General features: G+C 35.8%; 2 protein-coding genes and 4 pseudogenes across 3 annotated transcripts; 3 read left to right on the top strand and 3 right to left on the bottom strand.

The window, feature by feature from the left end:
* Positions 1 to 14,820: 14,820 nt before the first annotated feature.
* Positions 14,821 to 19,219, top strand: LOC102801398 (uncharacterized; annotated as a pseudogene).
* Positions 19,220 to 23,518: 4,299 nt separating this feature from the next.
* Positions 23,519 to 26,189, bottom strand: LOC144345115 (uncharacterized; annotated as a pseudogene). Its single transcript, XR_014928239.1, has 3 exons — positions 25,633 to 26,189; positions 24,843 to 24,984; positions 23,519 to 24,287 (listed from the first exon to the last, which is right to left on the bottom strand). The product of XR_014928239.1 is annotated as an uncharacterized LOC144345115 (transcript).
* Positions 26,190 to 43,419: 17,230 nt separating this feature from the next.
* On the bottom strand, positions 43,420 to 63,867 carry LOC102807096 (uncharacterized). Its single transcript, XM_085495906.1, has 5 exons — positions 63,597 to 63,867; positions 45,067 to 45,198; positions 44,395 to 44,921; positions 44,134 to 44,308; positions 43,420 to 43,840 (listed from the first exon to the last, which is right to left on the bottom strand). The coding sequence occupies exons 3-5, from the start codon at positions 44,569 to 44,571 to the stop codon at positions 43,662 to 43,664; spliced, it is 531 nt and encodes a 176-aa protein (XP_085352032.1). The 5' UTR covers positions 44,572 to 44,921; positions 45,067 to 45,198; positions 63,597 to 63,867; the 3' UTR covers positions 43,420 to 43,661.
* On the top strand, positions 51,830 to 54,397 carry LOC144356631 (uncharacterized; annotated as a pseudogene).
* LOC144343761 (uncharacterized) lies at positions 54,925 to 56,946 on the bottom strand. Its single transcript, XM_085495798.1, has 4 exons — positions 56,531 to 56,946; positions 56,364 to 56,438; positions 55,345 to 55,486; positions 54,925 to 55,316 (listed from the first exon to the last, which is right to left on the bottom strand). Exons 1-4 carry the CDS (start codon positions 56,944 to 56,946, stop codon positions 55,134 to 55,136), a joined length of 816 nt encoding a protein of 271 aa, XP_085351924.1. The 3' UTR covers positions 54,925 to 55,133.
* Positions 63,868 to 66,242: 2,375 nt separating the features above from the next.
* LOC146729074 (uncharacterized) lies at positions 66,243 to 68,212 on the top strand (annotated as a pseudogene).
* The last annotated feature ends 3,877 nt before the right edge of the window (positions 68,213 to 72,089 follow it).

Below are 72,089 nucleotides of genomic sequence, written 5' to 3'. Positions count from 1 at the left end.
AAAAAGCTTCTATCACTACCATTGTCAAATAGAACGGTAGCAACACATTTAGTACCTCGAAAATGCGTACTAACTCGTGCGGTTTGAAGCAGTGCGCGTCGCGGACTGTCAGAGTTAATTTTCGAGTCACTCCCGGTAAAACACGATTGTTCACCAGTATTTGCTGAATGTGAAAAATGCGAGTTTGCCGTGCTAGAATTCGTTGAATTTGTTTGCGCAGTTCCAGATTTATCAAAATGAATCGACGTATGATGTTTACTCTTACAAACACGGCAAGTGAAATGCGACTTACATTGAGACAACATGTGCTTTCCCAAACAATTAAATCATCGTTTATTTTGGGTAATAAATTCGACTCGATCCTTCCTAGTTGAAATATTTGTACAATTTGTGGTGTAATGCTTGCCTTTGCAATATATGCAATGTGGGGTTCTGTCACCAATTTGTGTTCTACCATGAGTGTGATCAGTTTGTGTGACATGGTTTTGTTTCTGTTGATCAGAATATGTGGTACCACTGTAAGATTTGTCAGTATTATTGTAATTACGACGCCCATATCGTTTGGACTTGAACTGTGTTGAGTCATGTGTACTCTGGGTGAAAGCACGTATTGCTGAAGGGTTTGTGTCGTAATCTACCTGACCTATGGCAAGGATTTTAACCTCGTGTAACATGTGCTGACTGAGTGTGACTAATGTCCATTCCCCGCTTGGGTTGGATCGTGCCTCTGGTACACCTAATAAACGAAGTGCCCTGATGTGCTTTTCCGGGGTATCATGATATTTCCGTAAAGAATTGGTATCATAATTTGGTGCGTCTGCTGTGCGTAATGCACGCATGTGAGCAGCGATAATTTGATGTGGCTGGCCGAATCGTTCGGTCAGAAGCTGGAGTGCCAAACTGTAATTTACTATAGTAAGATCTAAGCCGGTTATTACTTCTAGAGCCTCCCCCTCTAACGACCTTTTCAAATAAGCAAATTTGATTATAGGACTAAGTTGTGGATTTAAATCTACAGCAGCATTGAACATATCCCAAAATTCAGCCCACCCCGTATACTCGCCTGAATAGACGGGCAAATCAATACGTGGCAATTGAACAGAATTAAATTGAGTGTATTGTGGATTCATACCTGAAATATGAGCTGTTGGAATTGAATTGTTCAAAAAGTTATTTTGTGTAACTTCTACTTGAGGCACTGGTGCATTAGCGGGTTGATCGAACTGTTGTACAGGTGGTTGAAACGCGACTTGAAACGTCGGTACTGGGGGCGCGACTTGAGGTGTCGACAGCGGTACGACTTGAGGTGTCGACGGCGGTACGACTTGAGGTGTCGGCGGCGGTACGACTTGAGGTGTGGCGGCGGTACGACTTGAGGTGTCGGCGGTGGTACGAGCTGTTGATCATCTGGAGGGATTGGTTGTTGATTTACTTCGTGTTGACCATGTTGTAATACTGGATGTATTTCTTGCTTCGCTGGATTGTTTTCTGTCAGGAATAAATTGATCGAACTAGACCTCTCTAGTAATTTGAGTTCGATTTCTTCAGTTTCTGTAAACTCTGCGTCCAGAACATCGGCGTAATTTCTGACTTCATCGCAGGCCTTTTGTAAGGTTGAGATACGATTGTCAAGTGCTAGTATGCTTACTTTGATCAGCCGATATACTTCAGATTTGTTGTCAGTGACTTCAAAGTCTTGGATTCTATCCTCGGCAAGTGTCAACGTGATATTTAATTGAGTCACAACTTTGTTCAGTATATCTATTGCGTTGTGTTTTCTCGAGTTGAACAGACGTGAGGTATAATTCAAACTTGTTTATTTGTACTCAACATGAACATCAATACGTTGTACAGCAAATACTTCTTGGTATAAAATATAGATCGCTAAATAATAGCTTCATGAGGAGTTGACATCGTAGAGAGCATAGAAAGGAGGGTGTGCATAACGAGCATCAAGTTGCGAAGCTACCATAGAAGGAATTACAGCGACGGCCTGAATCGGACTTCTCACAACAGCGCTTTGCCTGGTTAATGTAGTTGTCAACGTTAGAGCGGCATTTGTCTTGGTGACAGCTAATCGGAGAAGTACCAAACACGTGTTTGTACTCTAGAATATATCATGGCAAAAACGTTCCGAAAATAAAACAACGCTAATGATTGGCGCATACAAACGAAACATAACGCTGTCATTCCATATTAGGAGTGACACGCGACTAACACGAGGCAGAACTTTGGTGGGAATTTTGGGCGGTAAACAGACCGCGAGAACGCAATGGGAAACAATGTAGCGAACGTTTGGATATAGCGTCACGGTTGCTACAGAAACCGATCTAGTCTCTCAGGGCTCAACTTGTGGTTATCAAAACAATGTCTGAATGTCGCATACGACTTATTTACTACTTCCGTGTCACCGAGAATGTTCTAGAACCATACTGTGTCTGGGTGGAATATTGTAGATTTTTTTAGAGACTGGTTGAATAGGTAATAGAACACTGTAGAAGGCAATAGAAGGTAATGGAACATTTTAGAAATTTATAGTAAATTCCAGACTCATTATGTATGCTGATGTAATGGTCTATTTATAGACTGTGGGTATATATAGGGGAGTTGTTAAGCACTGAGTTCAGATCGGAGATCTCGTTGAATTGTATTGGAGTTTAAGTATCTAGTTATTGGAGTAGTGGAGTTTTACCGCGTTATTGTACTTGATGTTTGCAGAGTATAATAATACCAGTACCAGTTGAAACCTCATCTGTTGGCTCCGTGTTCGTATTTTATCATCGCCGGCAGGGAAGTCTTTCTGTTACTGTTGCCATTTTGGTATTTGAACCATCACACCTGTACTATACCAATTACGGTAATATTACGTTGCGTGTGACACTGAAATTACAAACTAGCTTAGAGAACATCATACATAAAGTAAAATGTTTTCATGTTAGATAACTGCGCGACAGAAGCAACAAACTTTTCAGTCAAAAGAAAGCTTCCTTAAGACGTTCATATCAAACTCATGAATGTAAAAAATTGGAAGTCGAGCGCAAGACACTTGCAAGGTAAAATCTCGAGTATAAGAGAATTGAATCTGAAAGTAAGCGGTAAAGCTCGGCAAAATAATGAATTCAGGATTGCAGAAAAAGAAATGGAGGTCAAACTTAAACAAAAAGCAAGACAAAATTCTGAATATAAGAAACTGGAAGTTAAACGTAAGCAAGTTGCCAGGCAACATGATTTGTTTAGAAATGTGGAGAAGCAAAAAGATCTTAGTTGGAAACGCCAAAACAGATTACAGGCTAATTTTACGCTTAAATGAACTTAAGGCGTTGAGTGGAAACCCCGGAAAACACTAAACCTGTCGAAAACACTAAACCTGACAATAAAAACACTAAACCCGAGGTAAAGGGTGTATTATGGGTGTACCATAATCGTCCAGTGAATATTTGATTAAAAGAAAGCGAAAACATGAAACAGAACCCACGACGGCAGCTGATTTCACAAGGGCGCCCTCAATGTAATCTAAACTATTAAGTTTATTATATGCATTAAATCTGGGTTAAATACATTTAGTTATGTGCTGTTTTCCGAGGAATTTTTAAAAAATTTCCAGCATGGTCAGGGTCATTTTCGAGGCGGCTTTTTTATGATATATACCCAATATAGCCCAGTGTTTGACAATAATGCAAAGAAGTTAACGTGTTGATTGACATCAATTTTACATTTTGTAAGCCATTTTTATTAATTAAAGAGTGTTTAATATATACAAGGCCAAACAAATGTTTCTGATCATGTCAGTGAAAACATTGCACGTTAAATCTTTTTGGCTGCTTGCACGCCCTCTGGTGGTGAAATATGAAAGAGAATGCACTTACACCAAGAAGGAAACTCTTGTGTGCGAAGCACAAAACTGAGCTTATGAGTGTGGTGTGATAAGCATTTTTTTCAAATTGGTTCTAGACGGATTTTGACCAAATCTGGCACATAGACACCTTTGAGGCGGATGTGCCGACCTGATTAGATTTCGGTCCATATCCGTGCATGTGCATATTAAGTGCCTAATCATTCCCAGATTTCAAATTAGAGAACCACTGGAGGGATTTCAAGCAATTTTGGTACACAGGCCAGAATGGTGTATTAACCTTATATTTTTTGGGGCCATATCGCCACATATTAAGTACCTAATTTGCAATCATTTCTCGATTTTTTGCTAAATTTGAGAACCACTGAATGGATTTCGACAAAACTTGGTTCACAGGTACCAAGTAGTGTGATGTAACAACGTTGGTTTTCGGGTCATATCTGCATATATTAAGTACCTAATTTGCATATTCATTTTCGGATGTTTTGTATAATTAGAGAATTAGTTCTATTCTTAGTTCTAAGATATTTTATTTCAGAAATATAGGATATGAAAAATAAACTCTGAAACCCTCTGGGGAGAACTCTAATTTCTTCTGACCTCAAATGGGTTTAGATACATTGTATCTAAAACCCATTTGTGGTCAGAAGAAATTAATTAGTTCAAGGTTGATACCACTAGCTTGCAGGACATGGTTTTTTCATATGAATGCAAAAACGCTGCATGTCAGGGTGGCATGGAGGCACGCTGATTTGAATGGGACTGGTAATCTATTGCAGGCTTAATCTGCCACATTTGCTCTATTAAAAGCACAATATTATTTATTGTTTGACCGACAAGTGTATAAGCGTATCAATTTATTTTGTTCTGATAAATAATGACATGTTTATGGTCATGCTGGGCTTCTATCAATGTTGAGTTTCTAATAGAGGAAATACAGTGAATTATGTGCAACTGATCGCGTGTTTTGAAATTACTAAAGTAACAACAGTACAATTGGACCCAAGTAGTTTATTTCTAAAACATAAACGAAGGGGCACTATTTAACAATCAAAGAAGAATACAGTAAAATATTGATAAATAAATGAATAAAGTCCTTCTGAAAGGAAGGAAAGAGTAAAATATTGTCAATGACGCATTCCCTGTTTGTGCTCAGTCTTAAAGACAAAAATGACCCCCAACATGTATGTGCCAAATATGAACAAAAATGATAGCGATACAGTGATGTAGTTAAAAATAAAATGGCTGTCAGTCGGCTATCTGAACACAAAAGGAATTTATGTGTACATACCTTATCATGTATGAGGCATGTCCCAAATTTTAACAAAAATTGTCAAAGCATTAGCACAAGGTACAGCATTTTCAAAAAAACAAAATGGCCAACAATCAAAAGCATGTTCCAAAATATGTGCCAAATTTAACAAAATCGATATTAATTTTACAAACAAAATGCATGGAAATTTGGGAACAATGGGTAGTATCCAGCTTCAAAATAACTGGGTATTGAAAGTACAAATGTATGATGAACGCCATCAGGAGCTTCTTATTTACCAGCAGTTGCAGTCAAACGTCTAAAACTTTATTGGTTAAACAAATAGTATGCTTGCATACATTATATTATCTTAATTGTGATATTCCTGAATCTCAGACAATGTTTGGTCATAAATGTGATACTGCATAATACATTTTGGATTGATTGGAGCAGTGAAATAATACTATAGAAGTAACAAAAATTTGTAAAATTTGAAAAACTGCATGTTTTGAAAGAAAATTGAACAACAAGAATATATCTAGACTCATTTGAAATCTTAACATACTATACAACACCCTCTTTTAGCAGTGCATTATACAAGATAATGAAAAAAAAAAATTTAAAAAAATTAAATAAAGGTCACTTGAGGTCAGGTCATAAGTCCAGCATATATAATTATATCAGAAGTTATGAACACAGCAAGGAAAGTAGGTATTGATATACGAATTATGCTAATTTGCAAAAAAAAAAGAGCTACATACTAATGTACATGTACTGATTTTTAACTTTCCTCAACCAATGTCAAATTTATTGGCTTCTGGAAGGTAGCAGGTTTGGTTCATCTCCTACCACTCCCATCTACGATCATATTTGTTCCAGATGGCCTGCCTCTACATGGTCAGTTATCAACTGATCAAAGAAATATTCAAACTGGACGAAAGCAGTGACAGCACTCTACCAAGCATGTTGAAGGTCAAAACATCACAACATTATCATTGCATAGTTTTGAATAGCTGGAATCAGTTTGCTGACTTATCTACTGCCATCTTTAAATTTGTTTAGATATTCAAAGTGTCCAGGTAAAAGGGTGTTCATTACCTCTTCATGAATTGTGAGGTTCTTCCCTTGAAAGAATGGGAAATTCCTTCTAACGCACTGTAGATTTAAATGGTAATAACAATTTTGTGGAATTGTTGGAGTTACTTCTTTTCCTGTTCTCCTGTCTATGTAAGGTCTGATCTCTTTATGGCGTATTATTAAATCACAAGGTTGACTTCTCTGCTTCTGTGTGAATTCTTTTTTGCACCCATAACACTTCTTAATCAGCCCTTGAATCAGTCTTGTGCCACATAATATAATCCTTCAGACATCCATGATGAAATGCAACTGCAGCAGAATGGGAGCACAATTTCACATCAACGTACTGAGCGCAGTTGCAAGTTATCTTTCCACCAGTCATTACACAGACATAGTGTGGCTCTATCCCTGTGGTGCTTTTTACAGAATAGGCTGAAACACAGTGAACCGTTGACATACTATTAATTGGAGCAGGAAATATACATCTTTCTTCATTTGAAATAAGTGTGATTGCTTTCCTGGAAATAAACTTTATTCCAGGAACTTTGATTTCTGACAAACCAGTTTCAATCTTTTGTGCAGCCATGTCACCTGCTGAAATGCGAATTGGTGATTCAGTTGCAGCACTTACACCATCCACTGCGCCAGTCTCAGTATGCCCTGGTACTGCTGGAGTTTCTGCTTCTATGGGAACGCCTGATCGTCGTGGCACAGACGACCTGCTCAACTTGTGGAGTTTCTGTATGTGTTTAGCTCTTTCATCAGTAGTCATAGAGTACCAAACATCCACCTCAATTGCATAATCTTTGTAATCATTTCTCAGTCTGTACACCTGGGAACATCCTGTCAGGGCTCTAATGAATTCTTCTTCCTGTGCAATTGCTAATCTTTTCAATCCCTTGATGAAATTCAACTCACCATTCTTTCTATGCTGCATTTCGTCTTTTATTCTTTTATTATTGATTTCAGCATCGTTAGTGTAATACTTCTTTGGTGGAGATCCTTCCATTCCAGCACTCTTCCGTATTCCTGCTAGCTTGCTACCTTTTATCACACTACTTCTTTCCTGCAACCATTTGATTATTTCAGCACCATTCTCTATCCCATCATCCTTCCAGCATAGTTTGAGTTTTGCTAATGCCATATCAAACTCATCTCCATCTTCACAATCCAACAAACCAGTGTAGTATACTCCTTCACTACCAGTGTATCCAAATATGGCGCGAAGAAAAACCTTCTGTTAATAATAATAATAAGTATGCACTTATATAGCGCCATATATCCAAAATAAATGTTCATAGGCGCTTTACAAGACAAAAAATAAATAAAAATATTAAATCATGAATAAAACATTAATAGCAACAACAAAGAAAAACTACTGAGTTTCAAAAGTCTGTTTAAAAAGATGAGTTTTAAGTTTCTTCTTAAAAATGTCAAAATTGTCAGATAGTTTGATATGTAGAGGTAGTTCATTCCATAAGGCAGGTGCAGCATGGCAGATGGCGCGTTGACCGTAAGATTTAGTATTAATTTTCGGAACGTTCAGGAGAAGTTTATTAGTGGAGCGTAGACTGCGGGTAGGTTTGTAAGATGCAAACAGTTCACAAATGTATGATGGTAGGGTGTTGTGAATTGCACGAAAGGCGATTAACATGATCTTGAAATTAATGCGTTGTTGAACAGGAAGCCAGTGTAAGTTGTAAAGAACTTCAGTGATATGGTCAAATGTCTTGGTCCTTGTGATGAGGCGTGCCGCAGTATTTTGAACGAGTTGGAGCTTACGAATGTTCGTCTGGGCAATGTCGAAGAGGAGACTGTTTCCATGGTCAATACTTGATGTAACAAATGAATGTACTAAATGTTTTGTGGTTGCATTAGTTAGGTACTTCCTGATGGAACTAATATTGCGTATATGAAAGTATGATGATTTACAAATACTATTCACACGATTTTCCATGGTCATATGCTTGTTGAACTCAATGCCAAGATCACGAGCAGATGTTGTTGGCACAATGGTACAACCCTCAATCTGTATAGATGGTAAATTTAACTTGGCCAGATTTGGTCGAGATCCAAAAAGTAACAGTTCCGTCTTGTCCGAGTTGAGTTTTAAGAAATTCGATGTTAACCAATTATGAATATCCTTGATCCAATTATGAATATCTGTTGAGCCATTGGTATTCCTTTTTCAGAGAATAGCCTCTTGACATTAAGTTCCAAGTGACGGAAACACCTAAGTGTTAATGTAGAGTCAAAAACAGATACTAAACCATTAACAACAGCCTTCTCACCATCTGTTCCAAAACAAAGCAAACCTTTTAACTTTGGTCTGATACAGGAAAGAGTAGCAGCAAAGAAGTGGAACACCTTTTCTGTTGAACTCAAATGAACAAACGTGGGACCGAGATACACTGGTGACTCCCCACTTTTATTTACAAGTACTTTATTCCGATAAGATGTTGGTGTGACATGGAATTCTCCATTGTTAAATGTGGGATCCACTGACATTGTACTGAAGCATACTGGGTCTGTGCAAAACTTCTGCAAATCATCAAATTGGGCATCTGTTCCACACACCAATAGTCGCTCAGGTACACATGTAATGTGTTGAATGAAATCATTTTCTTCTTCTTTGGAAGCACGTAATAGGCTGAACAGTTCATCCTTCTGTTTCTTAAATTCTATTTCTGTTGACAGAGAATTACGCTTGAAATCTTTAACCTGTTGTCTTCCACGTGGCTGATCAGCAGAACTGCGAGCATTGCACATCCCCCCAACTTCCCTTGATGTAAGTTCAACAGATTGCTTTGGTGTGTACATCTTACATCATTCTTTAAGCTTTTCCTTAACTGATGTCTTGGTTTTGGAAAACTTAATGCTACTCTTTGTAGAGTTACCATGTGGTCTCACTTCAATATCATGTTCACCAAACATGAAATAGTACTGTAGAACTGCCAGATCATGTTTGATATTCCCCTCTGAATCCTTCAGAAAATATATAACTCTATTAAAGTCTGGGTAATCCTTATGTTGATAATATTTCCTAAATAATACATAATGCTCTTTTGAAAGTGGCATATTTCTATGAACTAATTTAGAGAAAATTGTCTCTTGGTCACGGGTAACCATGTACATATGTACAGGCTGACCCTTGTTTACAAATACCCCATTATCGTCTGCAGTTAGGTCATTAAGAGGTACTTCGCGGAGGTCTACCAAAAACACCATGTTTCTTCTCACTCTCATAGGCATTGCTTTTTCAACTGTGATGTTCTTCTTGAATATCAGTTCAATAACCTCTTTTGAAGTCAATGGTTGAGTATGACTGCTGATGTTAAAGCCACTACAAAAGAAACAGATCATTTACAATTAAAAAGTTGAATTGTTTCCATAAAGGCAATTACAGTTTATTTTTGACTCTCGTGTGCGAAGCACAAAGAGGGAGTCTTTGCGGTTACTCTGTATGTATGTATGTCTGTCTGTGTCTGTCTGTTCCATCGCTATCTCAAGAACCGCTATTCGGATTTCAATAATGTGGGATAATGTGCAGACGTGATTAGTTTTTGGCAGTCATCCATGCATATTAATTAGCAAATTTGCATAATAATTAGCCAAATCTCTAATAATAATTCATAATAATTAGCTAATTTGGTGATATCTCAAGAACCGGTGATATCTCAAGAACACTTAAAATTCATGTGATGGTGCTATACTGACCATAGATGGCGCTATACATCTTCAATCAAATCCATCCGATACAAATTTGCTAAATGTCAGTAATTTATATGCAAATTAGCTAATGTATTATGCATGGAGCCCAGCATAAAAATATAATGGCTGTGGAAAACCCTGTAGAGAACCCGTGCCTTTGTGAAATGTCTTTCAAAAAATCCAACAAGCGGTTTTGCAAAAACAAAATATTTCACAAGAAGTCCATGTGAGGGCACCATATAGATGATAGAGGGTGCCATACATCATCTTCAACAAAAATTCAAAATCTATCACAAGATATTTATAAACAACTTTACTTAAAATTCTGCAAATTAATATGCATAGTAACAGAAAAAATAATCAGGTGTGTAGATCACCCCATAGCATGTTTGTGTCAAATATCATTCAAATCCAACAAGGGGTTGTAGAGATGCAAATTATTTTCACAAAATCAATGCAATTATCATGCACATTAGACAATTAGCATAATTGGATGTGTACCAATAACTAACCAGATCTTGCATTTCTCCCATAGCATCTATGAGCGGAGTATCATCCCAACTTTTGGAGATTTCATTGGAACAATATTTTGCATAGACAGACATCACCATGACATTAGCTCTTGTTTTGTCCAGAAGACAACAGGAGCTAATGTAGTGTGCACAATGATTTAATTGTCTAAATTACCTAGGTTCACAACTTTGATTTTCAGACGGTTTCCCAAGCTGCAAACTTTCAAGGGAGGCTGAACTTGCTGGAGAGGATGCACCAACACCAACTGTCATCATGCTATAAATTGAATCATTCAGGTCATACAGTTAACACAGTATCATATATGACAAAAATAATAATGTTAGGAGTTTTACAGAAAGAGATGAAAGATGTTCAAAAAGTGATGTCATGGTGAACACTTGCAGCTCCATGTGGTGCCCACAACATATCAATTTGATATTTGATACTTTAATTGCTACACATTCATCAATTTTATGTATTTTCTCCCATGTTGTGCAGTTTTACTCAGATAGCTATTCCATGCTAAGTTGTCTAACTACTAAGAACGGATAAAGCTAGATAAATAACGAAGTGAATCTATGAATTGCTTCTCCCAATTTTGAGTGATAAAATATGCTTATTTGTCTGTCCTAGAAATAATAGTACTTCAGCAATGATGTATTAATATACCGTATTTGCTCTATTAGTAGCGCATGCGCTCACGTAAATTACAGAGATATTTCTATGGTGAAAATAAGTGATATTTTAAGGATTCAGTATTCAACAAATAAGATTTTTGTTTTATATGCGCTTCTATTGGAGATGCGCTTCTAATAGAGCAAATACGGTATACAGGGTTCCCACAGAAATTTGAAAACAGAATTCCATGACTAAATTGCTGCTTTCCATGACTTTCTTTCTGGCACGGTTTCCAAAATCAGACACGTTATGATGGCCTCCACCTCCCCTCACAGCCATCCGTTCCACCCACTATCTTACTCATGACATGTACATCTATTATCATTAGTATATGAACTGTTTCTGACCAGGGTACCATTTTCGTTTCACCAACACCCAAACTTCAAAATTATCTTGAACACAAACTCATGTAATTTTCTGCAATTTCATGATTTTTCCATGACCAAAATCCCCTTTCCATGACTTTTCACAAATTTTCCAAATTCCCTGACTTTTCCCTGACTTTCCATGACCACAAATTTTTCCATGATTTTCCATGACTGTGGGAACCCTGTATATAACTACAATGCAACAAAACTGTGCTGCATAAAGAGAGCTAATTGGAATAAATTATCACCCTTGACCTACCTCACATCAGAATCATCACTATCATTTGTCAGATCAATTGTAGCCGATTCCGAATTCTTTTCCGCCCTATACATATAAATGAGAATTAAAATATCAGCATGTAATTGAAGTAGTGATGTATGTGTGTCCTCTTGGCACCTCAGAAATAAAGTAGAACCATCAATAACTTGATTCTCAAACACATATTTATAAGTCTATTGTTATCATTTATGTGTATCACTAAAAAGTCATAGCTGGTAGAACATTTTAGAAGCCCGCCCATTCACGAATAGTCGTTTGCTCTGCTCCCAACTCGATCACTGTTGACATATGCCATATGTTTTGGGCAAAAATTTACTGAATTTTATTTAACCTACCTCACATCGATATCAGAGTCACTATGACTATCAAAGGTCAAATCAATAGTTGCTGAATTCATGGTTGGCCTACAAAGAACGAGCAAATGTGCATTTATTTGTTTGCCCTGCTACATCCCCAACTCAAATAGTCAGTTCTTGATGAGATTCTTAAAAATGTCTTGGTTTTCAAAAAAACAAACAATATGGCAGTCAAAGAGAAGACAAACTAAATTTCTGTATTGTATCAGGTCATTCAGTTTTAATGTTACTAATACCTACGTGAATAACTCTCTTCACATTCTCTTTGTACGGCTGCATACCAGTTGAGTGCTGTTAAAAAAGCAATCAATTACATTTTTTTGGAACTGGTTAATGACAAGTGGTTGCAAGAATGCATTGCTGGACCAACATAACAAGGTCACATAATTAATCGATTGTAAATAGTTGTTTCCTCTTTTCTATGGGTCCCAGCGATGAATTCTGGCAACCAATCACAATTCTATGGTAATGTTAAACATTGCCACCCTGGGAAATTGTTTCTGAATTGAATATATTACAACTTAAGCTGCACGTGTTTCAGAGCACTAGCATAAGATAGGGAAACCATATCTAGCCTTGTACTTGAAGAGTATGTATTGGATTTCAAATAAGCTGAGAATAGAAGCACCCATTTGATTATGAATCTGGCTACATGAACCACATGGGTATTACATTGAAGCAATGGATTTTAGCAGAACAATTACATTAATAACTTTAATATTCTAGTACTGTTGGTAAAGTATACTTATGTGATCCTTAGGGGAGGGAGGAGGAAATGCATATTAGGCATAACCACACCCATACACACAGAAAAGCACTCCTTCCCCTTCCAGTAACAAGATTTATATACATACACAAGACAAGATAACTACAGTATGTTTCATTTAATTTTATATAGTGGAACACATGTAAACATTACTTACCTATCAACCTCTGGGTGATTAACCGGTTCAGATTTACTTGGGCTCTCAAGATCCTCAAACTTTCTCACCACTTCTGCAACATCATTCTGAAAGAATACCAACACCAAGTTCAGCTGTATATATTTTGTTTTGGTAAAAAAAATATAATGCAGCAAGACAAATAATTTTCTGGTCACTGCGCGCACGTCAGTGAAAACATTGCACATCACAGCCTTTTTTTGTTAAGATTTGTGTATACTGAATGTTACACTGCAATGTATACTGCTTTTTTTTTACTGCTTTTTTTTTAGGGGCTGATTTGCATGCAATACGTACAATATTACACTTCGTGTTGATGAAAACATGTTCCACTATGGGATATGGCAATACATGATACTTATTTCTTGTACATGTGCAGCACAACAGCTGTAGTGCTTACCCTGACCTTAGATGAATATCTGACTTCCTCACAACCATCATAGATGGTGACTTCCTCAGATTGAACAGCATCATAGTTGGTAACTTCTTGACTATCACTATCATCTTCACAATGCCTAAAAATAGATGTCAACAACATAACATTTTTCTTAAAATACAGAAATGTCTTTGGCACAGTCTATATGTACTTCATCGTCAGTCTAAAAATAATAATACTTAAAAACTTATAAAAAAACCTTGCTCATTCAATGAACATACCTAATAAACTCAACTATAATACACTCTAAGGGAATTTGGGAATATAAGTTGCTGGGTGGTGAACCAGCAACCTCTATGACACCATTCCACCCTGCAGTGAAGTCCACAGTACTATCCACCAGGCCACAGTCCCTCTATATGACCAGGCACAGGGTCATCCACATGGATGCACAGTCACTGGAACAAATATGGTTCAAAACCACCAGTGGGCCTTCACAGTGTGGAGTATGTTGTCATTTAAAAAAAGGGTGTATGAAAGCAATCTGACTTTTACTTTTTGTCACAAAAATAAACACCACTTGTTCTACTAACATCCACAGAAACTATCACTCTGAGCAATCCAAGTTTACAGTTGCAGTGAAGAAGGAAACATGCACATATTGTAAGAAACAACCAAACATAAAAGGTTTCTGAATCACAGAGAGGAAATTAGCCTAGAATCTATGCGCAGTTCCACTCACCATTCGCCGCTTCGTTTGTGGAGCGGCGAATGGTGAGTGGAACTGCGCATAGATTCTAGGCTAAGAGGAAATAAAATAATGACAAAAAAATCAAAATAGACACTATATACTAAAATCTAGAAAAGGGCTCTTTATATCACAGTCAGCTGGCAACAGTGATTGGACTGTATACTATATACTGTATATACAGTCCAATAAATAACTGTTACCAGCTGACTGTGCTTTATATGATCATTGTTTTTTTGTTTCCCGATGCGATCACGTGGCAGAGGAGTCTGGAAGTTCCAAAAATCGACGCCCCCAAATGACAAAAAAGCGTCTGCATCCCGGGTCTGTATCTGGGCATTGTGATACCTGACCTTGCTTGAGGGGATTTTCACCGGGAAAAAATTGCAAATAATTTGAATAGAGCAATTTCAAAACGACATTCAGATTGTACTTACCACACAAAGTCAACGAAGCTCCCTTGAAAAGACATTTCAATTTTGCATCTCCCAACCGAGGCTCCAAATTTTACCGCGGTATGTAAAGTGTGATGTAGTCTGGTTCCCTGCCCAAGTTTTCACCGCTGAGGGCTCAAAGAAAAACAAGGTCAGGTACGGGCCGACATCTTGGTCAGATTTCTGGCCAAAATGGATGACAGTCACATGATGGTCACTTCGCAACAAACAAAATGGCTGCCTCCACTGTGACATGTACGCCGGTCAAGATAAGTAGTTCATCTCAAGGGTGTTTTGTTTGTAGTACAGTGGGGACACGAACAAAAAAAATCCACGAAGGTACCGGGAAACATAACTTGAAGTTGTTGTTGTCGAAATATGGCGAAGTAGAGGTGATTGAGGGTTTGATTTGTAGGAATTGTGAACGCCATTTGTTGACACTAGATCGTCAGGTGAATGAATTTCGAGAGAAATGCCAAACTTCGAGCAGACTAAATTCGAATGTGAAGCGTTGTGCGAGATCTCCATTGGTTGCTGAAGGAAAAAGCTTTAAGAAACACTCCAATTTGTCAAGTTGTAAGATCACCGAAATCACTGACAGTGTTGAAATAAGATGTGCAGAAGAATGTCCAACTCCATCTAGCTCTACCAAACCACCGAAAACTGTCAGACCACGTCAGATATTTCCTCCTTTACCACAAGAAACCAACAGTATTAAGAAAGATATTACTCGTGTAGGAATGGAACATAATTATTTCAAATTAAGCGATAATTCTAGGATTTCTTCAAGTTGTGGTTATGCCTAAATTAGATTCAACGAAGAAAACCAGTCAAGAATTTGATGATATTTTACTGGAGCTTCGAGACTTGTGTTCAAGCCCTAAACCAAGTCAATGTGTGCTTACCAAGAGTAATATTACTTTATTAACTGCTGTCATGAATACCAAATCTGCAGAAGCACTTGCTAATGCTGCAATGGATATCCCAAATGTAGCTACACATGTTACTCATGTGTTATCAAAAAAGATAAATCATACAGCTTCAAATATGGGTAATCGAAAACATGGGTTTGTAAGTTACCTAATGAAGAAGGACTACAACAGTCTTAAGACATTGTCTTGGAATGATGTCATTTGTGAGGCAGTCACCAAATTTCCTGAGCTTGTTCTGTTACTGGTGACATGTATGTTAGCACCTGAGAAAAGAACATTACTTGAAAAACTAAGATCTCTGATTCCACGACTGGGGATGATATATGGAGTAATTATGCAAGGTAGAATTGCAGAGTTGAGCAGAGTTCAGCGGATAATAGCCATGCTATTACAGGATAATCTAACAGACCAGAAGGTAAATACTATTTATTATCATGTGTTAACATTTTGTGAAAAAAAAATTTCTAGTCAGGATAAGTTGAAAGGGGAACAAAATAGCTGATCTCTACTGCTACTTTGTGGTTCAAGCCCCCCCCCCCCCCAAGCAGGATAGAGAATGGTTCACACATGTATAATTTATAACATTTTGCAGTTGTGCCTTTTAATTCCATCTAAATTTTGACTAGCACTTAACTTATATGTCACTAATCAAAGTATTTATTTTATCCCCTTTTTTCCTATAATTACGAGAGATTTGCCAGAAGGATTTCTTTGGAGCTTTGACAAGAAACTATTTACCCAAATGTATATTGTGCACAAGCTGGTTCACAATCAGATTAATCTTATCAAACATATTGTATTAAGTCAAAATCTGACCATATGAAGTGCAATCAATTGTTTCACAAGATTTTTGAATTTCATCAGGATAATTAACACCAATAATCAGCACCATAAAAAAATGTGCAATCTGAACTGATGTATTCTACATTACAGAGTGATTTGATCTCCTTAATCTGACTGTGTGAACCAACCTTTCAAGTTTGATGCATTCTTGCAATGAATACACCTGCAATTTATTGAGGTATGAATGCTGTTAATAGAGTTAAAAGTGTTTACAGATATTTATTTTGCATACAAATATCACAAATACTACGTAGCTACATGTAATGTTATTATACTATTGTTATGCAGGTATTCGATAGACTACAGAAAGTGGGTGTTTGCCTTAGTTACACACAAAGTAAGGCCATCATGGATGAAGTTGGCGGTCACTTCAATTCTGAACTAATTGATGCTGTGAGAAATGGTAGCCGTTTGAGACTAGTGGGTGACAACTGTAATTACAGAGTCAATGTCCATGATGAACGAACAGATGCCCACAGTGTTATGCACCATGACTTTGCTTCTGCTGCTGTTGTACAGTTATTGGACTTCAAGGAACTCAATAACATTGCACCACAAATTGACTATTTATGTACAAACCATACAACGTTTCTGACCACCAATACAGAATGTCATGAGATGAAGATGGAGTATGTTGTCCACATAGCAAGGGTTGCTGTTCGTATATTACCTTGTTTTCAGTTTTTGAAGGATGTAATACCACAACACCTTACAGGCCGATTCAGTAAAGAACTTGCAGTTAAGAGTAAAGTAGTGCCATTGCCGGTCCTAGTAAATTGCAATGAACAAGACTATAATCACGTAGTCCGAATATTGGACTTTTATGAGGAAACGCTAAATCAAATTTACACCAAAGCTGAGATATCATATGATGATAATGTTACAGTTCATATTGGTGGTGACCAACTTACTAGAAATAGGTTTTCTGGTGCTAAACGTCTGAGGATTAGGGGAGCAACTGCCAGTGAAAGATTCGGTCATTTAAGTCCAATTACTTTTGAATTCTTTCACATGCAGATGAACTATCTAGCGTTATTTTACAAGATTCTATATAAGGAAGACAGTATCCAAGAAATGGGTACTATGAGAGCAGAGCAACAACGTATAATGAGAAGAAGTGTAAAGGCTGATGTGAAGAATGCCTACGAGGAAGATGCTGATTTTGCCATTTCCTTCACTGATGCGTATATAACTGAAGCACTACTTGAATTCTTCGGGATGGAAGATGTAAATGACATCCAAACAAGAAATGTACCTCCACCAAACCTTGCCTCAGCTGATGATCGCCGGGAATGGATGTACACAACATTTATGAAACTTATTGACCAATTTGTTTGGCCAAGGAAGAATGTAACTATGCAGGATGAGACTGTGCTAGGTAAAGTAACATTCAGTTTCTTGACAGGGAACAATATTTTACAAAAATGGTGTAGAGCCAAAATAAAACCCGATTTAAATGTTGCATATTTAGGAATAATGAGCGATATGCTATACAATGACTCCTCCATTAGTGCTAAAATTCTCATCTGACCCATTATCATTAGGACACAATAAATGCGAAGTGTGACTTATGTGCACTTCTAAGAAAGTCAATAAATTGTCAATACAAAATGCAATGTGCTGGGTCATCTTTGACGCTGCCTGTATGCATGGGTTCATTGCTCTCAGAAAATCCTTCATTTGAGGGAAATGCAAATATTTTTTAGATTGTGCTGACACCAATCTTATGGTGCATTAAATTATCAAAAAACTACTGGACCAGATCAGTATCATATTCATGGTGAATGCATACTATTTTAATGTGATATATACAAGGTTATTCTCAAAACATATACACAGATTTATTCATGGATATCATGTGGCATATCCCATTGATTTCATCTTCACAATTGGCTAGATACACTGTATTGACATATCCACATTAGGTCATTTTTTCTAAATGTGTGATGAGAATGTAAGAAGAATTGTTTGTGACTTAGTGATTCACGATAGAATTTTGGCCACAGAAAGGCCACTCATCTGCTGAAACCCTGGGCAAGATTTTGGATGGGCTTTGTATCAGACAAATATTGGTCATAGACTAATTATGGTAGAGGTCTTTTTGTAATGTTACTGTTTGGTTTATTGCAGATGATGGAAATGTTATCACAGTAAAACTTGCAAATGGCAGTATGTGCACAGTATTGTTGAAACCAAGAAAACCACAAGTTGTAGCAGAAGATTATGTCCAAAATTATGGTCACACAGTACTGGAATTGGGTCTACTGTTCAAATCGATGTGTGATTTGTGTAAGCTTCCTGATAGGGATAGGGGCATACGTATATTGAAGATGGCCATGATAATCTTTAAAGCCAATAATAATCTTTCTAAATATGCTCTGGAAATAATGCGTTTGTTAGTGCACCAGTTATGTATATTTTCAGAACAACAAGCAAATGAGGAGTTTTATGGGTTATTTGTTAATACCAAGGGTCAAATTAATTCTTTCATACCAGCAGATAGGCAGATGGAGTATATTGTGAAACTTGTGAAACAAAATATGAAGCACATGTGCTCCAATAAAACGGGAACTAACATAAAAAAGTTACAAGTGCACTTGCTGGAATAGCAGATATAGCTGAAAACTTTGATAGGTCAAGTAGAGTAATTATCAGGTCTAAGAAACACTCTGCAGTATCTGCACAAGATGATGAACTTGCAATGATTGAAGATCCTTGACGGGTCCGGCCATTCCAGTGTGAACCAGCAAGATTTGCACATATTAGTAATACCATACAAAGTAATCTAGACAGGCAGCATTTTTATGCATGGATTCGTAGTAACATTGTTAAGTTTGCTACTGAGATTGGAAATTAATATTGGGTGAACATGTACATTTATCTTGCATTGAATGTATGAGATGTGAAGGGATGTCTTGTGAAATGGCTACTATGTTTACAGTATTACATTGTATATGTACTGTATTGACTCTATTAGAAGTGCACTTAAGCCAAACTGTGTCTTTGTATTATATAACTTAAACTTGTATTATAGTTTATTTATTTCCACCATAAAGATACTTTAGTCCTTTAACTAAGTGAATGTGCTTTTAAGGGGTCAATCAGGTATCTGTGACAAGGTTTGTAGAATTTGGAAAGGGAACTGTGGAGGGGTGCAGTGTTTAGAAAAATAGTATATTACAATATAGTTACATGCACAAAATTGAAGCCGACCAGTTTAGTACTTTTCTCGACAACCCCCAGATTCATGTGGTCCACTTCTTATAGAGCAAAATTTTTATTATTATAAGTACCGTATTTTAGAAGAGCATGTAAATACTAAGATACATGTGCATGACAATTGTTTTCGCAATTGGATCAAAGATTGCCAACTGGCAGCCATCCTGGTTTTTATTGAAAATGTGCCGTCTTGAACATGCTTTGTCAGTTTTCATATGGACCTGATTAGTAATTGGGCTGTCAAACATATATTTTTGGTAAATGTGTTTGTCATTTTTGGTCAAAATTGATATTTTGGATCAGTAAAGGCTTTGATGCAATGTATTTGAGTGAGATAGCTCTTATTGAGCAGCACGAGTTGTGAATCGGTTTATAAATTGGGCTGTCAAACATGTATATTTGGAGAATATATTGTCAAAAACATTCTCCATTTTGGTCAGTCACAAATTCATAGACTACAATGTAATTCCCAGGGGACACTTAATTATAATAACTTATTTTGGTGAATATTTGTTCATCCAAACAATTCATATTTCTCTTTTCAAAAGAATTTGATTTTATATATAATGGTCAGCACATTTGTGTGGCAAAACCCCATCACAAATATGGGTTCCAGGTCTTCAAGCGAGTCAGATTCCAGGGTTTTAGTGGTCCTATGCTATGTTATGCCACCATAAATAGTCTTTAACCCCTATGCTTATCTGATATCACATATTTAGTGTAATGTTTATAATGGCACTAAATTTCCTCTATGATATACTCGACCTCAGAAAATAAACTTACAAGTAATTTGTGTACCATATTTGCTACATTAGAAGCGCACCTAAACCAAAATTTGAATTGTTTGTATACTGTAGTGTTAGAGTATCAATTATTTTTGCCAGACAGACCTTGACATGTAGTTAAGAGCATGCACTTCTAATGTAACAAATACAGTACATCTAAGTATGAGTGAGTGGTCATGTTCACTGGATTTATAAATTAGAAACTGCAACATTTATGCGCATCACAGCCATAGAGTGCCATGTAAAAATCAAAATGTTATTGGCCCAAATGACACCAATGCTGTGACACCGATTTAAATGCATCAGCAATTTTACAAATGTGGGCTTCATAGTGTGACAATTTCCAGGGTTACATCTTTCCACCACTGTGAATATTACATATGCAAGTAAGACAGCACAATATTTTTTTTAAGTTAAAGATAATCATTTATTATATACATGTTTCACTGCAAGTTAGGTACATACCACATAAAATATTTGTAAATAAACATCCCTGTCTCATCAACTTAGTAATTGTGTCATTGGTATTTTTCGACCCAAAGAAAGCTTCAAAAGGGCTCCCACATATTGTGAACAATCGTATTGGACAGACATCAAGAAATGTGTGCAGAGTTGCATGAACCTAATTGCACATTGCACAAGAGTTGTTACAAGAGTGAGGTTGACTTGATTGCATTAACAAACAAGTCATGCACAGCACAGTCCTTGTGAATTACCAACTTGTATGCTGTGTATCAGCACTTAGATATGCATATGTATAGAAATTAATTGCTGCAGGCTGGCATATCCAAATTATATATACATTTGTAAAACAAGCAGTCTATCGGTTGATACAGCTCTGCTGTATTGTGAAATGTACCAGCTTAACACATTTGAAATATAGCTGCAAGCAGCGATCAACGAGTTTCGAACCTATGGCAGCATTGGTACAGGGCTGTAATACACCAAATTTAGTTCAAGGAGTCTTGAAAAAAACTATATCACACCACCCTCTGCTCCCCCTCCAAATATAAGTCCCTTTAAAAACTTTAAAACATTTGATTGGGACCCTTACTCATCACACCAATTTTGGTTCAAATCGGTCACATGGCCTTGGAGTTAAATGAATTCATACCCCCCCCCCAAAAAAAAAAACTGCTATTAGGACACCCGCAGGGGTACTCTTTGTCATCACACCAAATTTGGTCCAAATCGGTCAAGGGGTTTTGGAGTAAAACGCAAATATATAAAAATCACACCCCCCTCCCCTCAAAATTGACCCTCTCAGAAAAGTAACACCATTATAACATTCACTAGGAGACTCTTTGTCACAACACCAAAATTGGTCAAGGAGTCTTGGAGTAAAACGCAAATATATAAAAACCACCCTCCGCCCCCTCAAAAATGCCCCTCTCAGAAAAGTAACATTATAACATTCACTGAGGGACTCTTTGTCATCACACCAAATTTGGTCCAAATCGGTCAAGGTGTCTAGAAGTAAGATGCAAATATATAAAAAAACGCCCTCCCCTCCCCCTCAAAATGCCAAACGTGCGGGGAATTGAACATTTTTATGACAATTTTGTAGAACTCTGAAGATGCTATATACCAAATTTCATATCGATAAGATAACCAGTTCTTTAGCCTTAGGCTTTTAAAAAACGGCACAAAAAAAATAATAAACATTTCAATAATAATAGGTTTTCCAAACTAGCTTCGCTGGTTTTTAAACCCTAAATGTAAATTTTTACACAAAATGGAGAACATGTATTTGAGATTTTTACATGAAATGCACACATCTGAGAGGGAACCACCCAAGGTACTTGTACATCAAATTTGAAAGCATTCAGTCAATCAGTCGACAGCGGAGCTAAAAATGGCTGTCAAAATAAGATCCTTGGTCAGATTTGTAATTCAAAGTGCTAAACCACCTATAATGGTTACTTATCCCAACTAGTTTGAAGAAATATTGACAACACATGGCCATCAAGATCTGGTTCCAGGCATGTAGAAATGATTTTAGTGTATTTTCACAATCAGCAGTAAGCATCTTTGACCAGATGACAGAATTATTGCATACACATTATGTATGTTATGATGTACTATCCATGTATAAAGTTTGAAATAAATTTCATTGTCTACATGTACTATCGTGTTGTTCTCTGTAACAAATTTGAAGCAAATTGTGTTGAATATTGACTCAAAAGGCAGATAAAGATAATGGCCGCCAGTCGGCCATCTGTGATCAAATTGTGAAGCAGATGACATATATCACTATAAAATTTGGACTGAAACATTTACATTGTTTGTGATTAATTAGTTAGTAAAGCAATATGTAACTTAATATCTCATTTACATATGCAAATTGTCAACAAAATTAAATATCCAAGCAGATTACATCAATGTCTAATCCTTAAATTTGGTACAAATACGTTCAGTTGCTCATGAGACAATTCAAACTAAGTAACAAAAACCATATGAAAATTAGCTGGTTAATTCCCAAAACTGATAAACTGATAAGCTCCGAGGATTTTAATGGAAATACCATGAACAGTTTTTTTTAAATAAAGGATATCCTGGTAGATCAAAGCAAAAACATATCTTCTCTCACAGGATTGTGACATAAGTTTTTCCTTCTGATTATCTAAGCAATAGTCATGAATTTATTGCTGTGAATCCTGTGCATCCAGGATATCAAATGGTCTAGCCCTAATCTAAATTGCAGTTGAGAGCAAGCATACAAATTGATATATATATATATATATATATATATATATATATATAGGACTTCAAGACACACAGATTCAAAACTTAGGTGAAATATATTGTCAAAGTAAGGTATATCACTGAAAACTGAGGGGGATTATGAACACTAAGGCACAGCGCTTAATTGATGTGTGTGATAAAATGTATCATACAAACACACATCTTTTTTCATGAACTAGAAATCATTGTCAAAGAGTATTGGACATCCAGTTGAAAACAGTATTGTTTTATCAATGTGTTGCATGCCATTGTTTGAGCTCCCAATCAGTATATACATTGACAATATATAGAGTATCACTACATGCTAACAATAAGTGAGTTGCCATATTAAGGATAAATTAGTCTTTGGTCACTTTATTGATTATACGTAACAGTACTCCATCAACACATCCAACAAAGTGATCAACTTTCAGAATTTATCCTTATTTTTACAGCATGAAACCCTGCTCTAACAAAATGTCTCACTATTGTTTTGAATATGCATGTCTTGAAGCACCCATATATACATATATATTAATTTGTATGCTTTCAACTGGAAGCAAACACATGAGCAAATAACATTTCCCCTCAGTTTCCAGTGAAAATTTGAGGTACATAACTATAAAGATTCTCCTCTTTCTACACTTGCAAAATAAGAGAAATTATATTATCAACATATTGATCCTCCAAATAAAAATCAGAAATCAAAAACTTGCGATTGGAGTATCTTCTCCGCTAAAGATGGTGTCAATCCTGTGACAACTGAAGGAGAAGGTGCATTACAGATGTTATTTTCAGCTTCAAAATACTGTAATAATACATCACATATTACCTGTGCTTTGTGATCATCAAAATCACTTTCATCAGCATCAGATTCTGCTCCTGATGGCTGCTAACAGCCCGCAACAATAGGATCTGATGTACAGCCTGATGATAATGAAACTGAAGAATCACAGATGGTACAGTCACACAATAGCTTGCAATTGTCACAGCACTGATGTTTAATGATATAGTCCTTGGGAAATTCCTGACCAAAATGTGAGGCTAGTGACACTCTACGACATTCATCTGTTGTACAGTATTTCCTCATTTCCTCAGTCATGCCTTTCACATTGTGTGCTATGTCAGATGCGTAGTACAAAATAGCCTCAGATTCTTCCCCATCTCTCCCACATCTGCCAACTTCCTGAATGTATCCTAATGAACAAATGAGAATTGTATTTAACATTTAAGTAGCTTCACTACAAGTTACAAAAATAGTGCAATATGGTACTGGACTGTATTTGCTGTATTACTAGAGCATATGCATAGGTAAATGACATGGTAATATATCTCTATACAGTACAGGAAAAGTTTAGTTTATTGTACACTTCTATTGAAGATGCACTTCTCATATTGAGCAAATTTTCATGAGTTCTCTTGGGTGACTGACATCAATTGTTATATTCATTCTATGATGTAACCTGTGGCATTTCATCATAAAATAACTTTCCTAGCCATCATCGTCATCCAATAACTACACTCATGACAGGATTATAGGATTATTGGGACTTCAGATTCTCTTGAACCAACCAATTGCTTGTGGTCATTAAATAATCAAAACAAATAAAACATTCAAAATGTTAGCAACACTTACAAGTAGTATAATAAGATCATGCACACAATAAAGGAACTTGGTTTTACACATTCATGAATTTTGTGCGTAACATTGCATTACTACATTTAGACTGAACTACATGCATTTTAACATACTTTCCATTGTTCTTGGTACACCAGCATGGATAATTCGCATGACTTGTTTTGGATCTGCACCCATCCCATATGCCTCAGTTGCAAATAACAATCTGATACCACAATTCATGGTCTGCATGCCATCGATCACCTCTTTCTTCATCTGCTTAATGATAAAAGTATGATATATAAATTGTCAATATGCAAGTTGATATGAAATAGCCAAATGGCTCAAGTTAATTGTTGTGGCAAAGGTAATGTAACAGAATATCATATGCTAGTTAAATGACAGAGGTGCATTTATAGTAAAAAAAATGCACAAATTATTAATATACAGAACAGTATACAACAAATTTTGATGGCTTATCTGTTCTTGTGTTGGAGATAAACATCTAATATAGCAAATACAGTTAAAGGGGCACAGTCGCTATATCTTTTATACAAATTTGGCTTAAGTGTAAAGTGAACTGCATTCACCAATTTGATAAAGAACACACACTTATCACGTGTCTGATCTTTCAGTGTGTCATTTGATGAGGCAACAGCCACATTGTTTACCTAAATGTTATAGACAAAGCTGCTTATAAACCCGGAACAAATGATTTATATATATAACAATTAACAAATAAATATTTGATGAAATGTTCACTTTATTTTTTTATTGGTAAAACCATCAGAGGACCAATTTGTTATTTACTATACAACAACAACAATAACATACCATATCATACAGAATATGGAAAACAATCGTTAAACAGTAGAAGTCATATCCAAGTTAGTATTTATAGTTAACAAAATAACTTAAATTTACCTTTGTGAATAATGCCCGTAGGTCTTTCAGATTTCGATATTCCGGACGGAAATCACTTCCCCATTGTACTACACAGTGTACTTCGTCAACAACAATATGTTGCCAAATGTCGCCACGAAATACGGCGAAGAGTTCTGGGTGAGACAGTGTATACAAATACTCACAACTAATGAAACTGGACAAACTACAGTCAAACTCCGGATTTAACCGCACTGACCTTTAACCGCATTCAATGGCGAGATCAAGATCACTGTCCTGGGACTGTGTGAAGCTGACATGTAGGGAAGGCACTCAAAAATCAGTGATTTTCCATAACCGGTAGGCAACAAGCCTATACAATCACTATCAGTGGATGCCTTCAAACAATCAACTTGCTTTGGTCTTAAATATGTGTAACATGAATGACTGTTTGCGTTTACATGTGCTAAAGCAATCTTTATTTTCATAACAAACTCCATGTCCATGGAAGCCGCCATGTTGAATTGTCTCAGTGACGAATCAGATGTTCCGTACGTAACTACCAATAACCGCCTTGGATGTAATACCCCGTACCTGACCCTTTTCTAAAACCGCCCTCAGCGTTGAAATGGGGCAGGGAACCAGACTAAAGTGTGATGGTGTAAATGGTTTGATGTATTGTTAAATATTTCCTCTGACATGTCACGATGTTTATCTACAACAAGGACTGAATGTGACATGATGTAGTTTTAAGAATTTCAAATCTAAAAATATGCCAATTGCTGTGTTCATAATTTGTAAATATAGAAATAAATAAAATAAAATGTTTGGTTTGGGGCGCGATATACTAGTATCTAACATAGAGGGCGTCCTGCTGCCAAATCAGCTGCGGCCCTGGCCTCTATCATAAAGGGATTTTTCTTTAGCTTTCTTCTCATAAATACTCAACTGAACGATCATGGTATATCCATAATTCGCCCTTTACGAAGGGTTTAGTATTTTTTCAATAGGTTTAGTGTTTTTCAACTGGTTTAGTGTTTTCCGGGGTTTCCACTCAACGAACTTAAGGCGAAACGTCGAAAACGACAAAATGCTGCGTACAAAGAAATTGAAAGAGTTGCAAAAGTTCAGAGGCGATCAAACACCATTGTCAGACAATTGGAAAATGAGTGTGTGGCACACCAAATATCAGATAAACGAAATAATCCAGAATACAAAGAACATGAATATTCTTTATCAAGCAGACAAAAGTATGGTGATAATATACATGATTGTATTCAAATTTTTCATCAAAAATATCACTTGGACCAATTTATATATGTACTTGCTGTCACCAGACATGGTTTTACCACTCGGTTTCTTGGATACCTGCATTACCAAATATAACAGCTGAAATAAAACAGTCTTGCTTTACTGGCAAATTATCGGTTGATGAAAAAGAATGGTTATGCAACACATGTAGAGAATCTATAAAGCAAAACAAAGTTCCAAGACTATCTCTTGCAAATGGTTTGGGTTTTCATGTGAAACCGTCTGAATTGTTATTACATGCACTTGAAGAACGATTAATTTCACTAAGAATTCCTTTCATGACACTTTATGAATTGCCTAGAGGAGGCCAATTGCAGCTTCATGGATCAGTTGTCAATGTACCTGTTGGCATAGCACCCACTGTACAGTCTCTGCCAAGATTTTATGATCAAGCTGCAACAATACCCATTAAATTGAAAAGAAAGCTTGCATACAAAACAGCTGTAGTACAACAGAATGTGAGACCAATGGCAGTTCTTTGTGCTTTACATTATCTGATGCAAAAAGATCTGTATAAAAATGCAAACATAAATATTGATGAAAACTGTTGGTTACAAAATATCAATGAAATTCAAAATGCAACGAACCCTGAAAATAATAGCGATGATGTTGTTGATGATGGTAGTGATGATAATAATGATGACGATAATGATGGTGAAATGGACCCTGATGAAAATACTGTAGGTAACCAAGATACAATACTGGACGAGGAAAACATTGATAGATACAAAACATTAACATTTGCACCAGGTGAAGGTCAGACTCCATTAAGCTTATTTCAAGATAAAGATGCTGAGGCTTTATCATTTCCGACACTATACTGTGGTGAAAGGCGCAAGTGTGATGAGAGAAATGAAAGCTTGGTTAAACTGAACTATAGTGATATTTGTAAATGGGAACTTCGTGTCGAAGATCGTAGAGTGGCAAGCAATGTACCTAATCTATTTTTCAAAGCTAAAAAGTAACAGATTAAGCAAGTTGCAGACAAAGGAACTCTTGTTATGAAAAGAGTACAGAATAAGGGCAAAAAATATACTGCTGATCAGATGCTCAATGAAAATACACGAAATGATATAGCAAAGCTTAATGAAGGTTACAACATTTTCCGCACAATAAGAAATTCTTCACCATATTTAGATCACTGTAGAAAAGATATTATGGCATGCATACAGCAGCTTGGTTTACCAACATGGTTTATGCCATTGTCTGCTGCAGATACAAAGTGGAATGATTTAATTATAATGTTAGGAAAGTTGATTGACAAGAAAGATTACACAAACGATTAAGACAGTCCGTTATATGGTTCAGATGAAAATAAACAGATTGAAAACTATGTAGACAATTATATATCATGTACCGAGTCTTTGTCTGGCGAACAGAAAGATTTACTTAATTTACAGAAACACAAACATTCTATGTCATGTAGAAAAAATGGAAAAGCTATATGCAGATTGGATTTCCAATGCCTCCAATGTCAAAGACAACTATTTTAGAGCCTTACGAAGGAGAACGCTGCATGGAATTGTATGACAAAATCAAACAAACAATTGATGTGAAAGATGATTGTAATATGTCTTTTGAAGATTTCATGCATACCCTTTGGTGCAATGAGGAAGAATATCTAAAAACTATTCAAACTACAATTAAAGGTCCAAAAATCTCTGAAATAAGAATTAATCCATATACGAAATTATTACTTGGTGCATGGAAAGCAAATCACGACATTCAGTTTGTACTTGACCCCTATGCTTGTGCAATTTATATAACAAATTATATAAGTAAAAGTGCCAAGGGTATGAGTACATTACTACACAATGCATGTAAAGAGGTGATAATAAGGATATTCGACGTCAAGTACGCTTTATTGGAAATCAGTTTTTGAATGCTACAGAAATATGTGCACAAGAGGCTGTCTATTTAGCATTACAACTGCCTTTGATTAAGAAAACACGAGAAGTCGTTTTTATAAACACTTCAACTTGCGAAGATAGAACACATTTGCTTAAATGAGACCAAAGCAGCTAGAGAATTGGTGTTTGGCTGATTATATATCTGAATTGAATGTCCAGTATCCTAGATCATTACAAGGCACTCGTCCTTATGATGACAATCATGATGATGATATTGTTAATGAGGTTGACATGGATTTTGAAGATATGTCAGACACTGGTCATGATTACTCACAACAAAAGATAAATATTACATTCTCTAATGGAATAACAATTAAATCGAGGACAAATCCTAGAGTTATCCGTTATGTTCGTTACAATGAAAAAGTTGACAAGGAAAATTACTACAGAGAACAGCTGCTCTTGTTCTATCCATGGAGAAATGAGACCAACTGTACAGCAACAAAATTATGATATTGCACAGGACATTGGAGTCCCTTCAAAAGTTAGTGATAATCTGTTGAAAGGATGCATACCAGACTCTGAGTATCTTAACATTATCAGAATGTTGAATATAAAACAAAGAATTTTTTCTTCATGTTACTCATTCGATTAAGACAAATAATACACCTTTAAGAATTTTTATATAAGAGCACTCTATCAAGCACTACACAGATATTACATATCACAAGATATTGATGACTTAGAAAACATCAGAGTATTGAAGTGTGGCCCAACTGGGACTGCAGAATGTAATATATAAGGATATGCTATTCCTGTACAACAGAAGTTTACAAAATTAGGTCCTGAAAAAGACAATGCTTTGTACAATAAATATAAACACCTGGAATTTGTAATTATAGATGAAATTTCTTTAGTCAGCAATGAATTGTTCAGAAGATTTGATCTACGTTGTAAACAGATAAAGATATTCCAATTGGAACCTGTATCATACACATGGATTTACAAGAACCTAACTCAGGGTCATACTGCACTTGCAACACATTTTTGGAAAGAGTACTTTGTAATGTATGAACTCACCGAAATCATGCGTCAGAAAGATGATCAAACATTTGCTCATCTCTTGAATAGATTAAGAGAAGGCAAGAGGAAGATATCAACATCTTAAAATGTAGAATTGTAAATGCCACAGATCCTGACTATCCATATACCGCACCGCATATGTTCAGAACAATAATGAGGTTAATATATACAATGAAACTGTTTATGATAATGCAACATCTGAAAAGATAGTTGTATCAGCTTTGTCAAGTGTTATTGGAGATGTGGGTGATGAAGTTAAACAAGTCACCCTGGGTCACTTGAATAATGACAAAAAATATACTACACATCTAGAAACAGGCGGTCTTCCAACAAAGCTAAAGCTATCTGTTGATTTACAGTATGATTGTACAGTTTATTTAGATGTAGAAGATGGATTAACAAATGGTGCAACATGTGTTCTCAAACACATTAAATTCAAAGAAAACAGTACCAAACCAGCCATACTTTGGGTCAAATTTATTGATAACAAAATTGGTCAGAACTGGAGACAAAAATACAAATGTTTTTATAGAAGATCTATTGACAAGAATTGCATACCGATATTTGCCATAACACGAACTTTTCCGGTCCACCGTGCACATGTTACAAGGCAGCAATTTCCACTATGTCCATCTGCAGCAAGAACAATTCATAAGTGCCAAGGATACACCTTGCCTAAAGCTGTTATACATATGGGTACAAGAAATTAGCACAATCTCACTATACTGCTTTCAGTAGAGTAACAAACTTGAATAACTTGCACATTCTGGAGTTGAATGAAAGTAAGATTTCTATTTATCCATCTACAACAGACGAAATGCACAGACTGCGCACAGAAAGAAAACTTTGTTGTAATTATATGCCAGTGTATGATATGCCTGATAGTGAACAGAGTAATATTTAACAATATATGCTCTCTACATAAACATTTTAAAGACATCAAACCTGACCAAAACTTCAATGCTGCTGACATTATATGTATTGCAGAGTCTCGTTTAATTCAGAGTGATGCTATTGAAAGTTATGCACTTGATGGATTTCATGTCATAAGAAATTATCAGAATTCTACTCGACCACCTCATGGACTAGCTATATATATTAAAAAAACATATAATATTCTGTCTGCAAGCCATTATTCAACAAAAAATATTGAATTTTCATGTGTGAAAATTGAATCTGATGATGCAAGATCACTACAGTTATTTGTTCTATACAAGGCATGTTCCTGCACTGCTGACAGTCTTAAAGAAGAAAAGGTCAATATTATTAAACATTTTTATAAATCCAGCAAAACCGTTTTTGATCATTGGTGATTTTAACATTAATGCTGCAGCTGCTGAAAACAGAGCGTTGATACGATCATTGGATAATTTGTTGCAATGTAATCAACTCATCTCAAATGCAACTACTGTGTATGGTACCACAATTGACCTAGCATTTAGCAATGTTAAATGTACAACTGGTATAATTGATTCTGTTATATCTGACCACAAACTAATTACAGCACAGTTGTAAGTATCACTATCAGCTGCTATGTACTACATCCACATACAGATATGTAAAGAACTATGCAAAGTACAGTGTGACAGATTAGTAAAGACCTATGCCAAGTACCATGTGACAGATATGTAAAGACCTATGCCAAGTACCATGTGACAGATATACCAAGGTGCCATCACACATCATGCATGTTAAGGTAGCGGGACTATTATTTGCATACTTGTTTTCATCTTTTAATTGGGACCAAATGACTACAAATAGACCCAGGAAAGTATATATTTTTGGAATCGCCAGACTTCAAGCTTTTCAAAGGTGTGTTTGTTATGCCCATATCTGCATTCTACGGTGCGTTACTTAATCAAAAGTGAAAAATTACTTTTTTGGTAAAAAAAATAATTACGCATTTATGCTGGTGATAAGAAGTTTTGTTTTCACTTTTCCTAGTTGTTCAATAGTCTGGTAAATTGAATGTGTCTGGTCAGTTTTATTCAAGTAACGCGTTTTGAAAAGTAGTGTCCTGAGTTTTAATTTCTGTTTTAGTCGCATTGACCCCAACTCAAACCACAACACATTGGTAAATAATCCATGAAATAGTTTGTCTGGACACATTCAAGTTCCTCTCATTGTCACCTTAAAGCTGTGAAAATTTGGTGTTAATCCGACGACAATAAGTATACGTTATTTTTTGTTAAAGACCTTGTATTTTGAAAAACATAAACTCCTAGAAAACGTCCATGAAGTCACAGCAAAGATTTTCAAGCTTGTTTATCTGCACAAGCGATTTATTTTCCTATCAAGGTCTGTTTTAACATGTGTAGGGGCGTCCAAATGTGTAAGGCTATTGGAAACCAAAAAAATAAAGGAATGGGATAGCTATAGTTCGATAAAACGGCAGATGAAAACACTAAAATCAATGATTTTTTTCAGTGGCTGTGTGACCTTGTGTCTGACACATTCATATGCAAATGACTAATCCGTGAAATAAACGGGGGCGGAGACAAACCACTCAAACACTCATTGTGTGTCAGATAGCTACTGATAACACATCCTAACATTGCCTTGTCTTGAGTTGTTAATCTTTGAAACTTATAGGCACACAAATTAAATCTGTGTTGTTGATTTTAGAAAACACTACTGAAGCTGCCTTGCTTCCCTTCAGAAAATCTACATTTTAACCAACTTACATGACATTCTAGGTTACGTTGACTTTGTCAGATGAAAGTTTATAGTGCATTTCATCAATTAATAAATAAATGTGAAAATCATAATTTTCAACACAAATAATAGTCTCGCTACCTTAACTACTAAACACATTTTATAACTTGGATGTCAACTACCAAGGTTTCACCTCACATCGTGCATGTCAACTACCAAGGTGTCACCTCACATCGTGGATGTCAACTACCAAGGTGTCACCTCACATCGTGGATATCAACTGCCAAGGTGTCACCTCACATCGTGGATGTCAACTACCAATATCTCACCTCACATTGTGGATGTCAACTACCAATGTCTCACCTCACATCGTGGATGTCAACTACCAAGCTGCCATCTCACATAGTGGATGTCAACTACCAAGGTGTCACTTCACATCGTGGATGGCAACAAAAACATTTTACAACTCAAATGACAACTACAAAAAAACAAAACAATTATTAATGAACAATTATTCCTATGTGAATATTCTGATTATTTTTTAAATGAAAATTATGATTGCTTTTATAGTTATTGGTACTAAAAAGTACATATTCTGCTAAACTACATATAATAACCTACATTTTATTGCACAACATTACAAGGCTTTTACAATGTCACTAATGCTGAGAAACACTCTTTGTTTATGAGCAATTACATTTTCATATGCCTCTGTATTAAAGGTTCTATATATTCAATAAATCATGTATACTTCTTCAATACAAAAATATTGTCAGCACCATCATTGAACTGTAAAACATCCCTTCAGGGCTCATACCACTAATCATAGCTGCATAGACGACAATGTTAGTTAGCAATTGGATACATAAAAAAAAAGTTAAAAAATTCTAAATATTTATTTAATTTAAAGATACACATGTGTATGCAATAGAATTCTGGTCAATAAAACACATGTTGGCCAACTCAAACTCCTCAAAATAAATGTAAACAAAAGACTACATTTATCAGGCTTTCTATCTCCAATATACTCAAAAAAGCAGCCAATTTCGAACTGTCTAATCAAGAGTTACCCATATCCTCAGGTCATCAATACTTGCAAAAAACGAAGCCACATATCTGTCAGCATTGTTTCAAAATATAGAATTTATCTGTGTCTATGCGCGTCGCCATCTTGAAAATAAAGACAATCAATACTTGTGTTCATGTTACACCATAGGGAGCCCAGGAACTATAATCAACTGTAGTACGCAGCCTCTATGAGCGGGGGGGGGGGGGGGGGGTATCGGCTGGTATCTAGTGTAAGAAATAGACAAGGGATGAAGGCTCCAGCCAGCTCATATTTTTTAAACTCGAAAAACAGACAAAAAGAATGAAATATAAAATCTATAAAAAATACCAGGTTAAAGAATATTAGTTGCTCCTTCAAATTTCGCCAAAGCTTTACCTACATTTTACCGATATCTGCAGAATAAATCAAGAAAACTACACAAATTGACTCCATTTAGGAATTCCTAACGGTTTGCTCGAACGCACGGTACAGTTGGAGGCGTGGCCTGTTCAGCATTTGTCAACAACCAATCACAAAACTGGTTACTAACCAGTTGAGCAAGGCTAATCGAGTCGTGACCTCGATGTGGTTCCACAAATTAATGCGTCCAAGGGAATGACTTTATTTTACCTTTCCCACGTTCAGAATATTTGGATATCTTAATTAAGATTAGTTACGCGTTTATCAACCTCAACGAATACTTTATTTATTTATTTTTAATTAATGCGCCCAAGTATTACGTTGAAAACATTCGAAGGGAATAACTTTATTTTACCTTTCCCACGTTCAGAATATTTGAATATCTTAATTAAGAATAAGATTAGTTATGCCTTTATAAAATAGATAATATATATATAAAGGCAATTAGACTATGATCATAGAACATCTTGTTACAACGCACAATACTTACTAAACATTCACCGAAAATATAAACATTTTCATTAACAAATCATTCCAAAATCTGTAATCAACGAAACAACGATTCCACACGTACACTATTCACAACTGTCGGACAACATTTCGCCAGAATTTGATACTAACCTATGAATCTAAAACTAGTAAAGACAAAAATTCAATGTTGCATTAACAAGTAATTCACACGGTGTTACTATCCATTCAAAATGCATTTATTTTCGCTATAGCTATTTATTTATGTCCCGAAAAAGTTTCTGAATTTTCAACCTAAACATGTTATCAGCGCGAAACTTGTATAGACAGTTGAAAAAACACAAAACGATTCATTACATGAGTTTCACACAACTATGTGGGCGCGAAACCAGCAAAGACGAGGATTAAAATATTACATTATAATACTTTTGTTATGTCGCCACGTTAGCTTACTGACGACAACACACACAATATCACAATCGACCATGTGACTTTATTTGTATTTCATTGTTTGCTACTTACACCACGTGTCACACGATTATGTACCATGTGATTACGTTTAACACGTGACTGTTTATTTAAATTTCCATTGATCTGCTTCAAACTTTACAGCACCTTTTCCCATTGGAGCAATATCACGCATTATGGAAACCGCTACCATTGATTGGTATATACAAATGCACGTTCCCCATTGGCCAAGACAATAATAAAAGAAAAATTTCTGTGATCTTTCGTTGCATTCGACCGATATTCATATCAAATGCATGCATGCACCTCACATTCATCTCTGTTGAGATATTGTCAATTTTCTCTCGTCCTTATCACCTACTGCAAAGAAGCGTCAACTTTGTTCTGCCATTATAGGTAAGTTGTCATTTTTTATATCAGTTTCACTTTCTTCTTAAAATCTTCAAAGTTTCTGGAATAATTCCTAACAACTTACCAGATCCCAAAATGCCCATCATTAGCACTCTTCGTCAGTTTTTAAAATCTTCATAAGTTTCTCGAATAATTTATGATTACTTTCACTAAATAGCAAAATGTCCGTTACTGATACTCTTTCCATCACAGACATAATATACGTCCACATTTTGGAATAATTCACCACATCGTGTTAATTAGACAGCGAAAAGTATGTTAACACCTTTTCAAGCGGTAACGTTTCTCAGATCCTTCCTTAAAATAATCGCGTGCATTCGTAGTATCGTCTATTAGTTAGGCTCTAAAACAACAATGTACCATACCTAAACTGCGCTGCCAAATCAGTCTATTACTAAATAATTCTCAAATTCGTTAATAAAGTTATATGATTTAAACATTAGCAAATCGTTGGATGTTTTATATGAACAATACGTCAAATTATACTTAAAACAACTTTGTACCATATCTAATGAAAGAGGGACTCACGCTACCAGTCGCTCAATCACTAATATAAAACCATGTGAACATTTCGAAATAAATTAGTCGTTCAAATTCGCTAATATAGTTATATGGTTTAACAAATACTAGTTCGCTACATCATTTGATTAAAATGCTAAACTCTAAAAACAATAGTGTTACTATATCTGATGAAAAGAAAGGCCGCATCTCCAACATACTCAGCTTGCGCGCAAGATAATTAAAAAAAAACCCATAATCTGCCAATATTTACTACTATATAGTATATGAAGCTCGTCATTTTCAACGCAAAACTAAATAGAGAAACAAGTTCCTACAAACAAAGTATCATAAGTAATCGGTCCGTTAAGATGAAAGCCAACCGTTTATACAATTCAGCCGGATTTTTTTCGTTTTTGTATTGAAAATCCCCTACGCATAAATATTTAATAACATTTTCATCTAACTGTAAAAAATCTTTGATTGGCTCCTGAGTTAATGACGATTTCGATTTCATCAACTCCCGGTGTTATGTTCTTCGTGTAATTAGGTGTTTGTAAGCAAGAGATTTTCTCGCACTGAAACGGTGAAGTTACCCTATTTTTTTTAGTAGTTAGCCTAATATAATGTGACAAAACGATGTAGTTTTTCACTTTCCCGACGATTGTTTGTAGGTACCATTCAAATTGCAAAAACATCAGATATTGGCAAAGTTTATTTATTGGTTGACATATGTGACAAATTGCTGGCAAATTTCCGCTCAATGTTTATCTTGTTAATACACTCTGTGATTTTTGCTGACGATAGAAACACGCCTTTCATTGACAGTATTAACATGACCACCAAAATGAATATTCATTGTAACTCATTGCAAGAAAGAAATGAACTTTATGAATTTGCAGTATTGATCTACCCTACGAGACATATACCGGCGAAAGCACTACTCACACCTACATGTCAAGTTCGACTTTATATTGCCCAGACGAGTGATTTGACTGTAATTATAACAATTAGGTACATTTCCCCCAATTTGTAGCAAATTCAAAACACCGCGTTTCGCAACTCTTCTCTTATTCAAAATGGCGGCCCCATATAATAAATTAGTGAAATCGCGTTAATTATCGTTTATACGTCGACTGATTGTGGTTCCCAGTCAGTCTATTAGTAATCTGGAACCGTGTGAACATTCGAAAGAAAATAATCGCGAAATCACTTATTTAACTTAATAATTTAAGAATTTTAATTAGTTTATAGTCGTTTATACGATTAATTCGTTAAGCTCTAAAATCGACCAAATCTGTAAAAAGGAAAAGCCGCGTTGTCAGTCAAGTCAGTCTACTAATAAGCTACGACCGGGTAAACATTCATAAAATAAACATTTGCGCAAATTCGGCAAATTTCTTTTTAAAAAGTTAAACTCAAACGTTAAACTCAGAAAGATCATTTTTTCCCCGACAATACTAACAGCGTAGCAATGTTGTCTGACACCTTCATGCTCAAGATCATTACCGCCATGACTGCTTTCGCACTTCTACAATTGTCAAGAATTTCCACAACCACTCATATAAACCATGCATAAACTGCAACTAACGGAACTCATAGGGCTACTAAGTTTATTTGAATCGTCATGTACTAGTTGTAAATTCTAGTCTTCTTACGTAATTCACTAATTACACCACACCACAATGAAAACAAAATTTTAAAACAAGTCGAAAATAAAATCGAATTATCTATGAAATAAAAAAATATTTTTCAAGCTTCACATAAGGGTTAGAAACTTGTTATCAATACGTTCAACTTGCTCCACATTATAGCTGTTGACCTATTTAACAACGTTTTTACCGTTAAGGGCACTCTAATCAGAACGCTACGTTTATGTCAAGATAACTAAAATACCGCGTTCTAAGTAAATACATTTTTTTTAAGAAGCATAAATTTGCAGCATAAAACTTCAAGCACATTCTCTTTATAACTTGTACCTTATTTTCTATTTCAGCTTTAATCATTACCAGCTACTCATTCCAAATGTAAGTCTCATATTATATTTTTTTCATTTCAATTCATGTTTTACAAACTTACTAAAAATTATACTATATAATTATATTTACTGACAATTTATGCGCACAAAAACAACAGAAACATAAAATGATCACCTACTTCAAAAATCAATAATTCCTCAACTTTTTATCTTGTTAAGTCTATCATGTACAATAATAACTCCATTTCAACTATTAAATTTTCATAATTATGAAATTGATGATTGACTCACTACTTGTTCACTTAATTACAAATTCAATATAATATCTTTCAGTATAATAACTAACATTTTTACAATGTCATATCAACTATTGCTACATACAACCTCAATTCACAAAAAAACCGAACAATTATTTACGTAACATTACCATTATTTACTGTTCAAAAATACATGTATATACTTAAAATACTATTACTTAAAATAGCAAAATTGTATTATTATTAATTCAAAAACTTTCACATCGCAACAACCTTTTTAAGGTTCACACTTTCATTTAGATACAATACAGGCAAAAAAAAACACACTTTTTTTAAAACTTGGTGTAAATGACTTTTTTATACTATTCTTTGGTAAAAATCAGTGGATTTTGCACAAACCAAAAATTCAATAGTAATTAATATTTTATTTATTCATGTTTATATCATTCTACACATTGCAACATATCAAACAAATTATTGGTCTAATCAAACTTATATATTTTTCTTATACAGATGAAACCTTCAAGCAGTTTCAACGATTCAGCTGTTGGCTACGTACATCGGATTTCCCCGATGAAAAAAGGAAAAAAAGAAGCAATTCTTCTCCTTTAGATTGCAAAATGCTGAAGATGATAATGTAGGAACACAGGCAATCTGCTTCAGCCCCCCCCCCCCCAAAAAAAGACTACTACTAAAAGAGTTCCAAACAAATGCTGTGCCAGTTACATTGAGTAATATAAAAAAAGAAATAGAAAGTTCAGGTAACACAAAACTTGTGATACAAGATGCATAAAACATAAAAGGTACAAAACCAACTTTCCCACCAAGTGGTGCATTCAAATGCACTGAAATTGACCTGGAAACTATTGATGAATACCCAGTTGGAGATAATATGTACCAACTTAGAGGTTACATAATCAAAATGAATGAAATATCCCAAATGGCTAGTTATAATTGCACTCAGAAACGCCAACTTTATGCAGTTTCTGGCCAGAAAAAGTGCCTCATCATGTTATACAATGACCTCTGTCATTCTACAGAATTATATAAGTCATATCTAATCAAGCCATTAAAATTAAGAATAACAGAAGATGATGACAGGTACTAAACAACACCACCAGACACTGAGATAGAAGAATGTGAAGAGGTGGCTTACAATCAAGAAGTATGTGAGGCACTGATAGAAGACATTTTCAACAATACAATCAAGGGGAAAGTGATTTCAATTAAAGAAATTCAATACTTGTGGTGCACACATCACAACAGACGATGACGACATCATTACCTGTACAAGGTGTGGTAATACAACCTTAAAAGAATTATGCAAAGAAAATGGAAAACGTTTTCTTAATATGAAATCCAATGATTCTACTCTAAAAGAACTAACCGGTTTCCTGCCAGAATTCATCAAATTTCCTGACTATGTTGACATTTTTAAAAACATTAAATATGCAACAAGAACTTTACTCAAAGCAGGACCACTTGAGGTCCAATGCAGAAAACAAACTGCAGTTATTACAAACATTAATCATATATAACTGGTGTATCAACTTGTAGTTACTGATGTGCATGTTGCACTTGTCTGTATTTTTAGTTGTACTAACAGTTTTACTTGTGTAGTTGCGTTGTACTAGTTATATACTTGGAATAATAATTGAAATGTAACTTAAATTTGTAATCTAGGATGAATACACTACTAAAATTTAATGATTAAACATTATTTTGTTCATTATTAAGATTTATATTTTATGTAAACATACAGTACAATATAAACAACTTTACAGCACTCCACTCAACCGTCAAATATTACCCAGGTTCTTTGTTATATTACCGGTAATTCAATGTAATTATACATGGAATACTATCAATTTATCACAATATTAAACTGATTATCATTTATTTTCAAAGTTCATTTTCTTATCCACCTCTGGTGTAATGAATACAAACAAACCAGGTCACAAAACAATTTTTCCCTACTTCCAAACATCCTTGTATCGGTACATATAATGTGAAGGCAAATACCATTCATTCTGCTTGTAATATTTATATTACCTTCAGATTTTCTAGTATGTAAATTGTACCCCTTCTGACAGATATTCTGCCTCAATATAAATAATACCCACTTTTGCAAACAAAACTTGCCCTAAATGTGCCATTAATTATACTGTAAAATACTTATTTCCATTTGGAATTAATTTTCGCTATTTTCACTGAAGAAATGGTTTAGTGAAAATAAATTTCATACAAAATACTCAAAAAATCTTTTCAGCGACAATTAATTCCACCTAAAATAAAATATTTTACATTACATCTTCACAAATACTCCCTTCCCCAATATGTCCGAAAAATGAAAAGAAATTGTAACTTTAAAACCATTCCACATTAATTAGTCACCAACATTTATGAAAGATAAGTTAAATAACTAGCAATTACCTCAAGTAGACCTTTCTCAAATTTGTTCATTTTTGTGATGATATCTTCGACTCTCTAATTTTTATAAATATTTAAATAATTTTTGGTGAAATAAAATATTTTTGACTTATTGTTGAAAAACCACTAGTCTTATTGCTTTGATATTACTTATACAGGTGCTACCTCAAGACTTCTCTCAAATTTGTTCATTTTGTGATAAATATTTTTGGCAATTTTAGTAAAAAATGATAGTTTTAAATTCTTCATTTCTTTAATTCAAATGTGCATCCTTAACAGCGGAGCAATTTTAGTAAAAAATGATATTTTTAAATTCTTCATTCTTTTATGATATCTTCAGTTCTTTAATTCAAATGTGCATCCTTAACAGCGGAGCTATCTCAGCCGACAGGCTGCTTGTTTTAATAACTAGTAAAAACGTTCTGTAGCAACAATAGATGAATATCCTTTTCGAATATCGTCGTGTGCGTATCTAAATTGTGTGACGACACGCATTTCGACTGTTTGTTGGTGCGGTAACACATTTTATGATGAAGTAACACAATCCTTAACGTATTTTGGCTCAGTCACGTGCACTATAACCTATCAAGAAAGTTCGGCACTAGTCTATGAATGAATCGCTAGAATGGTGTCAACTGTCAAGTTTTGAAACACCATATCAATCTGCATGGCTGCGTCATGGGATAATTTGTCCTGACGAAAAACTGGCATATTATGAATGGGTATTGTTGAATGAAGACCCATAAGAGAACTAAGAAAATAAGATTATCGAGCATAACCTTTAAAAACCCGATATTATTCATGGGAAAATTGTTTACTTCTGATCATGTGACACAACAATATAGGAGTCGTTCTTTGCGATAGATGTCAAAGATCGTAACATCTCGTTTCCGGTTGTGCTCCTGCCATGTCGCTAGGTCGCAATGAGTTTTAATTTTACAATGTAAAATTTGCATATAGCATTAGCGGGTAACAGATATTGTGATAAAGGAAAGAGTGGTATAAACAAAGATCAGTGATTACTTGAAATCGATACCAGGAAGGAGGGGGGGGGGTAAAAGAAAAGTTAAATAACATTTTATTATTTAATAATTTATTAAAATACACAAGTTTGTCCAACTCTCTGTGGTGACATGGTACATTGTACCACTCTTGCAGTGGCATTAGTTGTCATAATCTGTAATAAAGTATATTTAGTTTTTTAATTATTGTTTTATTTGTTGAACAACTGAGCTGTGGTTGTGATTTTAAGTAGTTTAAGTCATGCAATAAAGCTGCTAGTGCACATGCACGTACAACATTTTATACTGGTTCTCACTGAAGGTAGGTTCTGCCTTTACTTGACGCACTGTGTAACTGCCTTTTGTGAATTTTGGATATTTTATAACAAGCATGCTTAGTAACAGCAGCATTTCGTCCACCATTTTCATTATAATGCATTGCTGCTGCTAAGACAAGCCTACAAAGAAAACAGCCATGCATTATAATATCACTATGGACTTAATAGCGTCACACAGGCTTGGTACGTACTACATCAACTGTGGTTGTAAACTTTTGAAATTAGATTAACGTGTGAATTACACATGTCTTCAATTCTGTTGTTTTGTAAACAATGTTATTCTCTCCTGTAGTGTTCAATGTGATAAAACTTATGATATTTATACCGATTTAATCAACTAATGTGTTAGCCGCTTTTTTTACTTTCAACGTTGATTAATACAAGTACACAATTACCTGCACATCATTCCATTGTATGAGAACCCATGCATCTTTGGGGCACACTGATTCACCACAGAATGGTATTCTTCCAGTTCTGAAGTCTGTTGTAATATTGACAAAATAGGAATATCCTCCTTCCTTTGTCGAGAATTGAAGAGTGTTATCAATTTCTCCAAGATTTAGTCCCTGGAAGGTGTGGTTGACTTTTCAGAGGTCAGAGCCTCAGTATCAAGGGATAATATTAATATAATTGATTTATTTTTTATTTTTACTTATTTGAGACATCATAAATAAACCAGGTCTTAATGATCTTGACTTGAAAAATAAAAGTGAGAAACGATAAAACGTATTTGTGTATATGGCCGATCATAGCGGGCGTAATTGATAAATGTACTATGGTCACGTAAAGTAGTTCTTGCATTGTGCAGCGATTTTGTGTATTATTACTTACTTGCTGCACACATTTTAGCTGGATGTCATTTCATGTGTGATTTTTAAAAGGCTGACATCTCTCGCCACTGCATCGTGACACATTTGAGTCTTTGAAACGACAACCGATACTCACAATTACTTCCCGGTAAATCAATGCGCGCGTTGTGCGTCGTTTTGCTGTTTGAGCAGAAGATGTTCCCACAAGTTAATTCGAGAGAGGCACAAGCTTGCTCGTCAATATTCTTTGTCCACTCCAATTGAAGCATGTGGCAAAATTTACATGCTCTTTCACGTTCGATTTGAAAAACGTACTTTGCTTGACGTATATTTTGATTTCCTAAAACTGTGAAATGAGCATATATACTTCTAAATGTAGGATTTGTCCGTATGTTTGATAAACTGCCCCATAAGTAATCTTGTCGTCGCGCCACATGGGGGGGAGTGAACAAACATATGGCCACATGTTAATTTTCTTGTGTACATACCAGGTGCTTTCATTTTCCGCATTAAGAGTGGACTATGTCCAGATATATATTTACCTATGTAGCACTATAGATAAAAAAGTTTTCCCCATTTGTTCAGATCAATTGATGCTGGTTGTCATGGTAACCATATTGCCAGATTTCAATATTTTTCTGCATTTATTCAGTCATATAAATATAATTATGTATTAGTTATGGAAAGTATATATTACATTCACAGTCCAGTTCAATTTTGTACAATACATTGATGGTAGGAAAAACTAACCAAACAAATCATTGTAAAACTAGTATTTATGCAGTTAAATGTCAAACTTGTATATTGTCGAGTTAGCTGCATTTTTTTTATTTTTATGCAAATGAGTAAAGTTTTGTCACATTTAGCAGCCACAATAATCTGTGTTAAAAAGGACCATTACATATCCCTAAGTTTGGTTCAAACATGTATATAATATTTAATCATTATATCGGTAATAACAATATACCAGTCTAGTCAAAGTGTTTAAAATGTGAATAAGAGAGAAATACCTGGCTTTAACCATCGTTTTATTCTTTTTTGTCTTGTCAAATCTTCATGTTCACACCCTCGTGAATATTTTGGATATGGTTTCCAACTGATGTCCATTTGTCAGTCATCAAATCACCATTTCCATCAGGTGTTGAAGCAGCAGTCCAATAAAGATGATTTGTGACGCTCCTGATCCAGTCTTGTATTACACCACACTCTTTCTCTTTAGAAAGTTCTGTAGACATTAAAGAAAAAAATCCTTTCATGAGTATTATGTGTTTTCAGTCAAGGTTTTAGTTAATTTGCTAATCATGTTATAAAATTTCACTTGAATTGCTCTGAATATTGAATACTAGTATTATCAATCTCACTGATGTTGGATATAACTAAAATAAATCAAAAATATCCTACAAGGATTCAGAGTTTCACCTAAAATAATCTACCAAGCAATTTTATATATCAATAGAACAATGTTTGAGCATGATAAAATGGCTGCTCTCAAAGATTGTGGGGGAGAAAACTGCTTACCTTTAGCAACATGCCAAACATCTACACAGTGTTCAATCCCTGTCATGTTCTCTCTGATCCATTTAATTATTTGAACATGACGGTCTGTTACTATTTTGTAAATATTAATACCTTGGTTCTGTAAATATGCCAAACCTTCCTTCTCCAAGTGGCAGCTACTTTTCACCTCGTTACTCTGAATATAAACAGTAGAATCATTTTAATTATATTATATATTGTTTACATGAAATGCAGTACCAGGTAAGTAAAATGTATAAATACCTGCACAAGCTGTATGTCAATCATAATACCATTCTTCAGGTCCATGACTGAATAAGAGCCAAATTTAGCAATCTGACCAGGGGTGTCACACCTCCCATCTCCACCTATGCAAAGCGACCTTCCATTTTGAAGTGCATCATCAATGTACTTGCTATGCAAGTTTTCCCATACTTCCATTACTGCTGGCTGGCTGGAGGTAGTACCTTTGATGTTTCATGGAAGTATCCATTGAGACACTTGCATTTTTATAAACTGTATGACACGTAAAGTGTTCGATGCTAATACCCCAGCAAACAAAATTCTACATGAAAGTCTAAGATTCCCACTTGGAATGGAACCTATCATGGTTTGGCTGTTCCATGTTGTGCTTAGTCCACAAAAAAACACAATTCTGCTCCACTCTTACCATTGTGCCACATATGTGTGTGATTTCACCTAATGTAGGTGAAGAGCATCTGGTACATGTGTGGAATAAATTCATGAGTTGAGCTTTTCCAACAACAAAGAATCTATTTTTCTGCATACACCTATAATTAAGAGAAATAAACTAAATTATATTTACTGCATAATGCATTTTTACCATAAAACCATGTGATTTGAAGCTGCCCAGTGCTCACCTACTTTCATTCACAAACTTTCCCTTTTATATTTTATAATTTTATTAAAACTTACCAATCATCAGCACTTGAAAATGAAGTTGTGTCAAGTTCATTGTCTGGGGGGTTGTATTGTTTGGTTTGGTTTCAGATCACATTGTACTTGATCACTTCTTGTTTCTGGAGGATGCAACATCTGTCTGGCAAACTGTAATGCAAAAACACAGTCAAGTTCAACATAAATTACAAAATGTATATTGATAATAGATGAAAAAGCATAACATCTACAATAGGATCTGAGCTAAACTTGACGGGCTGTCCCATCTGAAAAACTGGCAGTGTGTCGAACTTTTGAAATAAGAGCGTAAGAGACAAAATATATATTCACTGTTAAGATAACATAAATTCTCCCCAACCAGATGTTAAACTAGTATGATGAGGGACAACAAACCGACAACCGGTTATACATGCGTTTATTTTATCTAAAGGGTATTATTTGTACACACACACTTCTCTTATTAGGCTATAATAATGTATGAAAAAAAATAATGTTCACTGATCAGACAAGTCAACGTAATAGCATTATCGCCATAGCCAGTAGTTATGTGTAACCATAAATACTTGCGGTAAACTCAGTGCGCGGCACATAGCATTTTCTTTTTTAAGAAAGCGATCCTTGGCCTTTTAGGTGTTGACACAACCGGATACGCTGGACTTGTATCAGTATTGTTACTAGTACTATAAGCCGGGATGGTATGAATTGTTGGCACAACACCTTTGTGCTAAGTTTTCCTTCCCGGAACTTGTCCCATTGCACGCATAAACTTTTGCGGGGTAGCACTCATCTGTGAAATTGACTGAGCAAAGCACATAATGATTCGTAAGACCATGCCATTTAGCTCTCTTCACCCGAACAAACTTTGTCCAAAGTTTGCTCAAAAACAGCATGTCGAAGGGGAATGCGTGAAGCGAAACACCGTCAAAGTTCGTGTTCCAGCACTCGAAAGCAACGCAGCGTTTACCTCGTCTGTCACAACGACTTGACATTACTAGTTTAAATACGAAGCCCAAATAAATAACAAACGTCCTAAACGCAACAGTTCACGTCCTTTGTCGCAATACCACTAAAATAAAACTGTAGAGCATTCGCGAAAATCAATAATGACACAGCTGATCACGAACGACATAGAATACATATGAATGGTGCCAAACTGATCAGGGCGGTTACATTATAATGTCACATCCAAGAGATTTAAACGAAGTCAAACCGTGGGCGCTCAGGTGCGAATTTAACAGAATCAGATATATGTCGTAAATGAGTCATCGGATTTTAAAACAAATATCTGGTGTTTGGTATTTAAATACAATGTAGTAGAATATGAAATAAAATCTAGCGCTCAAATGTAGTGTAATTTTCAAGATACTTTACTGGGACCACAAGTTTGCTTACCAACTCTGTCCAAATATTGCTAAATTAGTTACAATTTCACTTAATAATACTGCAGACTGAGTTGTCCCAGATACAATTTAATTAAAACCAAGGGAAGAGCTAAATTAAAAGTTTCTTCAGTGAGTGCCTTGGGCACACCATCTGAGAGAAATGTTGTCCTTCAATTTTAAGAGCGCATTTCAAATATGATGTTCTATGAAACAAAAAAGAATCACAAATCCATTATACAATAGAATAAATGAATGGCCACCATGTGCACTGTAAAAACAGTTTTAAAGAACTGAATACTAATTGAACAGCTTTTAAGCATTCAATTTGTTAATTGCCTTTGAACAGGCGTTCAAAAAGTGTTGTGTTTAATATGACATGATAATTGGTATTAATATTTAGAACATGGCTGTTCAAAAGGTGTTGCTACATAGAAGACATGATAAAACACTGCATTTTCAAATTTACTATTTTATCAGTTCTGCTTAGCTAAAAACAAACACACACATACACAATAGTTGGGCACAGTGGGCAGCACAAGCTCTCTTTAATGAAATCACATGTGCTGACAAGAAAAATTGCCCTATGGCTTAACAAAGTACATGTCAAACATTTAAGAAGGTACAACGTCTGTGGTGCCCTTTGTTAACAAATATTAAGGTATTTAACAAGAGAAAAGGTAACATCTCCAATGGGAGGGTGGGTGGTAATGTTTTGCGAACAACTGACAACTCTAGAAACTTAAAGATGGCGGTCAGCCCATGTGATCAACAATCTTAATGTATTGATTCTCAAAGTTGAGGGCGCTGTAACATTAGAGCCGACTAGCGCACTAAAGATTTTGAATTTTTGACAAGAAAAATTGCCCAAAGCACCCAAGCACATGTGTATGTGAGCATAAAAATGTAAGTTATGTATATTAACAAAACAATTGTAATTAGATATAAATTGAATAAACTTGAACATGTATAAGTAATGTGCCTGTGAGAAATAGGCAGTAACTATTAATAAATCACACTATTAAGTACCAGACTTAGGTAATTAGAGATATTGTTGGAATGTACGAATGTACCGTTTATAACAGTCGCTGGACCAGCGTCCCATCATCTTAATTTCCCAGTCAGCTAGACCGGCTGCAGCAGCACTAGTGGCACCCGCACTTCGAAAACTATGTCCACTAAATTCATCTGGGTTAAGTCCAATAAGACTGAGGCCATGTTTTAATTGAGTTATTAAATAATCGCGTGTGATTAGTTCAGACCTTGACAGTGTGAAAATTGGTGAATCAGGTTTGGCACCCTCGTTAGTGCGCAAAGCATGAAAATCAGACCATAACCGGACCGCACAAATTTGGTGCATGGAGCAGCAAATAACAACGTCAACACCTTTACGAAATTGGTCTGTTTTTGATTGTTTTAGATGAACTACGACAATGCCACATTTGCCGGACCCAGTTCCTTGAAACGATACATCTGTCATGGTAAGGTGGCGTGTAGGGTCGAAAGGTGGATTCTTAATCACGAGCTCCCCCAACCGAAAAAGACCAAAAAATGCAGTAATCATAATTGTCCATACTGCACAATCTGTGCGACTTTGAAGCTGAAAAGTGTTTAATAACTTATTGAGTATGTCAAATGTTATGGCCAACTTCTGTTTTGAGGTGCCTTTAACTTTGTGTATGGCCCGCAAAGCAAGCTGTATACGTGGGGTGTCCTGAAGTGGGTCCCAGCATCATTTGTAATATGCCAAGAGCATACTGAATACAGGTAGGTGATGATAGTACTATGTGCCAAGTTTTTTGACTCATGAAGGTACATAATGAACATAAGAAGCAATTCCTCGCTTGCTGGCAGAGCAGGCTTTTGGATAGAATCACAAAATTTAAAATATGCTAATTGACCCAACTGGTATGTTGTACGAGTGTTACTTGAATATGCACTTCCAACCAGATTACAAGCACGTGTCCACCAGTGAGCAGTAGTGTCTGTCAAGGAAACAGGTTCAACATATTAGCTATCATATTTGGTCAAATATGCGTGAAAGTTCATCTGCAGCCTGGTTATTTGCACCAGCAACGTGTTTTGCCTGCAGTTCAAAGTTATGCTTAGCACAGATGAAAAATAACTGACGTAACAGGGAAGCACACAAGATGTTGCGAGAACTCCCCTTTTTGATCATGTACACAACTGACATATTGTCACAATGAAAGAGTATACGTAATGTTTTAAAGTGGCTACCCCAACATTCAGCGGCTCTCACAATAGCATATAGTTTGCGCTAGTTAATTAAATATGTGCGTGGAGTGTAATCTGCAATTTCGTCACTGAACTTTCCCTGTAGTGTTTTTGTTCCAAATATAGCACCATAACCTAAGTCTGAAGCATCAGTATACAGGTGGATGTGGACATTTGTCGTCCATTGCAGATCATAGAACATACCAACTCCGTTTCAAGTGGGTAAATAATCCACCCACCACTGAATGTCAAGTTTGAAGTTCTTAGTGAGCTTTATCTTATGGTGCAGGTGCTTAAGCTTACAGGAAGTATCAATTAATCGTCTTAGAAATATGCGAAAAACCCTTGTAATAAAACTCAAGTTTGCCAATTAATGAAAGAATGTCACGCTTTGTGGCATATTGCCGATTGTGCCAATGATGCAGTTCTGTCAAGGTATCTTGTAGTCTCATTTGATATGCGGGCTTCCATAAGATCTGTGTCAAGTATGATACCAAGTACTCTAAACAGGTCGTGGGCTCACACACTGGTATTTAATGGAAATCCTAGCTGCTTACAGCAATCAAGCATGGCATTTAGGTTATCTGAGTACTGTTCAGTCCCTGGGTTTCCAATAGTAATGTTAATCATCAAGATAGTGTTCGACTGTTATGTTATGTATGTTATGTCCAGTCAGATTTAGCTCCCATGAGCAGCCAAAACGTTCCCAGTCTGCCGGTCGGACTGGGATTTGATAAAAGGCTTCTTCGAGGTCAACCTTTGCTAGCTAGACCCCTTCCCAAGTTGAAGTATGTGTTTTATTACAGTGTCTATTGATATGTAATTACAGGTGTAATTTTCTTTACAAATGCCATCATTTACAGATTGTCCAGGTGGCCAAGAAAGGTCATGGATGATGCGATATTTTCCTGATTTTTTCTTTGGTCTTGCACCGAGTGGTGACAACACAAATGATGAAGTTGGTGGTGATAGTAATGAACCTATCTTGTAACCTTTATTCACTTCATCTAATAGCCTTTCTGTGACACTATTCCAGCGCTATTCCAGTTTGGTGAAAGTAAGGGGGTTTGCGGCCTATTTCCTGTGTAGCCTATAGGCACCCCTTCCCTGATCCAAGTGAGTAATGTGTCCGTCAAATGTTGATTTGGGTGGTCATGAAGCAAGTTTCTCCATGTTGCGTAGTTAAGTCGACATGCAGTTTTTGGATCTGATAATGGGATCTTTTCCACCACATCTCTTACATATGTGGGCTCGTTTACAGTTTTTTGCTTTACAATCGTCAACATTGTACAAGAGGCATGTTTGCTTTTTCTTCTTTCCCTCCTCTTCTTTCGACGATGAGGGGGTATGTCCGCTGGAAAGGGACAGTCTTTTGCAAAGTGGTCAGTTTGTTTACACCGATGACATTCCTGGCGTGATTTTGCTGCCCCTGGATTGGTGAATGTTGTGATGTACAATTCGTGATCTAACTTGTTGTATGTGAAGTCACGTTGTGTAGCTAATTTGTGACGAAATTTAACATCATAGTTATATACACTAGCCCATTTAAACTTTGCATCACAGTTTTGAATTAGACGACGATAAGCAAGGAGAGCAGCTGCTAGTTCAGGTCGTTGTGCATATAGAATATTCTCTAACACACCAAATGCAGTAAGCCAACGACGGAAACAGTTTATTGGGATTTTCTTGCACCTGGGTCGAAAACCAACTTCCGATCATTTTAGTGATGCTTCAATTGTATCATCAGGTTCAACATGTGGCGAGTCACTGGGGTAAAGTAGGGCGAGATCAACATACTCACCATTTAGTATTTTCTTTTTGGTGGCCTCAGATATGCCATCAGATGGTGTCTTGAGTTGTATTGGCTCCAGCTTGTCTGTATAACAAATATATTTCTGTTCCGGTGCTGTAAGTGTGGGGTCAACTGTTGATGGCACGCCAGTTACAGGTTTTGGCTGGAACTTTTGTTGTAATTGCGCGTATGGCATGTACACATGATCATTGTCGCCCAGTGATGAATCACTTGCATGAATACTCGTAGCTCGATGGCTCACCTTCATCATGAAGTCTTCTTAAAGTTTCAGCGATTTTTCCATGGCAAGTGTTAGTTTGTCAAGGCGCTGTTCAATATTTGTGAGCCTACAGTTCGTGTTCAGTGATCGTGTAAACACTGGTGTAAGCAACGGTATTTTTTCGTCGCCACCGCCAGACACCAGAGTTTTTATTTCTTGCATCACTTCAGTGACTTTATCGCCATTCTTGTTATCTCTGTATTTTTGAAATGGAATTTGTCCCGGATAACGAAGATTGTAAGCCATAACTGCGATGATAAACCACGCTTGTTTTTTGCTGACAACTCTAGAAACTTAAAGATGGCGGTCAGCCCATGTGATCAACAATCTCAATGTATTGATTCTCAATGTTGAGGGCGCTGTAACATTAGAGCCGGCTAGCGCACTAAAGATTTTTAATACAAGTATTAAAAACACATTATTGCAATAGTAATAATTATAACAGATTATTACTACAGTAACTTTACAAGATATAGTTGATGTCAAAGTCCCTTCAGTCTTAAAATTACAATTGCCGACCATGATATTTATTCTATATTTTTTAAAGTTTTATTTATATGAATTTAATGCTTATTATTATTGAAAGAAACAAATGTATTTATTGGGCAAGATATATTGCAATATGAAATACGTGCAGCAGTGTATTTTAAATTGCCTCAAATATTAATTCTGGTATTAATTTTGGTCAAAAAACATTTTTCCATAAATGAAGTCTCAAAAGTGACAGGGTAATTTGTTGGAGTACAATCTTATGATTATAATTACATAACTATTGCTAAAGCATGCTTTTCATCACCTCGTGTCTCGGATTTGATGATTGTGAGAAACTCTTGGTAACCTGGTGGGAGCTTGTGTAAATTGAAAGTTTACCTCGTCATTTAAGAGGCTTATAGTGTTCTCTCGAGGATTCAAACATCGTGGCAGTGCCGCAATGCTGCTCTGAGACTCCGCCATGCTCAAAATCATTATCGCCATGCTTAATTTCCAAACTCAAAATGAATGGCTCCATCAGTGTTCAACAATAGGCCATCCCGTGACCTTTGCTTGACCCCGGATGTTTACATCCGGGTACTTTTGACGGTGTGGCAAAACAAAATGGGTGAACACAGCAATACATATGCTAATGTCGATCTCCTTGAAGAAGATATTCCAGGCGCAAAATTATTAGTTTCTGACCCAGCAGATGCAACTATCAAACAACTAAGACGGTGGTTACAATGTAGACGTGGGGCAACTACATCGGGAAGAAAATCTGACTTAGTTAGGAGGTAATAAATCACATCGCGTTGACTTTTAGTTGTCATCACATAGTACCCTTGTAGTTTAAATGTCTGTCGGTTGCTATGTTCACTATTTTATTCCCTGGTGAATAAAAACATTCCAAATATTGGGTATGTGACTTTTTAAAATTAAAAATAACTGGCTGATTTTACTGGCGTAACTTACATCTTTAAAATTGTTCAATAGAAGTAAAGCTGTGCATCACAATTTATACTGTAGACTTATTTCATTCTCAGAACATATTTTATATATAGGGAATATAAATACGAGTGTCTTAATAAAACCATTCGATTTTTGGTGTGTTCTTGTAAGTTGTATTTGGTATATTTTTGTAGCAAGCATTGTATAGTCTTCGAGACATCCTTGTCAACCTGTTCTCACTTTGGAGATTCTTTTATTATTAGGTGGGACTTTATAATTTATTGTCTTACACACTTCCTCCTCTTTTGTTTTAGAGTTCGTGATTATATATCAAGTGGTATAAATACAATCTTGGTGGATCCTTATAATGGAGCAAATATTAAAAGAAAGCTTGAAGGAAGAGGGCTACAATGTCCATCAGCATTGAGCAGTGAATTTATCATCCCTCCTGAGGAAGGGTTTATTCAGCAGTTTAAGGTAGGATAATGTCTGCATTAGTTATTAAAACAGTTTGGACCACTTTAAAAATAGTATATGGTATACATTTAACTGCCATATTCAAATTTCATATTTACATTTTATATTAAAATATGTCAATGGTATATGTATTGGATATTTTAGTATATAACATGATATTAAATTATTTTGTGATTATAAAATTTTTGTATTTACCTGTAACTGAAAAAAAAATTCTTTATAATGGTAATAATAATTTTTATTATTATAAAACACTTTCCAGTTATAATAACAATCTGTTGCTTTCTGCGCTTTACTCAGGTTTACCAATCACATTTTCTGTTTCTTCCAGGTACATGAAGTTGACTACAGTGCTATGTGGCATTTCCTTGTGACCCAACCACATTTAAATGTGAGAGCAAAGGGTACTGATAAACAGTTTGGCAAAGATTATAGAATATACTGTGCTGGTCATATACAAAGTATAAAATATCATAACATGTCTGAAAAGTCACTATTTGTCTACCTGAAGGCAATAATTCTCCCATCAATGAAGAGAACTGTCTACAGCACTTACATTGCTATCCGCAAAGCAAATTTAATGATCCAGTCTGCCCACTGCACATGTGTGGCTGGTTTGTCAGGGGTGTGTTGCCATGTTGCTGCAATGTTGTATGGACTAACTGATTATTCTAAAGGCAAACACACACAGTTTCAAAATACCTCATGCACATCAAGACCACAGCAGTGGAGTGTACCAACCCGGAAACCATAGATGGACAACATACCAATCCACCGTGCAGTTTTCAAGAAACACCAACCAGGTAAAACAACAAAACTCAAAACAAACAAGCACAGTGATCCAAGACATCAAGACACAGTTGGCAATAATGCTGAGAGAGTACATCAGATGCGATATAATTGGAAAACTTACAGTACAATAGTGGAAAGACTTGTGGTTTCCTACATGTAATGCCATTTGCATTGTCACACAGAGCTATCATCGCGGACCACACATACTCACTGCTGTCTTCAAATAACAGCAGTCACCTTGATATTGATAAACCAGCAAACACTTACCTAGATTCACCGAGTAGTAGTAGTAGTAGTAGTAATTCCGGTACACTTTCTACACCTGTGCAAGACAAACTACAACCTGCAGCACCACCATCACCTGCTGTACCACATAACCAAGACACAACATACGCATTATCAAAAGACGAACAATTCAAGATATCTTGTAAATCATTTATTGACAAACAAAAGCTTGACAATGAAAAAGTGTTGAACATTGAACTTGAAACCAGGGGGCAGTCGGAAAATGAAAAATGGTTTGAACATAGATGTGCCAGAATTACTGCTTCAGTCATAGGTTATATAATGAGTCGGCGGCAGACAACACCATCTGATAATATTATAAAAAAAATCATGGGATACAGCAGGTCAAAATATGTACCAAAAGCTTGCCAACATGGGCTAGACATGGAGCCAAAGGCTACAGCTGCATATACACAACATATGATGAATAACGGTTATGGTGTTTCCATATCAGAAGCAGGACTTGCTGTCATTCCTGAACACTCCTGGTTGGCAGCAAGCATTGACAGAAAAGTTATAGATGCATCAAGCCGACCCAGTGTGGGGTGTTTGGAAATCAAGTGCCCGATGTCTGCTTTGTCAAAGCTGTGTGAAGAACGTGGGAATGCATTCTATCTTAAAAAGCACTCCGCAGGCTATCTGTACCTCAGCAAGAATCACCAGTATTTCTACCAGGTACAATGTTAGATGGCTGTCACTAAATCAAAATGGTGTGACTTTATGGTATACACAGAGACCCCAACTGGTACAGATATTCATATTGAACTAATTTTTTTTGATGAAGTCCTCTGGAATAATACAGTTTTCCCCAAGATTCTGAAATTTTCTACAGACTTTGTTGTTCTAGAAATGTTGAGCTGCAGAATTAAACAGGGTTATCCTCTATTTCCAGAGCTTTTTACCTATCAGCAGAGAAGTGATTAAACTAGCCAGCCCTATTCTGATACTGTAAAATACTTTATTTTAGCTGGAATTAATTTTGCTGAAAACACTTTTTGAGTGTTTTGTATGGAATTTATTTTCACTAATTTTTGAGAAGTTTTATGTGAAATATAGGAAAAAAAGCATTTTCACTGAATCATTCTTTCAGTGAAAATTGATTCTAAGCGAAAATAAAGTATTTTTATAGTAAACTAATTGGAGGGAATTTTAAAAGTACTAAAAATTGAAGTTTTGTTACCGCAAAAAACAAAACTGATATTTATTTTTGAATGTTTTTTTTTTTTTAAATTTTCGAGTGCATACTATTAACAATTACACATCATTTACAACTTATTTTTTTTTTTATTATTGGTGCTATAACAATACTCACACATACTGTATGTAAATTTAAATAATTTAAAAACCATGTTTTAAGTGCAACTGTTTATAAATTTATTCCTTTATTTAAAAATACAGTATTATCTTAATAAATAATACAACATCAACTGTATACAATCTGTTTTTTGTTAACCTCTGGTATCAAAGGAGGTAGAAAGTTTGTTAGAATGGCACAAATATAGAACATTTGATTTGCTATCCCACATAATAAAATGGGTAAGGGTCTATCAAATATATGGTAGTTCTTTATTCTCTCTATACATACAGCGAGTTTCAGTAACATGTTCTATGGACATCTACTGACCTGCAGTTACAAATGGTGGTATATTTAAAATTGCACCAGTAGCTGCCAACTGGTCTTGTATATCAAATCCCTTGTCGGGCATAACACCATGTCCACGCTCCAATTTTTCTGGCAGTTTGCTCAGTTTGGTAATCTCCTTGTCTGAGATTGACTCAGATAAATTATTTCCATTTGTTATAATAAAATTATTATGTGTGTGTGTGGTGGGGTGCATTTTGTAAATTAGTCAATACGGTTATTAAAACATTATTGCACCAGCAGATTTATAATTATTAGTCCCCGTTCGGACGGAGTCCGAAAACGGGGACTTGTTTTGCCCTGTGTGCGTCCGTCCGTCCGTGCGTCCGTGATCACCTGTATCTCGAACATGCATGGACCGATTATGTTCAAACTTCACTCATACATCACACATTATATGGGACATATGCACATGCATTTTTTTCATGATCCGATTAACGATAGCCGAATAGCGGCCATTTTAAGGCCGAAAATGCATCAAAATCGCACATTTTCACCATTCCGGACCCGGATCTCAGTTATGCATGGACGGATTTCATTCAAATTTGGTAATACATTAAACATAATAGGACCTTGATGCACGTCATTTTTTTTTTTCAGATCAAGTTCGAAATGGCCGACTGGCGGCCATTTTGTTAAAGAATTCAGTTCTGGATCCGTATCCAAGACATGTCTGGATTGATCAAGTTTAAACTTCACACACACAAGGTGCATCATGTCACAAATAGATATGTGCATTTGTTTCATGATCCGCTTAACAATAGCTGAATGATGGCCATTTTAAGACCGAAAATGCATTAAAATCACGTATTTTCACAATTCCGGAACCAGATCTCAGTCATGCATGGATGGATTTTGTTCAGATTTAGTACAATGTGTTGTACATATGCAGGTGCATTTCGGTCATGATCTGCTTTGAATGTATATGTCACTCAAATATGAACGGAACGGGGACGTGTTATTGACAATGACTTGTTAAATTCATCTTAACACATCCTTTAAAACAACATACCTGTGTAAAGATCAGATACAAATGAGACTGCTCCACTGGGTGTAATTCCAATTAAAACCGTCACTGTGTTACGACTTTTGTAACAGGAGTACAAATGTATGTGATGGACTGCATCTCAGTAGCATCTATTATTACTCTAGTAGCAGGATATTTATCCTTAAAACACTGTGGTATATTCATATCAACCAGTTCCCTGGATGGCCATATATCAATCTCTTTGAGGTCGTGATACAATAAATTTACCCACTTGTTGAATATTCTAGACACGGTAGTCTTTGAAACATTAAAACGTTCAGCTAGGTCTTTTACAAACAGTCTAAGTCGCAGTCTACACATAACTAGAAAGAACTGATTCATGGGTGTCAATTTATCCCTGGGCGAGGTGATCTGATTGACTGAATCCCCGAAATATTCAAAACAAATCTTAAAACGTTCCAAGTCAGGAAACCCAGTATAGAAAGCTATGTCATCGTCATTATTTTTGAACTTCTCAATAACAAATGCTCCATTTCTTGGCTGGTCGAACACATTCTTGAGTTGCATATTTTCAGTGTGCTGTTTATGTTCATTTTGTCTATGCATGTCTAGTTCGCCTTTTAGCTGCTTATTTTCATTCTCTAGATGGTCTACCTCGCTTTTGTTTTTTTTCCAACAGTTCCGCCATTTTGCTTACTTTGTTTCGTAGCTCCACAAGTTCTTCCGACTCTTTTCTATCCAATACATTATTACTACGACTGCTTTGGTCAAGTGCTGCATTTGACTCAGATAACTCATTTTTCAATGGTTTACATTCTTTTGGAGGCTTTCTTGAAGGCTTCAACTTCGTCCACGGGAAAATGGTAGGTAAATGGCTTCCCCACTGCTTTTTTCCTCCGTCAAAATGGGCGCTACAAATTCGCGTTTGTTTGGACTCCGCCTTCAGTGTGTCGTTTCTAATAAGCACTGTATACTTCTTTAACAATGTTTCCTGCTTTGGTAGTCGGTAGAAATGTAAATTCTTATTCTTTGATGAATTATTGAAGCATAACGGGACACAGCAATTGTAAGGCATGTTTATCTCAATCAGCGACTAAATTCAAAATGGCCGCTCCACACCGTCAAAAGTACCCGGATGTAAATACACCGGGGTCAAGCAAAGGTCACGGGAATGGCCTATTCCAAAATGGCTACAACGTCATGTCAGCAAAAATGAATCGAGCTGCAAAGTAGGCGGAAAAGAGGTGGAAACTAAATATTCTCGACAAATTTATTTCTGTGTCCTGGCAATGTTTGAAGTCGTTCAAAATTTAAGGTTAGGGTTAGGGTTTCATGGAAAAGACTAAGCCTAGCCAAAGTCAAAAATATGTCGCTACTCTGAGAGCTTGCCCACAACGCTGATGAGTTGACCGCAACGCTAAAGAAATCCCACCTCGACTAATCAAATCTAATAATTTTATTGTGAATCTGTTATGCACGATTGCTATTTCCGGTGTTCATTGGCACTTGCTAGCAGATTGAAAGGAAGTGTGAAACTTGGTTTCATGAGACGTACTAGACTAGAATTATCGAGAAAACACAAGTCAAGTTTGGGCAACCGTGACTGCTTGAAAGCAATGATGAAAGTACCGTAATTCAATATCAATGAATCTATCATCACATTTAAATTACCTTTGGAGTAAAAGTGATACCCAAGTGCCGGAGAAATTACTACACCCGTGACCGATACATTGTTGACCATTGAGCGTGGATGATTAGACACAACAAAAGAAGTTTATCGGTAAATCGGACCTCTGTCAACAGAGAGACACATTTTCCTAATCAGCTATATATTTCAGTACTGATTAAGTCAGGGGTGCAATTTTAATGTTTAATTATGGTAACTAATCTCCATTATGAGCAGGAAAATAAATTACGGACCCCGATTAAGATGGATAGTTCTTAAAGTTGTATTGTCTTATTTTAATTTGAAGGCCTCTGATAATGTGTCAATTTGCTACATCAACCAATTAAAATAAACGAGGCGTTCGCGAGAAATCGCATTTTCTTTCTTGCGAAAAATGATGCTCAGAGCCTAAGTCATTTTTAGTCTCAAGACTAAAAAACAACCGGCAAAGTTGAGTGCAAATTGGAAATCAATTTAATCGATGGGAGTCGTTACGGCTTCAGCTCGCAAGCCAGGGAAGTGGATGTCATGTCGTCGATCACCGCGACGTTGCTAAGTATATACTTGATCGGAACGAAAGGTAAGTTTTTATTGTACTTTTAATGTTTTATTTATGATTTTTTCACTCGTAGCCGATTTTTTTTTCAAACGATGGCAACATGTTATATTTGTTTCTTGATTTTTTTTCTTAGATTCATGTTGCTACACCGCACCGGTTCGTCCTCATGCAGATTGTCTCGCGTTCGACCTAGACGCGTCAACAATTTCACGTCAAAGGTAAATATGTCATCAGGCAAGGAAATAGTGTTTGTTACAAAAGGATTGTACCCAGCTGTTTTGTTTTTTGAATAGAACGATTCACAACAATTCTAAACTACCGGATATGTTTTGTTTCCCGAGTTACACATGTGATGGGCTTCCATGCAATTTTTCCGTGCATTGCAGGAGTACAATTGAAAATAAACGTGCGCTATAGGTTTTTCGTAAATATTTAATAAATTAATTTTTTTTCACATTCGTGGTCATTTTGGAAGGCGAGGAGTTTAATGATGTCGTGTACAATGCAATACATGTTTTATTTTACTGACCATTTATTTATTTATTTCAGTAACGATTGAGAATTTAAAAGAATTTCCTCAAGGGCAAGTATTAAAGTTATTGTCCATTCACTGGAGTTATTTGACGAGTTAATAAATTATAATTTGTTGATGTAGTTTGATGTTACAGCTTGGATTTTTTTGTAGGGATTCCGCCAGTATATGTACAAGAAAGACAGCACCTGAGAACCTGTCTTATGATGAAGATTTTTGCCATAATGTTTCTGAGTAAGTTCCCATATTGAAAGTATTATTTATTAGTTTTTTAGAGTCTGCCCTTTAAATTTATTTTCAGTTAATGGTGTGTTTTATAACTGTTGAGTTTTTCATTGATTGTACTTATTTTCACTATTTTGACTGGAGGCATTTTCTGCTAAATCAAATTACTTTCTTTACATTACGTTTTGGTAAAACACGGTGAAAATTAGATCCACACACAATGCCTAAAATCCCAGTAAAAATAAAGTATTTTACAGTACTGGTATTTTATTTAATCCATCCAGTATGTCGCTAACCTTTCAAGATGATAGGCATGATGAGACATATCATCCTAGTAGCACAGAGGAGAGTGAGGACAGTGACTTGGATTACTCTAAATTTCTGATGGATTTGTCAATGAAGTAAGTGGTAGTTACTATAATCCCATATCTTGGTTGATGTGTCATTATAATGTATTTTTCCTGGTCCTACCGATAATATTTTGTTGCGTTACATTTTTTCTAGTCAGAATGGTATAGACGCATCTCAGGTTATAGGAATGAAGATGACAGTAGTTCAGAAGTTTGTGACAGTGATGAGCAAGATATTTGTCATGCACAACCCTCTAAGATGACAGAGACTCATTGCATTGAGATAAACAATCCAGAGAATATTATCAGTCAGAAAAATGGAATTGTGTACGAATCGTGTCTGAAACAGTGGAGATGAATAATTCATTCTGAACAAGTTGATGCAATGTGCATGTTCAGTTTTTATTCTGGATAGGCTTTGATTCAAAGATTCCACATTGTGTGCATGTGTCTAATTAACCATGGCAAGAGATGGCAGGGTTTAGTCACCATCAAGACAGTGATGTTTTTAATTATTATCACCAGTTTGATTCGTTGTTGCAGTGTAGCAGGTATAGTCCCTAAGCTTCAGTTGTACAAAACTTACCACAACTGAGTATGATTTCGTAACTTTGGAGCGAGCAGTGTCTGGCAGGTTTCAGTTTTCTGGGGTATGTTTGTTTTCATTGTTACTAAGGCTACACCGATTTAATTTTATGGATGACATCCGCGCGAGAACAGACTTCGCCTGTTCTCAAAAAAAAAAAAAAATATCCGACGACGAGTCTCCACAGATCGGTTTTCTGTCTGGAACTTGCCGACTCATATTGTCGCAAAGCGCCGACTTGTCGTAAAACTCTGTTTGGACTACCTCAAAACCAAAATCCGCACAGTTAGATGCGCGTTACGTAAAGCGCAAAGACCTATGGGAAAGAGATTGCCTCAAAACATGCAAATTTTGACATAAATGATCCAACATGGCGACCACACCACCAAAATACGTGAGCATAAAAGTTCAGAGGTGAAACGGAGGGATTGTTGTAGACTGGTACGCAATTGACGTTGGCAAGGGAGACGTTTACACAGCTATACGAGAGATCGGTAGCGGCAAGCGAGTTTCGCCCAGACAACTTTGAGAACATATTGTCCAGAGTGGCTGTCCCACGTTTCTTCTGCAATGATGAGAGAAATGGGAGAGGAGTGGAGGTGTATGGTGGCCTAAAAGTCGGTCAAGCGACAAATCAGTTCGGTTGCTTTGTCCGCATTGAAGTCGACAAAACTGCAACGAAAGCAGCAGAAGCTCCTTGGCCGAAGTCTGTGGTTAAATTCGTAATAATAGCTCCGTAATCTTGTGGGTTTAGCAGCATTTTTTTTTTGGCCGATTTTTTTTTTTTTTTGCCCTCTCACATTAGTTTTAGGGTCTTCAGAGGATGTCATCCATAAAATTAAATCAGTGTGGCCTAATGAAAAAGTAAACAGCTTTTTCATTGGTTCAGCGAGCTGAGCTAATTGTAGTAATTTACCCAAGTTGCATAAATACCCATCACAAAAATGTTGATCAAGACTTGCAATCAACAACAAAATATACACTGTTCAAAATGAACTGACAACAATTTTTAGTGGGAAAATGGCAGTGAAAATCAGTGAGTTTGGTTTTAGTGTTAATTTACACATTTTGTTTATGGTTGTTTGCAGTTGGCAGAGGCAATATTGCAAGAAATCACAAAGGTGGACTGTCACTCATCGGAAGACTGAAAAATCATTTTTTTATATAAGACATTGTCAGAATGATACTCCAAGACAGAATGAAAGACAAACTTCCCATGAATAGAAGATCTTTTTTAGGTGAAAGTGATCCCAAGCGTATTCAAGCAACGCTTGCACCCATTCCACCACCAACCACCAGCAATATTGTTCAAAACCAAAAGTCCAGATTTAAAAGTCAATAGATCTCTTGATTATAGTATTGTAACTTTGTAAATAAAAATTAAAACTGATTTTTATATTTTTCTTTTGAAGTTGCTTTATTTCATATTGTAGCCACTGATATTCTGATATTCTTCATTTGTCAAAGTTGATATTTTTTTTTACATCAAGTGGTTTAATTTGGTCATCAAAATAATTGAATAACATTAAATATTAGAGAGGAAATAGAGAGAGGTTTACAAGGATGGAACGGTCCAAAAGGGGTAGTGCAGGCATGGGAGTGATCATCAAAACCAGGCTGGTGAGACATATTTGCCGCCCGTGTTTATTCATACGCAAAGTCAAGGCCACACATTCAGCCAAGGACTGCCCAAACAAACCAAAGGAATGACAACAACATACCAATATACAAAATAGTAGTGACAGTTACATTAATCACGATCCCAGCAGTACCATCACCGATACCTCAACTGTATTATCCCCTCATAAACATTTTGTCCCCGCGTTGGACTTGGTCTCCCAGGGCCACACAAATACATCAATTAACAATCATGTCCCCGCGTTGGACTCGGTCTCCCAGGGCCACACAAATACATCACTTCACAATCGTGTTGGACAGCACCACTGAAGAGCAAACCATAGTTACCTCGTATAGAACGTATATCCCCTCGATGGATACCAACACCATTGACTCACATAGCAGTAAAACACCAGACCAATCTATTGCGCACTACAGTCAAAATACCCACGAGAACACAGGTGATGATATTGTAGGGTCTAACCAGGTTACGCCAAATCGTTTTAACTACCCATTATACACTGTACAAAACATTAAGAAAAAACACCTTTATTTAACCAACACCAACTATCGAACCACCAACTATCAGCTGGCCACCAACATCCACATTGAATTTTGACTTCTTGTGCAAAGCACACACAGTTATCGTGCAATCAGGCAAGCCAAACTACCAGGATCAGCGAATTACCATGCCATCAACATTCAATGTAAAACTGTGGCGTACATCGCAACACGATTATTTTGATAACATTATCGTCGACTTTCTGCAATTTGGTTGGCCAATCAACTACACAGATAGCTTGGAGCACTCGCCGGTCCAGTTTCAGGCAATCCACTATCACTACCTTTGGTTAATTTAGGATAACTCAGTTTCTGGGTAAGGAGAGCGCCCCCTATGTTAGTAGTTTGGGTAATGTATTTCCCATCGTCATTTGCGGCCCGCCATCTTTGAGTTGGCTGCTTTTTCACCCATCCCTACCACAGACCCATTTTTATTTTATTTTCCTTTAACCTTTACTGTTCATTCCTAGTTTTATTGTGTTTCTCTTTCACCTTTATACTTGTACATTTTGTATTTAGTTAAGCCTGGGTGCTTTTGTGCTATTTTTGATGTTCACTAATAAAGCACCACCTTTTCTGCCAAGATGTTGTAGTGTATTTTGTTTCTGAAATTCTGAAAATTAAATGTTCAAGTGTTAGATGTGGAAACCTATAATACAAAACATGGTTCAACTGAAAACATTTCGGCAGTACTAATGATTAGTTGACGTGAAAAATGAAAAGAGTTATATTCTATGATTCCCAGTTCATGACTATGAATGTTATATGCCTTACGACGATCAATGAAAGGCCGGAAATACACTGCGTTTTCAATAAATGACTACGTCTTCACGGCGAAGTTGACAGGAAATCCCGGGCCGGAAATGGACCATCCCGTGTACAAAACCCAGTAAAAAAAACTCTGTCTGCCTATAATCATTACCCACGCCATAAATGTTGTGAGAAATATATAAAAAACATTATCACGATAAAGATTGAGCATCCTAGAAATAAAATTTACAGGGAATGTAACAACTGAACCAAGTCGCGTCAGCAATCGTTCGACAAGTCGAATTTTATAATAACCTTAATTTTACGTTCAGATCTTTTCCATCGCGGTACTGCCGATTAATATAATGAACAGTTAAATCAAGAAACATGTTAACAGAACGGAAACTTACCATTTGTTTTACGGAAGCCATATCTTATCGTCTGCTTCACTAATCCGTGTCCCAGGCAACTGTCCCAACTATCGGACGGCCCAACTATCGGACGGTCTCGCTTGCTTGCGTTGTTATTTTAAAATCAGGTGACCCATAGTCACATGATACACACTACGGCATTCTGGGGGAAGAGGCTAATTGGTTTCAGTTGCTATTTAGCGCTAAATCGAGACGTACATCTGCTGAACGAGCTTTCTAAATAGGTAAGATTTTTCACTTACGCTCAAAGTCGCAATTTTCAAGGTCGCTAAATCTGAAATCAAAGTTTCAGTTTGTGTGAAAAAAAATGCGGCAACATTTAGATGATTTTTTCATTGATAATATTTAGTTTACGTGTTCATCATCAACTCCCTGGCGCAAAAAAAAATGAAAGTCACTTTAGCAACTTTTATATGAAACTCTGTGGCATCGATGTCCTTGCCCAGTTGTCGGACAGATTACATAATTGTTAGTTGTTGGAGATCTTTGTAATTTAGTTACTCTTATCACATGTTTTCTCTGAGAAGTCAAGCCACATTTCGTTATTACTTGCTGTATGCTTTCTGTCTTTGGTAAATCTGGTAAACTAAATTTTTTTTTTAAATTTATAAATTTCTGAGGATAAATTTAGTAATATTTACATTAGTATGTATTAGAAAATGTTATTTGTTGCATTCCTTTCCTTATCTATAAATTTTCTTAGCATTTTAAGCTGTGCATTTGGAAGTTCATCTTTTACTATTCCGACATGAAGTTTATGAGCATTTATCATTCCATATCTAGAATTTACTGACAAATGTTGATTATTTTTGTTTTGTTTTTCAGAAATTATTATCCAAACATCTATTTTTGCAAGTTTTTTTATAAGTATTCTGAAGCCTTTTATTCAGGTGAGTATTTCTATTTGTCAGAATTATAACTTTTCTTCTGTAGTGTACAATTACATTTTGTTGGCTATGGAAACTGATTATATTGTCTATTATATTATAATCCTGTAAGGTAATAACATTTTTTATTGTTTTTCAGATTTTTCTCTTTTTTCAAGTTTTTTTATAAGTATTCTGAAGCCTTTTATTCAGGTAAGAATTTCTATTTGTCAGAATTATAACTTTTTGCTAATTCTATTACATTTCATTTGTTGCTATGGAAACTGCTGTAGATGTCTGAGCACAAAATTTATTATCTAATTTCCAACGATCCCCCTATTATAATCCCATAAGCTAATAACATTTTTTATTATTGTTTTTCAGATTTTTTGCATCTTTTTTTAAAGTTTTTTTTTATCTGAAACCTTTTTATTCAGGTAAGAATTTCTGTTTGTCAGAATTATAAGTTTTTGCTAATTCTATTACATTTCATTTGTTGCTATGGAAACTGCTGTAGATGTCTGAGCACAAAATTTATTATCTAATTTCCAACGATCCCCCTATTATAATCCCATAAGCTAATATCATTTTTTATTATTGTTTTTCAGATTTTTTGCATCTTTTTTTAATTTTTTTATCTGAAACCTTTTTATTCAGGTAAGAATTTGTTTGTCAGAATTATAACTTTTTGCTAATTCTATTACATTTCATTTGTACTATGGAAACTGCTGTAGATGTCTGAGCACAAATTTTATTACCTAATTTTCAACAATCCCCCTATTATAATCCCGTAAGCTGATAACATTTTTTATTATTGTTTTTCAGATTTTTTGTATCTTTTTTATATTTTTTTTTATCAAATATTCTGAAGCATCTTTAATTCAGGTGAGAATCTCTTTCTTATTGATTTTCAGCATGCCTTTTTTATTTTCCATTTCCTAAAGTATTTTCAATTTTTTTATTCAGGTAAGAATTTTCGTTCATTTGTATTATAAATTCAAATCAAAATCTTGTTGTCATTAAATAGGCTAATTAACCTTTTAATTGTTTTTCAGTATCTTTTTTATCAAGTATCAAGTAAGTTTTTTTTATCAGGTGAGTAGTTTTGTCAGTGGTAATTTTTAATTCAAATAAAAATTTCACTTTTTTTCTACTATTAAATATTTGTTGCTATGAAAACTGCTGTACCCTTTCAAAAATCCCACTTATGTCTTAAATGGACACTTTCAAAACAAATGTCTTTTCTAGTTAAAATTACAATGGATAACAAAAGATAGATCAACTTTGTAAACAACATAAACAATAGTGTCCCATGATCCTTTGGTGCAATCCATGGGATTGAGCTGTTCCCCTTTAACAAAATCATTTTTCACCCACCTCTTCCTGATTATAATTACATAAGCTCATTAACTGTTTTTATTGTTTTCAGTATTTTCAATCAAGTATTTTCAAGTGTTTCACCAGGTGAGAATTGTTTTTTAATATTATTATAAGAATACCAAAATGTTCATTAAGGCAGGACAGCAATTGTATCAACTAACTCCTAATACGTTGTGCCATTTTTGTGATAACCCTCTTATTATACAATAAGGGTCACTTTTTAGGCTAATGAAAAGATTAGTTTCTGGTTCTGATGTAACTCACCTTTTTTCTTTGTTTACTTTGCTGTGTATTTTCTTCAATTTTTACTAAACCCAGCAAAAAGGTTATGAGCATTCCTAATATCTGACTTTTTATTGTTATTCCAGAGTACCGGTAAGTCAAAAATGTCTAGTTCTGCATTAGAGAGTGCCTTCATTGATGTTACCGAAAAGAAGATGTCGATCAGGAAGGCAGCAGCAAAATGGGAAATAAATAGATCCACACTTGGAGACCGTGTTTCCGGAAGAACACAGTTTGACAAACACGGTGGACCACCCCCTTTTCTTACTACAGATGAAGAGACTCAGGTTGCTGACTGGATTATTGGAATGGCAGAAAGATTCTCGACACTAGTAAGAAGGTAACTCCTCTTATTAAGATGGACCCACCAAATCTACCCGGCAACAAATGGTACCGACAATTCATCAAGCGCAACACCAGAAAATTGGACATGAAGCGTGCGAAAGTGTCGAAGGAGCAAGTTGATGCCTGGTTCTGGGATTACATGATGTTTTTGTCCGACCATGATTTGTTGGATAAACCGTCATGTATTTGGAACTGTGATGAGAGTGGTTTTTCGCTTCGAGTGAAGACTGGCAAGGTACTGGGGCCAGCAAAGAGTAATTTTGCTGTTCCTCAGATTGTGTCAAGTAACCGAGGCCAAATAACTGCTCTTATTACAGTGAATGCAGCTGGTAGTTCAATCCCACCATACTACCTTTTCCCAATGAAGCAGCCCCCCAAATCCTGGAACCCATTAGCAGGTGCAACAGAGGGATCAACTTGCTATTTTACAGAGAGCGGTTGGATGGATTCCGAGGCATTCTATTCTTGGCTTGCCAACCACTTCATTCCAAACTTACCACCCACAAGACCAGTTGCTCTGTTGTTTGATGGTCACGAGTCACACATTGACATGGAGACATTCAAAGTAGCTCGAGACCATAATATATTGCTTTACAGACTGCTCCCAAATGCTTCTCACTTTCTGCAACCTCTTGATGTGAGTTTCTTTTCTCCACTGAAAAGAAAATGGGAGCATGCTGCAAAGGAATATATGACAACCAACCCTGGAGAAGAAGTGACGAAGAAGCTTGGATGAAAAGCGCCAGCCCCAAAAATATATCGGATGGTTTCGTGAGAAGCGGGATCTATCCCGTTGATAGATCAAAGATAAGCGACACGCTCCTCAAGCCTTCAGTGACATTCGCAGCAGAAAACACTGAAGACCACACTGACACACAGATAACACCAACACACCACACCCAAGTGACCCTTCCTTATTGGAATTTATTGAAAGTAGTTTTACCACACCAGAAAAAGAAAAATATAGGAAGCGCATTGAAGAAGGATACAACTTGCCAGGAAGTCCATCATTTAGAATTTGGAAGAAGTGTTACCTACAACAGCACGAACAGCCATTAACATCACTGCAACCATCAACATCACACGAACAGCCATTAACATCACCACAGCCATCAACATCACACGAACAGCCATCAACACCACCGCAACCATCAACATCACACGAACAGCCATTAACATCACACGAACAGCCATCAACACCACACAAACAACCATCAACATCACACAAACAGCCATCAACACCACTGCAACCATCAACATCACACAAACAGCCATCAACATCACCGCAGCCATCAACATCACACGAACAGCTATCAATATCACAAGGACACTCACCACCACATCAGTCACATGCATCAACACTCCCCAGTATTCTGACATATCCACTTACTGGAGCGCGAAAAAAAATGCACCCATGAAAAAAAAACATCTAAATATCCAAATTTTGTGAATGGACCAACTGCTCTAAAAATTCAACAAGAAGAGCACCTCCAATTCCTTAGAGATGTAGCCAGTAAACAACAGCGTTTAAAAGAACAAGCAGTTCAAAAACAGATGAAGGTAGAAGCTGCGGAAAAAAAGAGACAAGATAGAGCAGAAAAAAAGAGACAGCGGGAGTTGGAGAAGGAGGAAATAGAACGTATGAAGCGAGCAAAGGCAGCGAAGCGCGAGCAGAACAAGCGACAACGAATTAATAGTAAAGTGGTAGAAGAGGGTAGTGACGCATTATGTACCATTTGTCTGCAATCATGGGAGGACAGTAAAGAACAAATTTGGGTTCAGTGTCAGGAAGATGAAGGAGGTTGTGATGGGTGGATGCATGTGTCATGCATTCCACTCACACATGATACAAGCGCTCTGGAAGGAAATTCAGCTTTTATATGTCATGAGTGTATTTGAATGTTTTAACATGTGTCTGTCTAGTCACTAAACGCATGCGTTTTTTTCTGTTTGATTATTATTATACTGCATTAACCTCCTGATGAAATGAGTAATGTAATAGGTAGGTATATATAATGTGTACTTATTGCCATTGCACTCAGGCAATAAGGTGTAATGTAATTTTTTATTCTTTAATGGAAACTGATCACGGTGTTTCCCCTGGTTTAAACCAGTTCTTTTGCCTGATCACATTATTATTTAAAAAAACTTAAAATTACTTGTAATTTGGTTACATGCAATCTCATACTTAGCATTTTATAATAACAATATCATATTTGGTTGAATCTATCCCATCCTTGGTAGTGTGTTTATCTGTAATCTCCCTATTCAAAAAATGCAATATAATACTGTAGATTGATAATTAATGTTATAATGTACATGACTGATATTTTACATGATATATGTGGCTTACTAACATTAATGTGCCTGTTCATCAGATCTTCACATAGTCATAACACCATTAAGATGTCTAAGATAGTTATTGAAAATGCTGTTATAAAAGGGTAAGTTACATCACTTCCAAAATCTACAGCCAACTTTATTTAAACCAACTGGGACACATAAGATCACTGTTAATAAGCTGCACATATATTTTACAATATATTTGACAGAATAACAGAATTGATTTTGTAATTGTTTATATTTACTTGTTGAAGGTACCATGTTTACCAGGTCAGGGCACCAAATACATTACAGCTGGATGTGGTTCAAGAATATGGCAATAAGAAAGATAAGGATGCCATGATGGTATGGGTACCAAGGATTGATACTATACCATCTAAGTATCATAACATAATAACTGAAGAGAAGAGACAACTGCAACTTTGGCAGGTGGCAGGTTTGCCAATGGGCCATGTCCCCATGATACTCAGTAAAGCACTATCAACATGCTTAAAACAGCACTTGGCATTGTATATAACATGGTAATTAAATTTAAATTGCCTAACAATGATAAAATGAGATCAAGTGTGATTGTGATAGATAAATTAAGTGAAAGTCAACTCTAATATCAACATAGACGATTCAATAAACATATCACCACAATTGCAGTGGTATTTACATGAATATACATTAACAAATTGTTATGTTCAGTTGTGTTACAGGTAATCCTGTACCAAGCTACCCTCCATGGCCACCTGTACACAGTGAAGGAGGACGGGTTGTCCTGCCGGCAACGTATACACTGACTCTGGACCCTGCATCAGAGATTCAGGAAACAAAAACAATTATTTCTGAAATTATAGAATTAACGGAAGAAAAATCAGTTTTGAAAATTAAAGTTTATCCATAGAACAATAACCATTAGTAAATCATTAATAAATAAATTTGATGTCAGCAATTGTGTTCTTGTATGTGTGAGTGAAAGTGTGTGAGTGCACCCAAATATGGAACATAACCTTCCCACTATCATGAACTCCTTCCCTGTACAAAAACAATGCGTATGTGCCCATTTCAAATGTTGGAAGAAAAATCAGTTTTAAAAAATATAGAATATACATAGACAATAACCATTAATTGACACGCTACTACAGGAGGTTAAAGAATCTGTCATTGACTATTCTTCAACCCGTTGTAGTATTGCGTAAACTAATGTTTTAGCGTGTGTGAGTGTGGTTTTAAATGGCAAGTACTAAATACATTGAATTATCAAATAAATACACAAGGAGACTTCCTGAAATGATATAAATGAGTACCAATTGGATGAAAAATCTGTATCTCAAATTCTCTTGCTAATAAAAAATTAATCTTATCATCTTGATGTCTGTATTTAACAGAACTTTTGATAGAAAGATTTTTTTTTCAAACTGGTGAATATCAGACTTCACCCTTGCCCAAGAGACCAAATTGATTACAAAATAATTTGAATAACGTTTGTTTGTCCATACCCAAAATGGTCAATTTTAACAGGTGTCAATGGGTGCTAAAGAGTCAGTCTGAAATAACTGTCCTTGAACAAGGTTGCACAAGTATTTTTTCGTACCATGAGCTGATGTACCGTGACGTTGTACTTGCCTATTTGTTGGCCCGAACATCGGATGCTGTTTTTATTCGACAGTAATTAATATTATTCTGTCATACACAATGTACATATTATTATAATTTAGTCTGTTAGCTGAACGATTTTATTTAAAACTGTTATTTTCGTCTTTAAAAAATAGAGCCCTAGAACGAGGTTGTAATGACCGTAGATGCAAATTGCGTGTGACTTTGTGAGAGTTGGTGTCCCAGAATTATATTTGAGCGTGCGCTTGTTCAAAACGGCAGAATAGTAGCAAATATTGGCGAATAAAAACAGCGTCCGATGTTTGGGCAAGATGTCCGACAAATGGGCAAGTACAACGTCACGGTAATCGTTCTCCCGACTTTCCACCGTTAGACACTGAGGAAAAAAACGGTGTTATTTCGAAAGAAGAGTGTTTTTGCTTTTGTGTGATACCGTGTTTGCCATAATGCCCGTCGTTATTTGCCCGTAATTTGTGAATTTCAGATAAGCGTCCGATAGTTGGGCCAGGGAAGCTCCCTAAGCTGTTAAATGTGGAATCATTTTCGGAAGAAGGAGCGAGAAATAAAGCGAAATTTTCACGCTTTCAACTTAGGTGGGAAGATTTTAACATAGGTCATTGAAATAAGCACATCAATACATTTTTATAATATTTTAGAGACAACTTTAACGGCGGCCATGTTTTTTCTAATGTTGACAATACAATATGCAAATTACCAGCACACGCGCGAACCTATTAAGCAGCAACAAAAGATTAAGAAGGGTGGGGGTCAAATTTACGTAATCCTCAATTTTAATGCTTTTCAAAACTCCAGATATTATTGTATATAATTGTAAACAGTTAACAATATTAACTAATATATTTTTGTCAATATATCCAGTTTTAATTATCTAACGTGTTTCTCTGTATACAGTAAATCTTGATTTAAAAAAATACAATATGTTAATTAGCCGCCAACCTGAGACAATTGTCTGGGGAGAACAATCCAGTTCAAAGTAAATTTGACTTACACTTATTACATGATCACTACCTCTGCTGATTATTTTTGTTATGCAATTCTAAATGTATTAATTTTTTGTATTTTTCTGAAAAGTAATTTTTTATTTCTTGGCAGCCATTTGGTTAAGTGAAACTCTGCATATCCCTGGTTAAATTTTAATGACATTGAAAACACAAGTACTCTGGCATTATGCACATTCTTGATATTCTTTGTACAGAATCCCGTGCATATTAATTTGACAACTTTGTGGAGTGGAGACAGACTGGGAAATTAGTTCATTCTAGACATGTTTAAAATAGCACAGTGTAAACTGCAATTTTTTTTGGCAATTTTTTATGTCTTATGTATTTTTACTGCTTGGTGGCTATTTTTGTCCTCAAATATGTGTCATCCTGTTTTGTTCAAAGTTGGTACAGAGACAGGTAATAATTGTTTACAAGTGCACATTGTTGATCAAGTTATTTATTTGGCTTTTCTAAGACAATTTATATTTCTTTTACCCCATCCCCCTAAAATTGTCCCACACCAAATCTGAACAAATAATAAAGGAACTTTAGTACAGCTCATAATGGATAAATTCACTCTGACACAAACCCAGTCTAATATCAGATTTAAATTGTTTTCTGAGCAGAGGCTATGACATGTCATGTCTTCA

The sequence above is a fragment of the Saccoglossus kowalevskii genome, chromosome 22, assembly GCF_978046115.1.
Source record: "Saccoglossus kowalevskii chromosome 22, keSacKowa6.1, whole genome shotgun sequence".
Taxonomy (NCBI): domain Eukaryota; kingdom Metazoa; phylum Hemichordata; class Enteropneusta; family Harrimaniidae; genus Saccoglossus; species Saccoglossus kowalevskii.
The sequence above is the reverse complement of the archived record's forward strand: the minus strand, read 5'-3'. Positions and strand labels throughout refer to the sequence as shown.

Excerpts from the sequence above, each read along its gene's own strand:
- LOC102807096 (XM_085495906.1), bottom strand. The coding sequence starts at position 44,571 with ATGGAAGTATGGGAAAACTTGCATAGCAAGTACATTGATGATGCACTT. Across the intron at positions 44,309-44,394 it reads TTGACATACAGCTTGTGCAG|AGTAACGAGGTGAAAAGTAG; the intron begins GTATTTATACAT and ends GTTTATATTCAG. Across the intron at positions 43,841-44,133 it reads TGTTTGGCATGTTGCTAAAG|AACTTTCTAAAGAGAAAGAG; the intron begins GTAAGCAGTTTT and ends TAATGTCTACAG.
- LOC144343761 (XM_085495798.1), bottom strand. The coding sequence starts at position 56,946 with ATGCATAGACAAAATGAACATAAACAGCACACTGAAAATATGCAACTC. Across the intron at positions 56,439-56,530 it reads GTTGATATGAATATACCACA|TCGTAACACAGTGACGGTTT; the intron begins GTGTTTTAAGGA and ends CTGTTACAAAAG. Across the intron at positions 55,317-55,344 it reads TTTTAAATATACCACCATTT|AACATGTTACTGAAACTCGC; the intron begins GTAACTGCAGGT and ends AGATGTCCATAG.